The sequence below is a fragment of the Nicotiana tomentosiformis genome, chromosome 1, assembly GCF_000390325.3.
Source record: "Nicotiana tomentosiformis chromosome 1, ASM39032v3, whole genome shotgun sequence".
NCBI lineage: Eukaryota > Viridiplantae > Streptophyta > Magnoliopsida > Solanales > Solanaceae > Nicotiana > Nicotiana tomentosiformis.
The window spans coordinates 158,162,158-158,234,246 of record NC_090812.1 but is presented as its reverse complement, the minus strand read 5'-3'; the positions used below and the strand labels follow the sequence as shown (position 1 = coordinate 158,234,246).

At 37.4% G+C, this 72,089-nt stretch overlaps 3 protein-coding genes across 3 annotated transcripts in view; 1 reads left to right on the top strand and 2 right to left on the bottom strand.

Annotated features, from left to right (window-relative positions):
• LOC104120985 (NADH dehydrogenase [ubiquinone] iron-sulfur protein 7, mitochondrial) overlaps window positions 1-1,963 on the bottom strand; it is a 4,124-nt gene extending 2,161 nt beyond the window's left edge. Inside the window, exon 1 of the mRNA XM_009632869.4 lies at window positions 1,494-1,963. Within this exon, the coding sequence (XP_009631164.1) occupies window positions 1,494-1,900 (407 nt within the window). The 5' untranslated portion in view covers window positions 1,901-1,963. The remainder of the gene's footprint in view (window positions 1-1,493) is intronic.
• Window positions 1,964-13,892: 11,929 nt separating this feature from the next.
• On the top strand, window positions 13,893-17,577 carry LOC104120986 (uncharacterized). Its single transcript, XM_009632870.4, has 6 exons — window positions 13,893-14,183; window positions 15,480-15,550; window positions 15,651-15,715; window positions 15,807-16,292; window positions 16,364-16,454; window positions 17,156-17,577. Exons 1-6 carry the CDS (start codon window positions 14,042-14,044, stop codon window positions 17,240-17,242), a joined length of 942 nt encoding a protein of 313 aa, XP_009631165.1. The 5' UTR covers window positions 13,893-14,041; the 3' UTR covers window positions 17,243-17,577.
• Window positions 17,578-38,638: 21,061 nt separating this feature from the next.
• LOC104120987 (protein CIA1) lies at window positions 38,639-49,962 on the bottom strand. Its single transcript, XM_009632872.4, has 10 exons — window positions 49,704-49,962; window positions 48,526-48,672; window positions 47,967-48,185; window positions 47,311-47,372; window positions 44,006-44,071; window positions 43,800-43,877; window positions 42,727-42,789; window positions 42,229-42,298; window positions 40,926-41,009; window positions 38,639-39,129 (listed from the first exon to the last, which is right to left on the bottom strand). Exons 1-10 carry the CDS (start codon window positions 49,893-49,895, stop codon window positions 39,037-39,039), a joined length of 1,074 nt encoding a protein of 357 aa, XP_009631167.1. The 5' UTR covers window positions 49,896-49,962; the 3' UTR covers window positions 38,639-39,036.
• Between the last annotated feature and the right edge of the window lie 22,127 nt (window positions 49,963-72,089).

Here is a 72,089-nt window from a genome sequence, read left to right as displayed (position 1 = left end):
CCAGTGGAATCCCACAAGTGGGGTCTGGGGAGGGTAGTGTGTACGTAGAGTCGTAGACCTTACCCCTACTCCAGAGGAGTAGAGAAGCTGTTTCCGAAAGACCCTCAGCTCAAAGTTTTATGGCACATTCACAGCCAATGCCATATCCATCATAAAACCATGACAAAAGTTAGTAACATGTTGACACTTGACAGCATCAAGACACAGTATAGACAAATGAAGAAGGAAAAAAGGGAGGCCACAACAGCAAATCTACATGATGACCAATATGATACAATGATAACAATAAATCTAAGAACTTGAGAGGAATTAAAATAAATCTAATGGCTACTGAAGCTAATCATTTAAAAAGCACCGCCAGTGCGAAGCAGATTATAGACATCATACCAGCACAAAAATGTTTGCAATATGGTACTTATGTGCAATTTCTTGTCCTTTGTTATATTGACTGTTTATCCTCCCAGTAATCTGGAAATTGGTCATCCAGTACCAAATACATTACTTATTTGAAGCATCACATTTTGATGCTTGACTTTATCACCCTATACTACCAGCAGAACTTCTAAATAACATGACAAAATACACAAAACAACTATGCCTCAATACCAAGCAAGTTCAGGTCCGCTCCATTTAAGCCCATTTTGTGAGAATCCAAATATTTGTAGAGTTTTTATGTGTTAACATTTGAAAACAAATCCTTAGGTACATTTTGACAACAACCTTCCGTGGATATTTAGTGGGTGTTGGGACATAAGAATTGTAAAATTCCAAAAAATGGTTAAAAAAAATTTCAAGTGAAAATGGTATTTGAAATTTAGAGTTGTGTTGACATGAATATAATTTTGGGTTGTTTTTGAAGTTTTGTGAAAGATTTGAGTGAAAATTTTGAAAAACAGCTTTTTTGGAGTTTTTTAAATTTTCGAAAATTTCCAAAATGCATCTTTAAGTGAAAATTGGAAATTTTATGAGCAAACGTTGATTTCGGAAAAAAGTGAAAATGTTTTGGAAAAAAGGGAAAAATTTCTTATGTCCAAACGGGCTCTTAAACACAACTTTAAAGAGCCTGGGCGAACTACATGTTATGTTATATTATATACCAGCTCTTAATTTTTCCTCAATGCAATATACATTTTATCCAGCAATAGTGCTCTTCCATCATCAACTTTTCTACTAATATACAAACAAATCCATCAACACCGCCAAAAGAATAGTTCCCAATATCATAACCTAGAATCTCATTCATTTTAGTCACATTAAGATAATGCACACAACAAATCAATAACTAGTGCTATAAAAAATCATAAAGGCTATTGAGCTATCATCTTTCGTAATATCCTCCATTAACTGATTGATCTCACTGAAACACAAACATCATTACCAGTAATCGAATTTCCCTAAATGTGCTTATCCGAAACTAAATTCCAAAGGAAAATTTTCAATCCAAATATAGCCAAACAGAAAAAATGGGTTTAATCGTTAGAAGTAATACATACTTGCGAAGAGCAGGGGCCATTTTATTGGTAAGTGTACCAGCAACAATCATACAATCAGACTGTCTCGGGCTAGGTCTGAAAATTACACCAAATCGATCAAAATCATAACGCGCAGCTCCAGCGTGCATCATTTCGACGGCACAGCAGGCCAGCCCAAATGTCATGGGCCAAATGGACCCGCGCCGAGCCCAATTCATCAGATCGTCGACCTTTGATATCACATACTCCGCCGGTTTTGATATCCCAGCCGGCGACGTCGTGGACGGCGGCGGCGCGCGACCATACGTGGCCGGAGAAGAAGAAGGTTGCTGTGAGAGTACTGGGAGTGTCGTGTGGATCGTCGCCGCCCTTTGAAGGAACGGCGCCGTTTCGGTTAGCCGTTTTGCGTTTCGAGCGATTAACACCATTACCGATTCAATGGAGAGAGAGAGAGTGTGTGTGTGTGCCCGCCTATAAATTTTTGTAGAAAAAGACTCAAAATATTAGCCTTTTTTTTAAAAAAAAAAAAAAACTTTGGACTTGAAATGAGAAGTTGTCGTGTAGCAAATCGAAATTTTTAGTATTTGGTATTTGGTATTTTGATATTTGTTATGATATTTGGTTTATATTTTAAAAAAATTAGTATTAGGTTTGGTATTTGGTATTTTCTTTTTTAAATATCGAAATATCGATATCGTACCGAAATATATATTGAATTAATTTTAAATATCATGTCATCCCTGGAACTCGTAGTTACTAGAGAGCTTAAGGAGAATGTTTCTAGTTACATGTTCTTTAGTTAAAGCTTATGCGCCACCTATTTTTGTCTATGTGGTTAATGGATGTTACCCGAATGATTTCTGTAAACAACACTTGTGAAAACTTATTTTGATCACATTTGAGAAGCTTACTAGTGTCTGGTATATTACGGAGATGCAAGTTAGAGCTTTAGACCAGACATACTTGCATGTTGATGAAGTTTGTAAACGTTATTCTAATCTTATGCTCTTGTTTATAGAAGACTCATATATGATGTGTAATGTTGTTGCATTCATAAGATTGATTTTGCTAGTTAGTTAAGGTGTTATTCTCCCATAAATATAATATTTAGAAGATGCTTTAGAACTGAATAAACTAAAGTTATCATACCGAATAAACTAAAATTGAAAGGCAATAAACCGAACCATACCGAATTTAATTAGGTATAGTATTGGTATAGCATTTTAGGATACCGAATACGAAAAATACCGAACTGAAATGTCTAATTATCATACTGTACCGACCGACGAACACCCTTACCCTATACCATGGATTTTTTTTTTTTGTTTCCCACTGGTTGTTCGGCACCTGTATTGGAACCCGGCTATATCCGAATTTGCTCCGCGTAAAATTGCATTCGGGAAAAGCGCTCCTTACTAAGGATTTTTTTATATCCAGAGTTTGAACCAAGGACCTCTTGTTAAGGGAAGAGCAATCACATTCGTTGCACCACATCCTTTGGTGGTCGAAAAAAATACTACTGCCATTGGTAAAATTGGGTGGGATGAGTAATTTTAGATTCGTTTTTAAAATGTAATTGAGAAATAATTGTTTTTTAATTCGAAAATAAGATTGGATAGAAATATTCTTCGCTAAAAAAAACTCCAAGCTTGAAGTTTTGAAATAAGTTTGAAAATTTCAACATGATTTTGTGTTATTTTGAAGTGTGTGTTGTTTGAAATTGTTGGAAATAGTATTTGAAAATTGAATACAAAATTCGAGACTATTTTGATTTGATTTGATTTGAATAGATTTTGGATCAAAATTGTCGCTAAAATATTATCAAATATCCTTAGAGATGTTTAAACATCTTCAATTGTTATTTAACTGAACAACTTGAGAAATGTATAAGGTTATTTAAATATTAATTTATTAATTCAATGATAATTGAGACATATGTCGGATAATTTTATGAATAATTATACAGTAACTTATTGATTGATTATTTAATATTAATAAAGTGATTCTACGAATGTATAATTTACCTAAGGCTTAATAACTAATTTTTCTTGAGAACAAGAACACAAATAACGCATCCTAATCTTGTCACTTAATTTATTGGCCAAATGGCCTCGTGACCAATTAAAATTGTATCAGTTTGCAAACTCAATATATGAACTTATATTTTTAATATTTGAACCCTCCAACTTAACGGAATGGGTAATAATAAACAACAACAACTCACTTGACTTTACAATTGGTACATTCTATGTAGGCCTGTTCAAAACTGAACTGAAACCGTTAACCGAATCGAACCGATGGCTTATTGGTATGGGATTATCGGGGTAATGTATGGTGAACGAATTGAGATTTTATAATTAACGGCTTAACAGTTTGGGGGCGGATTATTCAATTTACTTATCGGGTAAACCGTTAACCCGTTAATAATTTTTATGTTTACTGTAACATACCACACCCGGGCGTTAGGATACATCATAGTAAATCCATATAAGCTTGAAGGGATTAAGGTTACTCATGTGGTTATAGGGGGATTTGTGAAGGTGTTAACAAAGACCTGATAAGTTTGATAACCTTTTAGTACAGATTCGATAAGTTTACTTTTACGTAGTTATTGTTATTTTTACTTTTCAGATGTACATTAAATTAAGTACATGATATGAAGAAGCTATTAAATGAGATTTCCTTTATTAGGAAAATAGAAATTATTTTATCATAAAGTGAGAAAGTTATCTTTTTATCGTTTTAAGAATTTATAGTAGAAAAATTTGTATTTTGATATTATGTTGGAAAAAATTAGAATTTGATAGGATATAATTTTATTTTTATCAATGCCCTAACCTTTAAAAATATTAACATATTTAATTTGTTACCATGTATAATTATTACCACCTAATAGATAAGTTGTAAATAACACTAGCCACATATTTTTATTAGATAAGTATTAACTTTTATGGAATAAGTATTTTATCAAAGTAGATATAGTAATCTGTTTAAGAGACTTTCTAGTACCACGTGGCATGTGATGATATTTTACTCAATTTGAAAGTTAGTGGAGTCTTGGTAAAGGACAAATCATTTCAATATATTCAAAATACTTAGAGTTCTTCTACGCTAAGAAATATACTTTTGCAGTAGTTGGGTGATGGGATGTATTCCATATCCTCTATATACATAGTGTTTAAGACACCTTATCATTTGGGAAAGGAGGGAATTGTTAGATACATATATTTACACTCCAGCAAATATGTGGGGAGAAACTCCATCTTGCTCGTTCCTTTTCCCCTATAACAGTGAAGTGCACAAAGTTTTCTTCTACGTACAACTTCTTCATGTTTTCATACATTCAGTTAAGGAAAGTTTTATTTTAAGGCATGTAATTGTTGAGAACTTACGGGACGGTGATCGTAAGCTGTGAGTTCAAGTCGTAATAATTGTATAAATAGGTCATGGTCTCTTTTCTTATGGTATGGAGATTGGTGGTGGTGTGGTAGCTCGTGTGGAGCTTGGTTGTTGTTAAAAGAGGGTTGGGTGAGGAGTATACCAATGTATAAAGTCTCGGGAGCTTGTCACTCTTTGATTGCTTGACGATAGTGTCGGTATAGCTGTAGTTTTTAGTTGATGTTGTGGTTGTGTTGTTATTATTATGCTTCGTGAATTTGAAAGAAAAAAGTGTACAAAGCTATCATACACAAGCGTATATTGGTTGTTGTTGGCTGTTATAACTTGTGGGAAGTCATATAAGTAGGGGAGGTGTTGTGCGTTTTATTATAAGATGGGTCGTGGTCAACATATAATAGTTACGACGCTTAAAAGATAATGATACTATCGTTTCTCTTATAGTAGACTAAGGAGCCGTGACCTTTGCACAACTTGGAGGTTGGTAGTATATACTATATACAAGGTATGTGAGGCTATCCCTTTTCTTTATTTTGCACGACTCCGGTTGTACATAATATAATGAACGAGCATCCAAAGATATTCCACTCATAGAAGCTAGCAGTAATTACATTGGTTCCCTTATTATAGAATGATTGATGTTGATGTCACTCCTCTTATTCTTATGTTATCAATGTTGTTGGTACTTCCTGATTTCTTATAAGATTCTTGATGAAGAGTTAGTCCTAATAATGTGTACCGAGGTTACTGACCTTACGTCACTTCAAAAGGTTCAAAATGTGATTCTAATAAGTCTAGCATGCATTATATATATGTACCTATTTTACCCTACCGAGCCGCGCTATAGTCAGGGGTGAAGCTAAGAAGCCCCAAATGTGGTCAACTACCACCCTTCATCGAAATATTACACGGTATATATAGGTAAAATATTATATTTTAATGGTATATAACATATATTGAACACCCTTTATCAGAGTTTTTTTACTTCTTTCAAATTTGAACACCCTCGATGAATTTTTTGGCTTCGCCACTGGCTATAGTCATCCGGGTATGGCACCTATTGTGCAACCACTGATCAGTTGGGTTTTACCGAGCTACACGTGGCCAGGTACGGTTCTACCGAGCCTTATGATGGCCGGGTATATTTTACCGAGCCTATTATGGCCGGGTACGATATGATGATGATGATATCCGCAGAGGCATAGGTTTTAAAAGTTTATGTATTTGTATGTATGTATATATATATATATATATATATATATATATATATATATATATATATATATATATATATATATGCGTGTGTGTGTGTGTGTGTGTGTGTGTGTGTATCGTGCATTTCATGTCAGTCGCCCTTAGAGGCACTCAAATGTTACAGGTTGTATATTCTCTATCCCTCGTTTACATTACTATTCTTATTTATGCTTCTTGCCTTGCATACTCAGTACTTTATTAATACTGACGTCCCCTTTTTTTGTGGACCATGCATGTCGTGCTGCAGGTCCTGATAGACAGGTAGACGAAGCTCCTCCACCACAGTAGGCTGCCTAGTTCAGCGGTTAGTGGCGAGATTCCTTCTCCGGACTTTGCCGTGATCTTGGTATGCATTATTGTTATGGACATCATGTATGTCGGGGGCTTGTTCCGACAATGTTCATGCACTTATGTTTCTTTAGAGACTCATAGACATGTGTCGTCTCATGTATAGTTTTGGATAGCCTTGTCGGTTAGTTTTGTTGTATATAGTCTCTCATGCCAGCTTATCAGCTTGTACCTTATATATAGCTTCATGACAACCTTGTCGACCCATGTTATATATGTTCATGCCATTATGTGTCATTGTTGGTTGTTTAGTATTCATTTCTACCATTTATATTGATCTCATCGGCCCTTATGGATAATAAGGAAGGTTAGATAAAATGTATGTTGGTGCTCGGCAGGTATGGCTCGGGTGCTAGTCATGGCCCTCCAGTTTGGATCGTGACATTTACACTTTTACCCTATGTATATAAAGCGCTATTGAAACCCTAAATGGCTAAATCCCTAACTTCTATTTTCTAATTCTCAACTGTCTGCAGCCACTAGAGGCAGAGAAGTCGTCAGTCTTGTCTCTCTCTTGAACTAAGAACTGAGAAGTCGAAAAATCAAAATCTCAACGATTAATACGTGTATGTCTGTGTGAGTAGTCTTGATGGTATCAAAAATTTGGTTAATACGTGTATGACAGTATGAGTAGGCTTGAAGACTCTTCAATTAAAAAATACCGTTTGGTTAGATCTTAGATGGTATTAAAAATTTGGTATTGATTTGAAACTGTTTAGTATTGATTGAATGATTGTTCAATTTTTTTTATTTGGTTTAGCCGATAAGCCACCCGATAACCGCCCGTTAATTGTTAATCTGATACCAATTTGTTTGTTGTCTTATTGGATGGCAAGCGGATTACTACATTTATAATCCGATAACCGTTAAGCCGAATCGTTAAGTATAATTATCCGCCCGATAAGCACCCCTAATTCTATGTACTCCCTCCGGTCCACAATAAGCGATCAATTTGTCTTTTTATTTTGGTCCAAAATAAGTGTCCATTTATATAATCAAGAAAAAAACTCAATTTTTTTTTTCAAAACTACCCTTATGTACGTATCCCTAAAAAGTCTTTTACTCCTCACATTAACTATGTTGCAACATTTAATTAAGGGTAATTTAGTCACACTAACTATTTTTATCTAAAATTTTATATTTTTTTAGTGGTGTACCCAAATCAAATTAGTCATTTATCGTGGACCGAAAGAACTAATGTACTAGAGTTTGTTTTGATATTTCACTTTTTCTCTTTTACTTATGAATATGCAGGGTTCTTTTTGTTACCAAGATTTGTACAAATTGAGCTAATAGTGTCAACAACAAAAAAAGTTATTTAAAATGTGAACCTCTTTTGCTGCCACATAAGCAGCGTCCGCTACTATACACGCACAGACAATGTCTGACATACGCCCATAACCTATTATGTGACACTTAACACAAAACCTACGCTACCTAAGATTCCCCAAAACACAAACACTATCACTAAAATAAAGTTAGGGGGCGTTTGGACATAAGAATTGTAAAATTTAAAAAAAAACAAATTTCAAAAAAAAATATTATTTAAAAATTAAAATTGTGTTTGCATGTGAATATAATTTTGGATTATTTTTATAAAGGATATAAGTGAAAATTTTGAAAAATGTTATAAAATAAAGACTGTAAAGTAAAGACAAGTATAGAGAGAAACTGATATATTATTCAACTTCAAACTTATGTACATAATGAACTGAAAACTCCTCTATTTATAGAAAAAAGGAAGCAGATGCGAGGCTTTTCAGGAAGCAGCTGCAAGGCTTTTCTTTAGCTGTTTGCAAACTGTCTGCATGAGCTGCTTGCAACCTGTCTGTTTAATAAGAAGATGTTGCAAATCATTTCATTGAGCTGCTTGCAACCTGCCTGCATCAACTGCTTGTAGATAAACTTCAACAGAGTACTAAATGGATAATCTTCTTCAGGAAGATTATCTATAGCGGAGTAATAAATGAACATCCACAATATAATTATTTTCATAACACTCTCCCTTGGATGTTCAGTAAAAGGTATTGTGCCTCGTTAAAACCTTACTAGGAAAAACCTAGTGGGAAAAATCTTAGTGAAGGAAAAAGAGTACACATATTTAGTAATACGCATTTCTAGATGCCTCATTAAAAACCTTATAAAGAAAACCCTGTGGGAAAAAATCTTAGTAAGGAAAAAAGAGTACATCGCGTATTTTACTCCCCCTGATGAAAACTTTGTTTCAAATATTTGAGTCTCCGCATTCCAATCTTGTATACCATCTTCTCAAAAGTTGAAGTTGGCAAAGATTTAGTGAATAAAGCTGCCGGATTGTCACTTGAACGGATTTGCTGCACATCAATGTCACCATTTTTCTGAAGATCGTGTGTGTAGAATAATTTTGGTGAAATGTGCTTCGTTCTATCTCCTTTTTATAAATTCTCCCTTCAATTGGGCTATGCATGCAACATTGTCTTCGTATAAAATTGTGGATCTTTTATCACACTCCAAACCACATTTTTCTTGAATAAAATGAATCATTGATCTCAACCATACGCATTCCCTACTTGCTTCATGAATAGCTATTATCTCAGCATGATTTGAAGAAGTAGCAACAATTGACTGCTTTGTGGAGCGCCATGATATGACAGTACCTCCACATGTAAACACATACCCGGTTTGAGATCGAGCTTTATGGGGATCAGATAAATAACCTGCATCTGCATAACCAACAAGATCTGCACTATCTTTGTTAGCATAAAATAAACCCATATCAAGAGTTCCCTTTAAATATCGCAATATATGCTTAATCCCGTTCCAATGTCTCTGTGTAGGAGAAGAGCTATATCTTGCTAGTAAATTAACAGAAAATGCTATGTCAGGCCTTGTAGCATTAGCAATATACATAAGTGCACCAATTGCACTGAGATAGGGTGTTTCATGACCCAGGAGTTCCTCATCCTCTTCTGGAGGTCGGAACGGGTCCTTATTCACTTCAAGTGATCAAACAACCATTGGTGTACTCAATGGGTGCGCTTTGTCCATGTAAAAGCGTTTTAAGACCCTTTCTGTATAGGCAGATTGATGCATAAAGATCCCATTTGCTAAATATTCAATTTGCAGTCCAAGACAAAGTTTTGTCTTTCCAAGATCTTTCATCTCAAATTCTTTCTTAAGATATTCAATTGCCTTTTGGAGCTCTTCTGGAGTTCTAACAAGATTTATGTCATCAACATAAACAGCAAGTATAACAAATTCTGAAGCCATTTTCTTTATAAAAATATATGGACAAATAACATCATTTATGTAACCCTCTTTCAGCAAATATTCACTGAGGCGATTATACCACATGCGCCCAGATTGCTTTAAACCGTACAAAGATCTTTGTAATCTGATTGAGTACATTTCCCGAGATTTTGAATATGCTTCAGGCATTTTAAATCCTTTAGGGATTTTCATGTAAATCTCATTATCAAGTGACCCGTACAGATAAGCTGTAACCATATCCATCATATGTATTTCAAGCCTTTCACGTAAGGCTAAACTGATGAGATATCGAAATGTTATGGCATCCATAACGGGTGAATATGTTTCTTCATAATCGACTCCAGGTCGTTGTGAGAATCCTTGTGCGACAAGGCGAGCCTTGTATCTTTCAACTTCATTTTGCTCATTCCTTTTTTGCACAAAAACCCATTTATGACCAACTGGTTTTATACCAGCAGGTGTTTGGACTACTGGTCCAAAAGACCTCTCTTTTAGCAAGTGCGTTCAATTCTGATTGAATTGCCCCTTGCCATTTTGGCCAATCAGATCTTTGTTGACATTCTTCGACAGATCGGGGTTCAAAATCCTCACTATCTTGCATAATGTTAAGTGCAACATTATATGCAAAAATATTATCCACCACTATTTCAGATCGATTTAAATTAATCCCATCACCAGTAGAACTTATTAAAAGTTCCTCGCTCACTTGAGCCTCGGGTTTATTGATTTCTTCAGGAATCTCATAACTAATCAGATCTTGGGTCTCTTCAGGAGATCCCTTCATAATATCATTTTGATCATTTGTCGATTTTTTTTCTAGGATTTCGATCCTTAGAACCCATAGGCCTACCACGCTTCAGGCGTGCTTTAGGTTCATTAGCTCTCATGCTAATAGATGGTCCTGCTGGGACATCAATTCGGATAGGCACATTCTCTGAAGGGATATGTGACTTAGTTATCCTTTTCAAATCAATAAATACGTCTGGCATTTGATTTGCTATCTTCTGTAAATGGATGATCTTCTGGACCTCCTGATTACATATAGGGGTACGTGGATCAAAGTGAGATAATGATGAAACTTTCCACACAATTTCTTTTTTGATTTCCTTTTTCTCTCCCCCTAATTATGGGAAATTTGTTTCATCAAATCGACAATCTGCAAATCGAGCAGTAAATAAATCTCCCGTCAATGGTTCAAGATAGCGAATAATAGAGGGTGATTCAAACCCAATATATATTCCTAACCTTCTTTGGGGCCCATCTTACTGCGCTGTGGTGGTGCTACTGGCACATATACAGCACATCCAAAAATTGTGACGGAGAATATTTATTATAATGTGTTGGTCTGAGACGGATAAGTGATGCTGCGTGCAAGATAGCATGGCCCCAAACAGTAGTGGGCAATTTTGTTTTCATAAGTAGTGGTCTTGCTATCAATTGCAGTCGTTTAATAAATGACTCTGCAAGGCCATTTTGAGTATGAACATAAGCTACCGGATGTTCAACTTTTATCCCAACTGATAGACAGTAATCATCAAAAGCTTGAGATGAGAATTCTCCAGCATTATCAAGGCGAATAGCCTTTATAGGATAATCTGGGAATTGTGCCCTTAATCGAATTATTTGGGCTAATAACTTTGCAAACGCCAGGTTGCGAGATGATAATAGGCACACGTGAGACCATCTTGAAGATGCATCTATTAGGACCATAAAATATCTAAACAACCCACTTGGTGGGTGAATAGGTCCACATATATCCCCATGTATACGTTCTAAGAAGGTAGGGGACTCAATGCCAACCTTCATTGGTGATGGTCTAGTGATCATTTTGCCTTGATAACAAGCATCACAAGAAAATTCATTATTTGTAAGAATCTTCAGGTTCTTTAATGGATGCCCACTCGAATTTTCAGTAATTCGTCTCATCATTATTGATCCAGGATGGCCCAAACGGCCATGCCAAAGTACAAAAGTATTTGAATCAGTAAACTTTTGGTTTACGATAGAGTGTGATTCAATTGTACTAATCTTTGAATAATATAAGCCAGAAGATAAAGTTGGTAACTTTTCTACAATGCATTTCTGGCCAGAAATATTCTTTGTAATACAAAGATATTCCACATTCATTTCATCTATTGTCTCAACATGATACCCATTTCGGCGGATATCTATAAAACTCAACAAGTTTCTTCGGGACTTGGAGGAGTACAATGCATTGTCGATAATAAGTTTTGTTCCCTTAGACAGAAATACAATAGCTCTTCCGGAGCCTTCAATCAAACTTATATTACCAGAAATTGTAGAAACATTTGCTTTTTCCTTATGCAAATAAGAAAAGTATTTCTGATCTTTGAATATGGCATGAGTTGTTCCACTATCAACTACACAAATATCTTCATGATTGGTCTTTGATCCAAACATAATTTGAGGATTATCCATATTCTTCAAAATGACATAAACAAAATAAATATGATAGTAAACATTATAACTTTTATTTATGTACAACAATTACATAACTATACTATCTACTACAAATAACAGAAATTAAAATATTTACATCTCTACAGATTCACTACCGATCACATGACTTGTTTCTCCTTTTGGGAGTGCAAAGTAATCAGCTACATCCAAATGCATGAAGTCTAAATTATCTTCAGAAATAAAATTTGCTTCAGCATTTTTCTCTGTCTTCTTCAGGGAAGCTTGATATAGCTCAACCAGGTGCTTTGGCGTACGACATGTACGTGACCAGTGCCCTTTTCCTCCACATCTATAGCATGCATTTTCTGGCTTTGCTGCTTGCACCGCTTCATGCTTTTGTTCCTTCCTTTTCCACTGCTGGTGGTGAGGAGGGTTCTTTGGTACATTATTATTACCACGATTAGAGTTTCCTCCCCGACCACAGCCATGACCATGACTGGGGCCACGTCCTCTTCCACGTTTAGCTTGGTGGAAGTTCGTCTCATTCACTTCTGGGAATGGACAAGAACCAATAGGTCGGCTTTCATGGTTTTTCATTAATAGCCCACTATGTTGCTCGGCTACAAGGAGATGTGAGATAAGTTCAGAATACTTTTTGAATCTCATCTCTCGATATTGCTGCTGCAGGAGCATATTCGAGGCATGAAAAGTGGTGAAAGTTTTCTCCAACATATCATGATCAGTAATATTATCACCACATAGTTTCAATTGGGAAATAATTCTGAACATAGCAGAATTATACTCACTGATAGATTTAAAATCTTGTAACCTTAGATGAGTCCAATCATAACGTGCCTGTGGAAGAACGACCATCTTCAGGTGGTCATATATATCTTTCAAATTACTCCACAGTATGACTGGATCTTTAACAGTAAGATATTCCATTTTCAGGCCCTCATCAAGGTGATGGCGTAGGAATATCATTACTTTGGCACGGTCTTGGTTTGATGCCTGATTTTTATCTTTGATGGTGTCTGCCAGACCCATCGCATCAAGATGAATTTCGGCATCAAGCACCCAAGACATGTAGCTTTTGCCCGATATATCCAGGGCTACAAACTCAAGTTTAGAAAGATTTGACATTATTTAGAAAAAGAAAGTTCGTACCTCTGATACTTTCAAAGTATTTGCTCGAGATGACAGAGTCTCGTGCTGATAACGTGTTATAAAATAAAGACTGTAAAGTAAAGACAAGTATAGAGAGAAACTGATATATTATTCAACTTCAAACTTATGTACATAATGAACTGAAAACTCCTCTATTTATAGAAGAAAGGAAGCAGCTGCGAGGCTTTTCAGGAAGCAGCTGCAAGGCTTTTCTTTAGCTGCTTGCAAATTGTCTGCATGAGCTGCTTGCAACCTGCCTGTTTAATAAGAAGCTGCTGCAAATCATTTCATTGAGCTGCTTGCAACCTGCCTGCATCAACTGCTTGTAGATAAACTTCAACAGAGTACTAAATGGATAATCTTGTTCAGGAAGATTATCTATAGCGGAGTAATAAATGAACATCCACAATATAATTATTTTCTTAACAAAAAATAAATTCTTTTAGTTTTTTAAATTTGCGAAAAATTCCAAATTCATCTTCAACAAAATTAAAAAAATTTCGGGAAAAAAATAAAAAAATTCTTATGTCGAAACCGGCTGTTAAACCAACAAAAGAACCAAAAAATAAAAAGAAAACCCACAAAGTTAGATTCTTTCTTCTCAAGTTGCAAACTTTTAAATAATCACTATAATTAACAAACTCATGTCTTCTTCCATTTCGATTTCGACTCCATTTCAGTGAGTAATTAATCCTTTATTCAAATAAGGTCAGCAAAAATACATTTGATTGATTATGGCAGACAAGTCTAGCAGAGCACTGGTGTTATACGGTGATGGGTTGGCCCGATTTCTCAACCCGACCCATACCCACCTCCATTCTTTCGCTTCTCGAGCTTGCTGTGGCTTCTTGTCTCTTCCTCACTCTCCTCCTTCAGGTCTTTTATGGCTCTTTTTTTCTTTTTCTCAAAATCATTACTTTTTGATAAATTTGATCTGGATTTTTGCTATTTTGTAGAGATTGCATGATTTTGAACTATTTGCATATGCAAGAATTTGTTCTTTTTTTTATACTGCGTACATCCATGTTATGCTCACATTATGTCCAATTTTTATCAAGAGTCTTATTTTAGTTTGGTTATAGACAAGAGGTTCTGAATTTTTACTTCTTTTAAAATAAATCCCAAAATCATTTCTTTTTTGATGATTTCAACTGGGTTTATGCTGTTTTTTTTGTCAATAATCTTGGAGCTTGTAGAAATTGCATGCTTTTGAACAGTAATTTGTATGCAAATACAAGTTTTTGTTTTTTGTTTTTGATAATGAATATTATGTGCTTTTAGTTAGTAACTCAATTAATCTCATTCTAGTGGTTTGGTTGGTAATGTAGCAAAGAATCTATATAGGCGATATGTAGTTGGATTTAATTTTTGTTGTTAACATGTACATTAGGTGCTGGTGCTTGTGACGAGTTTTTTAATCTTGTGTAGATAGATTTAGAGAACCTATACATTAGAGCATCTAAATAAAAGACGAATTACTTAGTATTTGAATGAAATGGGCCAAATAGAGTGGAATAGATGCAGAGGATTCGATAGTCGACCCTGGTTAGCTTGGGATTGAGATGTAATTGATTGACCGATTGAATGATAGATAGATAAGAATAAGACTCCTGTAAGAAGTGGTAACGCTATCAACTTGCCTATTTTTTCAGGTCTTTATATTCATCTTTTTTGAATATGTTAGATATTTTTGATAGGGATCTTTACAGAAAAAGCCATCCGTATTCACTAGTTACTTTTCCAGCCAGTATACATAGATTATACAACGATTATATACAGCTACACATATATTATACATTGGTCGGCTATTTTTAGTTGACCGATGGGCGGTTATTTGGGTTAATTCTTCTTGGTGGATAAGGTATAGGATGCATCTTGACCAATTAAAATTAAAGAGTTTCCCACTCCAAAAATCAACTCTGTAGCCTGGTGCCTATTATTTTTCTTGTTATGCTATGCCTAGGGGCTAGAGGTGGTTAGTGTTTGCCGTTTGGGGTGGATATCGTTATTCATAAGAAAAAATACTACACACCGTTTCTGAATCAGAGAAAGCAATTGTCATGGACAGTACAAAGATTGTGATTACTTTACACTTCGTGCTAAGAATCACATTACTTCTTTTGGTACATCTTATCCGTCAATTTTGGTATTTACTTGGGCGTTAGTTTGCAGAAACGGAGGATGCAAGAATAGTCAGAGAATTTGCTGAGCTAGTGGATGCAAGTGAAGCTTATCTTAACCAGGTGAGATGCAATTACTTTATAGCAACTAATAAAGATGTATGAAATTTGTTAGCTTAATTAACACATATTATGCTAAAGATCTCTTCTTTTTCTTCTTAAGAATGAGGCAGAAATTTCTGAAACACAAACTCAGGAGAAACTTGTAGCGGCTACAATATCAGAGAGGTAGGACAACTTTTGTTTACATGTTGGAGTTTCGTGGATTTAAATTATTTATATTGTTAAAAATACCTTCTTGAACAAAATGTCGTTTCAGGTTTATGGGGATGAAAGCTGCTGTCATCAGTGATGATTTAAGATTGAAGAGTTTCTGTGATAAGCTCGGCTTCACCGTCTTAGAGTTGAATGAGGTAATTGGCACCGTTATTGACCAGGTCGAGTCATCCGTCTTAGCTTCCAAATTGTTAGAGTTGCTGGGTTTTCAACAAGGGAAGACCTTAGATTCGAGCCAATTTGATTTGGTTATCCTTCACGTTGGAGCTGGTCAAAGGACAAATGGCCTCAAAGACTTGGATCATGTCAATCGCTTGGTCGGCGATTTAATGCAAATGGCACATCCCGGAACGGAAGTAGGTTCTAGGTTGCACATGTCAGTTGTATTGAGCTATGGTGTTGTTCGCGAGGATGATGATTCCATGTATTCCATTGCTGACGCTAGACCAGAGAATAACTCTAAACTTTCTCGTATTTTCCCTCGTCAAAGTTATACAATTAAAGAAGGAAAACCACGACCGAATGTTAGGTAAGTGCAATCTTGTCGCTTTCATTCTATGTCGTCCACGCATTAGTGGTATCTGACGTATTCTTTAACAGGCAGTATTGCCCCATGTTAGTAGCCCAGTGGCAGAATGCGGTGACTCGAAAGGATATGGCGGAGGCATATTTATACAAGGATTTCAAAGAGGTATCCAAGATTAAGAAGAGCTTAATGATTTATACATCATAGTTTGTGTGATCTTGCCTGGTTTTTCATTGATCCATAATAAGTTTAGTTTCCCAAAGAAATATTACAGTTTGATAAAAATGGTGCCAAATTCGATGCCACGTTTTGTTTCATTGGTTGTGGGAAAATTACATTGGACGTGGTAACGTATCAACTTGTAACTCTAAATTAAGCTTGTATTGAATATTTACAAGATTAATATTTTTCTGTCTTTTTTAATAACCAAATTTTGTCTGTCTTTTCCTTTTACAATCTCAAAAAAGAAGTGTCTGCAAAGTATGATTTTTTTTAGGTTTCTGGCTCAGAAATATATATTTAGTGAAACAGCCTTGGCTTCCCGTGGAGAAAGTCAAAGAATCCCTGTTACTTATCATGAGAAAAAGGTCATCATTTTATAAAAAACTGAAACTAAAATAGTGATTTAAGGATTTTTGGAAGATTTTTACATGCTACTGATTTGAGGGTTTTACATGTGTATCGCATTCTATTCAATGTGCAGAACTTGCATCGATTCTGTTTTGGCATTTTAATTACTCCTAGTATCCCTGATTCTGTGCTTGATCTCTACACTGTGTCTCTATTACATAAATTCACTAGAGTTATTGTCTGCTAACATGGATATATACGGAAACTAATATTCTGTATTCTCTTCTTTCAAACAGTATGGCGCAAACCTTGTGATTCCAGCTGATAGATTTTTACATGAAGTGGCATTTAAGATGTGGAAGGCTCCAAAATACGGAGCTTGAGGTAGAAGCACAGGGAAAGCGTTGATAAAAGCTCTGTACGAGATGAAAGACAATCCGGCGTTCTGAATCCAGATTTGTCATTTTGGGCCTTTATTTTGATAAATGAGGCTTGATCGTAGCAGGGGACGCTTCTGATCACCAAATAATGAGGGTTGATCGTAGCAGGGGACGCTTCTGATCACCAAATAATGCCTTCCTAGGAATAACAAGAACTAATAATAAGTTAACCGGATATTCATGGCATCTCTTTCAGGTGTCATTTTCTACTTTTTTTGTATAAAATGTACCCTTGTTGGCAAATCAGTGGTCTGATAATTCTAATGGTTTTTCTTTCAGTTGGCCTTCTCTATTTTCTTTTTCATTACTTCAGCTTACCGAAGACATGGCCCTCGATAGGAAGGTATGGAGTACGAGTATTAGGGTTGAAGGTTGATAGATAGTCGTAAGTAATACTAGTTCTATTGTTGTATTTCTTATTCTTGGTCCGTTATTAGTACATGTGTTATTCGCTTCCATTAGCCTGTTACCTTCTTGTTGCAATTGTTTGTTGTTTTAGTTTCACTGTTCCTTGAGCCGAGTATCTACGGGAAACAACCTCTTTATTTACACAAATTAGGGGTAAGGTCTGTGTACACACTACCCTTCTTAGAACTCACTTGTGAGATTATATTGGTTTTTTTTTTTTTGGTTGTTGTTGCGTAGTGTGTGCAAACTAAATCAGATTTTGTGGTGAAGAAAGGCTTATGCTTCGTATTGCATGTTGCATATTGCATCTTGCCTTTGTTTTGCTTTGGAGCCAGATTGGAAAGCCCCATGGGAATTGGAATTGAGTGTAATTGGGTGTAATTACACACTTTAGTATGTTTGTTTGGTCAAAGTAATTACTTGGTTGGTGAGGAATTGGGTGTAATTGGGAGGGAGTAATTACACTCTCCAATTATAAGGGGAGTAAAGAATTAGGTGTAATTACTAGGCAACCTTTTTAATTTCTTTTTTTCTTTTCTTTTAATATTATATTATTTATTTGGGAAACAAAAAAGATAGAAAAGGCATATCATTTCTAATTCACTTTTTCCCAACCATGTCTTTGCAATTTCACTCCAAATAAGTTTTTTTTTTCCTTATGTATTTCATATTTTCTTGATAGCTGATTCTCTATTGAACTTTTTTTTATTTTCTTAACTTCACGTTGCCTTGAGTTATGGTGTTGTGCGCTAGAATTTTTGGCCTTTCAATTTTAGAAGGGTGAAATTTGGGTAGAAGAATAATTTTAAATATGGGCAGACCATTTCTACTTCACAACTTATGCATACAAATACATTTTCTTGTCATATTCAGTTTTCAGATTGTGATAGTGTATAATATTAGAAAGAGAAAAAATGGATCATTAGCATAAATATTAATTTGCTAAAAAAACAATTCATATTTTACTAATTTTGCTTCTTAATCATTAGCATAAATATTAACTATGAAGAAAAGTATTTTATAAGCTCATATCTATCCTTTTTATATTCACATGAGTTGGTAAAGAATTTTAATTTGCAATTGAAAATTTCATTATTCTCTTTTAAGTTACAATATTATTTATATGGAAGATACCAATTATTTTTATGGTATTATGTTTTACTTTATAATTATTTAATATATTTTCTTATAAAAAAATATGCATTTTAATATATGATAATATATAATATTTACTATAAATATAAATATTTATCACACTTGTTAAATTATCTACATGTTAATTTGAAAAAATATTTATTTATTTGGGTAATTACACTTGTACAACCAAACACGACACATGTAATTACATCATGACAAACAAACATGCTATTGTAATTACGATACCATGTAATTACCAAGCTGTGTAATTACACATGGCTTTCCAAACAGACCCTTAAGGAAGAAATGCTCTTTAATCTTGGATCCTTTTGAATAACTAGAGAAGTACTATAAAGTTCACCCTTTAGAGAACAAAAACAAATTAGTCTTAGAGCAAAATTTATTTTTCTTCTTTTCTGTTGTCTATTGCAAACAACCTTTCTATTCCCTCGGGGTAGCGGATAGGGGTAAGGTCATTGTACACTCCTCATACCCCACTTGTAGGAACTCACTAGGTTTATTGTTGTTGTTGTTGTAGTATGCATACGTAGATCATTGACTAGCTCCAAGCAACACCTACAAACTATCTTATTTGTTTCTGAAAATCTATAGCTTGTCATGCAGTTCAAGATGAAACTTAAAAAGGTTTTACTTATGTAGTTATATATACGGGTAGTGTGTGGCGTAATGGATAATAAAGTGATTGCAGAGTTCGGAGACCATCGCTCAAATCCGAATCATCTACCTGAGCCTTGGTTGCACCTCGGAGACCACCGGGTATTAGCATGAACTCAGTGGAATAATTGAGATGATGATTGAGATGTGCGCAAGCTGGTCGAGTACACCACCATTAATAAAAAGAAAAGAGGATCACATTATTGGGACCAGACAATGTCACTGTCCAATAGATCTAAAGCAATGTTGTCAAAGATAAAAATCATACTATAAGACCATAAAAGTCCAATAAAATAAAGACTTGTCTAATTATGTGACCAGTCATTCCCCTGGAAATTTGACTTTCGAGTAAGTTGTATTTTCCGAGAAAAGAAAAAAAGACAGTCTCAGTACACGGGTTCAACTCGTGGAATCAAAGATTTCACATATACAAAAAATAGTTTTGCGACTTTACTCAACTATGGGATATAACACGTATTTAGTGAAATAGTTAAGATGCGCGCACGTTGTCCAGAATCTCAATGTTAAACAAATATACTCTTCAGATCATTGCAAAATCTACTAGAATTACAGATCATCAATACCAGTACAATTGCAGTTTGTCTAAAAGTTGTATTTTTCGGTCACTACGATTTTTTTTGTGTGAGTTAGTAAAAGTTTTATAATTTTTGTGTGAGAAAATATAGTTATATAACGTTGGTATAAAAAAGTCATAATTATATATCATTTGTGAAATTTACCCACATTTTCAGCATCCTTAAAGATTGCAAATAGTTGGCCAGAATTTAGCAATCATCAGCCATCAAGCAGGAAGACAGCATATACCAAAAACATAGCCACTGGTTATTGGTGTAATAATTCAAACCAAAAAACATAGCCAAAAAAAGTGATTTGCAAATGAAACTAGAATCAGAATTAGACAAATGGAATTGTAGGATAGGAAAGGAACGCAGAATTAAATCGAATAACAGGAAGACAATCATTTTCAATATTCAAACTCAGCCTGATTCAACCCAATTGTCAACCGAAGATATGACTTCAATATGGATGGCAAGAAGAGTAAATAAAGGTATGTAGTCGTATAGAAATATCTGTTTTAGCATTAGTTTGCAAGTTGTGTGTTTCTTTTATTACTCAGTTTTACTTTCTTGTTCTTTGTTTCTCGTGAAAATAAATAAAGGTAGAGTCTACGAACTTGAGTATAACTATCCTCCAGTCGTCCAGACACGTTATTCACTGGTGCTTCTACTTTACACAAAGAAATGGAAACTACGCGGAAACAAATTAATAATTTGACGCAACAATAGAGCACCTGACATGAAATAATAGCTATAATACGGACATTCATGAAAAAAGCAATCAACCTACAAAAGAGGAATCTAACAATGAGGAGGAGACTGAATGTGGTGGAGTAGAATTTGGATTGTGGTGTTATGTTTTGACTTGGTTGTAATATATGAAGTTTAGACTTGGTGAATGTGAATTGTTTTAGACTTTACGTGATTTGATTAAGACTTTTAGACTTAAATATAATAAATTATGAAGTGTTTAGACTTGTTTGAAGGTTTTATAATGCTCAGAGATGTTAATTGTTGCTTGAGCAATTGTGAATTAGGATTTTGGATTGGCCATTTTATTTGGGGGTGGTGTAACTAAAAAAACAGTAAAATTCTGTTGAAATATGCATAGATTTCCAACCAATTTCCCACGGAAGTGGTCGAAATTTACCTAGAAGTTCTCAAATTTCCAACCAAATTTGTCGGAATATATGAATTTCTAGATTATTTTTTACCAAAACCATAAATTTCGAGTTATTTTCTTTTCAATTCCGCTATATTATTATTCGATATATTCTAATTTCCAGTTTCAAGATTTTTAAATTTCCGACCAAAACAATTGGAACATCTATTTATTCAATTACTATATTTTATTTTAAATGTCCGACAGTTTCAGTCGAAAAATGTCCGACCATTTCGGTCGAAACTTTGAAAAACACGGTCACTCTTGTTTTCAAATGTATCGATCGTTTTGGACGAAAGTTTTCGACCGATTTGGCCGAATATTTGTTCCGACTATTTCCCGATCACTTCATTTCTACCGGAAATCCATCGAAAATTCAACGTTTCCGACCGATATGTTGATCGAAATTTTGTTGTTTTCTAGTACTTCCAATTCTAGCAGTTATTTTACAATACTACTACTATAACTAGTATAGATAATGAATCTTTACGTAAATCTTTATGTTGGTGCATCCATTTCTATCCCAGCAGGAAACCACAGGCAGCCAGCAACCATAACTGTAGGTATGCATTTTACTTATCACACCCTCAAGATGGTCACTTTATACAACGTGAAGGATTTAACTATGAGTGTGCGCATTTGGCCGAACTCAGTGTTACGAGGTTCAACTTATATATATGTGTGTGCAAAAAACAAGAACCGCAACGTTTGCATTATGAATATGCCACTTTAATTACTTATTACGTAGAAGGTAGCCTTGACGTTAGTAAAGTTGCTGTCATGTGACTATGAGGTCACGGGTTCGATCCGTGAAAAAAACATCTTGTAGAAGTGCAGGATAATGTTGCATACAATAGACCCTTATGGTCCAGCTCTTCCTCGGACCCGGTGTATAGCGGGGGCGGGAACTTAGTGCACTGGGCTGCTCTTTAATTACTTATTACGTACCAAATCTTTGCTACAAGCAACATGCTGGGGAATTCACTGTCAATCTTCATTTCCAGCAGCAATATATGCATCACCTAGTGTTGCCATTTTCACTCTCTTACCCTACAATGGACTACCCCCTACTTTAATAACATGGGCAGTCAAAGGCGGAGCTAGAATTTGAATCTTATGGTTCAAGATTATAATTCTTTTAAGTTAATGAGTTTCAAATTAATAATTTGTACATATTTATTGAATTTCTTAATACAAATACAGGGTTTAAACAAAAGCTAGGCCGAACTCGTAAACAACATCGTGGCTCCGCCCCTGGGGGCAGCACCTTATCAAGCAACTTCCACCACCGCAACGACGAGCAATTATAAACTTGTAAGAGTTTATGGACTTGCACATATATTTTGTATTAAGAATCATTGTATGTTGGTTGCTATCGCTAAAAGGTTGACCCAAATTAAAAGTGATATATTAAAATTTAAAGTTAAATTGGTCTATAAGACACCTCTTAAAGTATGAGATCTTATGTGTAGATACTCAGATGTAACTTCTAATTTAATGATGAGCTAAATTAGAATTACATAAACTTGTGCAACTATAAATGGGTTATGGTCCCCAAATCAGACGTGGGGTTCTTTTCTAATATCCTATCTTCTGTGCAATTCCTACGTCTCGATTTGGAAGACCACTAACCGTAAGACAACGAGTTTCATCCATTCCCATGGATTCAGGTACGATTCCGCATCTAGTTTTTATTCTCGTTGATTTGACATGATAGGTTTTGGGTAAAAGATGATAGTTTTCATCTTTAAAGTAATTTGGTTCTAATAATACCATCTCCAGGATGGTTCTAATCATTCACCTCTAGAAATCAGAGACAGATCCAGGATTTTTAGAAGATCGTGTACTATTACAAAAAGATGGATCCATAATAAAAATTTTATGAGTTCAACCTTTACTTCTTACTATTGTACCCATTACACTTTTGGAATTATAAGTTCAAAATTATTACTTTTTAAAATAATAATTTTCTTATATCTATCTCTTTACACCCTATCGAATAGATTGAGATCAATTGAACTCATTAACTATACGCTACATTCACTGCTACTAGTTTTAATATGTATATTTTATTTAATCATATAAAATTTTACTGTGACAAAAGAAGAACAATATGTGATAATTTTGAAATAATAAACCAAAGAAAGAAAGAAAAAAAAAGTACTTAATTAATTAATACCCAAAAAGAAATACCACACATGCACATCTCCTGATGGTGCTACTTCTAGAAACAAAAAGTCTACTTCTTAAAAAAAAAAATTTTTTACATAAGATTTGAACTTAGAACATCACCCAAAGAGATGAACCCAACAACCATAACTTCATATGATACTTTGAATTTGGGTATACACAACTATATCCACCACAATCTCATACCCCAAGTGACTACTCTCTAGGTACACATTATTTCTAATTCTCTAATTTCATGTTTGATAGAGTATTTTTATAAAACAAAATTATTTCCTACTTGACGTCCGATATATTATCAGAATGGATAATGCATATCATGAGTATCCATCAATGATGAATGGAGAAAGCATAGGGACAGGCATACATCAAATAGAAATCCCTCCGACACAACCTTTTCTCAAGTCGATTCAGGGTAAAGCGTTCTCTAACAAAGGCGATTCCATACTCAAGACTCGAACCCGAAGAAAAGTAAATTCATATTATACAACCCTTAATCGAAGAAAAGTAATTGTTTACCCGAAAAATCGGATATAGTTAAATTTATAAGTAGTTCTAAGGATATGTGATATAACTTGACATAAATCGTAGATAGAAGCGGAAATGTTTAGATTCTTGGCTATAAAAACGGGAGATAAATTATTGAACAAGAAGAGTGAGTATGCTAAGTAAAATAAGCTCAAGAGATTTATTCTTCAATAAGAGAAATAATCTTTTCTTACAATGTGTGGATCTGCCTTATGCTTATAAGGATTCACCATTTATAGTAGAGAGATCTTACTTTATCTATAATAAAAAATATATAGTGGAGAACCCATGATGAATTATCTTTTTCTCGATTTTCGTAAAGATTTTCTCCCCTAGTGCGGTTGCAACGGCTCTTGTCTGCGAGCTCGATACGGGCTCGAGCTCGGTATTGGGTCGAACCTTCGGTCTTGGTTCGAGTTTGACATTCGGGGTGAGTGTTGGTCGGTGTGTGCATCTCTGACAACCTTCATGTTGCCTTGCGGTTTGATTTGGTCATGGTCCCGATAATGATACCGAGCCGATTCCTCGATCGGTCTTGGAGCTCGAAGCTTCATTGTACTCTTTTCTGAACCCATCTCGAAGTCTCACTTCAGTCGCTTATCATTCGAACTCGATCAAACGTACGAAGGCCGAAATCTTTTTCGACCGTATACAGATAGTCCCCTCGTTTCTCAGGAAGAATATGGTGAAAAGCGATATGATTTTTCAACGGCTCGGTCGGATTATAAGCTGACGTTTTTATTGGGCTCGATCATGACGTACGTGATAGCTGTCCCATCGATTTAGTATTTCAAGGTATTTAATGCATGTCAGACGGTGGCCGGACACCGCTGATACTGAACCGCCATTATTTAAACCTATAAATAGCCCGTTCCTAAATCAAACTTAATATGTTACTCTAATCAAACCCCCAAATTTTCTTACTCTTTCTGTCTCTATTTCGCCGCTTGTAGAGCCACCTTCATCAGTGTTTGGCACCATTAACCTTTCATCTTCCTTTGCTTTTCTTTTTCTTATATCAATGGCAAAAACTTCAAAAACCGTACCTCAGAAGGAGAAAGCTTCCTCTTCACGGCCGTCTGGCGACAAGGCTCCGGTGGAGCTGCCTCCCCACGAGTATATTCCTGGCCCTTGTACTCTAAAGATCGATTTTAAGGTTGAATATCCTTCGTCGGTTCCGGGCCGATGTGAGCATGTGTCGATGTACATATGCTCGATAACAGAGGGCCATCTCGAGGCCGTGAGGAAACACTGCAACTGGGGTCCCGAGGTTGTGTTGCAAATTCTCTCTTCCGAAGAGAGCATCATCACTGACGTGGATGGTTTTTTAAGTGTTTATACTTACCCTTTCACGTTGGGTCCCGTCGACCCAGTGATCATTGATTTTTGCAAAAGATATCAGGTCACCCTCGGTCAAATTCATCCATCTCTATGGCACATAGTAATCTTACTTTGCTTTTTCTACAACAAGGCCGGGGGGTGGGGAGTGGTGGATTTTACTCTAAATCTTCACATACGATTATATCGGCCTCAAATCTTTCGAGGACTAATCAAGCTCCATCGTTGGGCAACAAAAGCTTTAATGTCGAGCATCGATGAAGACAAGGATCGGTGTTGGATGGGCCGTTTTATTCGGATGAGGACCCGTGACCTTATCGCGGAAGAGAAGATGCCATTCTCCGAGGAATGGAATTTCGACCGTAAGTGATCTTCATTAGGCTTTGCTTTCCGTATCTTTCTCCGATTCAATCTGATATCTCCCTATGATATACAGTTGTCCCTTGGATGCCACAAGCGGTACCCGACCTCGAGGATTGGGTTCGAAAGTTAGCCTCGACTTCCTCTTATGCCGAACGCGCTTGTCGTGATTTGGCGAAAGGTAGATGGGAGGCCAAGAATCACGGTAAGGGTCACTTCTCATGTTTTTTGAAATGTTTTTTATGCTACATTCGTTACTGACATTCTTCTATGCATGCGTAACCAAGGATGTCGTTTTGAGGCCTTCGAGTGGTGAGGAAGGAACCAAGTCCCCGGTTCTGAAACCGGGGAAAGATAAAAAGCGAAAAATTGTCTCTCAGTCAGAGGACCTCAAGCCCAAAAACTCGAAGGGTGAGGAAGAAGGCAATCGCTCTTGCGATGGACTCGGTCCAACGACTGAGAGAAGAAGAAGAAGAAGAAGAAGAAGATGCTCTGGCTTTGGTGGTCCGATCTGCGAAAGCTATCGAGGTCGCCAGACCTTCTGAGCCAATGAAGGCTACACCGGTCGGGGCCGGTTCTGATACCCCGAGTCTCGAACAGAGCATCCCGAGTGATTCGCTCGGGACCATTATAGTAGGTCATTTGCCTTATCTTCCGACCTTTTCTGAGGAGGCGTTAAAGGAAGCTCGAGAATTGAAGACCCCCGATATGGGCGGAGGATCTAGTGTAGGGGATCCTTTTCGGGATTTCTTTACAGGAGTCGATGATGCCTCAGATATTAATGACGCTTCTATTCTCCTAGAAGAGGCCCAACTTTTCATTTCTTGGGTAATGATTTTACTGCGCTTGGTTTTTTCGTTCTTTTCTAAACCTCACTTGCATTTTTTCCCTTTTGTGTAGGCCATTAGCAAGTTTCGAGCTGACCTCAACCAGTGTGAGGTTGAGCTGCAGAAGGTCTCGGGGGAGAGAGATGCTCTGCAGCTTCTTTGCGGCCAAAAGGACGAGGTTATAAAGGACCTCCAAGCAGATTTGGCCAAGGCTCGTGAAGAAGAGGCCGAACTAGATAAATAGGTGAGCCTCGTTCTGTTAGAGTATGGATTCGACCCAACTGTGGAAGCTAAACCTTCGTTATCTCAGCTGCAGCAAAAGGTTGAAAAGATCGGGTTGCTTCGGGTAGAAGTTGATCAAATCAAGGCCGAATGTGATCGGTGGAAGGAGACTAACGACTGCCTGGCTGCAGAAAAAGAAACTATCTTGGTCAAACTATTATCGGCCGATGTTCAGCTTCGAAGTGTTAAGAAAAAAGGTTTGGTTCAGGCCAAGATGATCGAGGAGCTTGAAACAAGGCTTGTTGAGGCGAAGACGGAGATTGAGTCATCGAAAGTTATGGCGGACAAGTCTATTGCTGTGTATTAGACCGATACCGAGGCTGCTCAAATGGAGGCAAGAAAGGCAGCGGATACTGCCGACACTCGAGCACATTGGGTTGTTGAACTTGCTAAGTGTCGATCTCGGAGGGAGACCCTCGAGGAGATACACGCTCGAGGTTTCGATCTTGCTGAAGAGATAAAAAGGGCCAAAGAATTCAAAGTTGATGCTGAAGCCTTGGCTTCTGATGATGATGATGATGATGATGATGATGATGATGATGATGATGATGGTAGCAAGAGCGGGTCCGATAACAGGAGAGGAGGGGAGCCCTGGTGGAGAAGAGACCGCTCCCGGTGATAACCCATAAGCTTAGCCCTTAGCTTCTATGTTTCAATTATTCATGTAAACAATCTTTGTATATTTATACAAATATCTTTTTCTTTTACTGACTTGCTTCCGCTTTCTTGCCTTGTGAAGATTTCATTCATGCCTTGCGAATGTTTTCATAAGGATTTAGGCAATTTCATCGAATTCGGACTTCGTAGCCTTTATGGCCGAGTGGGTGTTTGCTCGAACTCGAAATAAAGGTAGCTCGCAGGCTTAGTAGTCGAGTGAACGTTTCGAACTCGAAGTAAAGTAGCCAGTAGGCGTAATGGTCGAGTGAGTGCTTACTCGAACTTAAAATAAAACTGGCCCGTAGGCTTAGCAATTGAGTGAATGATTCGAACTCAAAATATTATAGCCCGTAGGCGTAATAGTCAAGTGAGTGCTTGCTCAAACTGGAAATAAAAGTGGCCCGTAGGCTTAGCAGTCGAGTGAATGATTCAAACTCAAAATATTGTAGCCCGTAGGCGTAATGATCGAGTGAGTGCTTGCTCGAACTCGAAATAAAAGTGGTCCATAGGCTTAGCAGTCGAGTGAATGATTCGAACTCAAAATATTGTATCCCGTAGGCGTAATGATCGAGTGAGTGCTTGCTCGAACTCAAAATAAAAGTGGCCCGTAGCCTTAGTAGTTGAGTGAATGATTCGAACTCGAAATATTATAGCCCGTAGGCGTAATGGTCGAGTGAGTGCTTGCTCGAACTCGAAATAAAAGTGACACGTAGGCTTAGCAGTCGAGTGAATGATTCGAGCTCGAAATATTGTAGCCAGTAGGCGTAATGATCGAGTGAGTGCTTGCTCGAACTCGAAGTAAGATAGCCTTTAGGCTTAATAGTTGAGTGAGTGATTGTTTCAAACTCGAACTCAAAGTATCGTAGCCTGTAGGCTTTTTATGATTGCTCGAACTCGAAGTAAGATAGCCCTTAGGCTTTAATAATTGAGTAGGTGATTGTTTCGAACTCGAACTCAAAGTATCGTAGCTCGTAGGCCTTTTATGATCGAGCGGGTGATTTCTCGAACTCGAAGTAAAATAGCCCTTAGGCTTTAATAATTTAGTGAGTGATTGCTTCTAACTCGAACTCAAAGTATCATAGCCCGTAGGCGTTTTATGATCGAGTGAGTGATTGCTCGAACTCGAAGTAAGATAGCCCTTAGGCTTTAATAATTGAGTGAGTGATTGTTTCGAACTCAAACTCAAAGTATCGTAGCCCGTAGGCCTTTTATGATCTAGCGAGTGATTGCTCGAACTCGAAGTAAAATAGCCCTTAGGCGTTAATAATTGAGTGAGTGATTGCTTTGAACTAGAACTCAAAGTATCGTAGCTCGTAGGCCTTTTATGATTGAGTGAGTGATTGCTCGAACCCGAAGTAAGATAGCCCTTAGGCTTAATAATTGAGTGAGTGATTGTTTCGAACTCGAACTCAAAGTATCGTAGCCCGTAGGCTTTTATGATCGAGTGATTGCTCGAACTCGAAGTTAAGATAGCCCTTAGGCTTAATAATTGAGTGAGTGATTATTTCGAACTCAAACTCAAAGTATCGTAACCCGTAGGCTTTTATGATCGAGTGAGCAATTGCTCGAACTCGAAGAAAGATAGCCCTTAGGCTTAATAATTGAGTGAGTGATTGTTTCGAACTCAAACTCAAAGTATCGTAGCCTATAGGTTTTTATGATCGAGTGAGTGATTGCTCGAACTCGAAGTAAGATATCCCTTAGGCTAAATAATTGAGTGATTGTTTCGAACTCGAACTCAAAGTATCGTAGCCCGTAGGCTTTTATGATCGAGTGTATCAAAATTCTTTTGATGGTGGTTGGCCTTTAAGCCTGTTTGAATCATGAAGCAGGAAGATCTTTTCAAAGTGTGAGATATCTGATAAAGAAGAAGTTCTCCTTTATAAGTCATTATACATGTGTTTGTATCTTATGTCAGAGTTCGAGCAAAACTATGTGGGCATGGTTCGTTTTGACCATTTGGCCCTTACACTTTTCTCTATCGAGACCCTGTTCGACATGAATTTGATATTCAACAACTTTCTTGTGTCGAACTTGATTTATTCGATTGGTAGCCCCCCCAGTATTCGAGGTTGATTACGAAGGAGTCTCGGATACTATTGATTTGTCCTCGGGTAGCACATAGTTGTTGCCTCGTTAAAAACCTTGCCGGAAAAACCCATTTGGGATAAAAGCCAAACTGAGGGAAAAAAGAGTGCAACGCGTGCTTTGAAACCAGAGGTCTTGATGTTTTTTTGTCGAATTTCTACAATGAGTTAGTGTCGAATATACGTATACAGACAATAGAGAAGAGAAAATCATACCTTAACAATAATATCGTTTGAGAAGTGATATGTTCCAATTGTTTGGTAATGGTTTTTCATCCATTGCTCCAAGTTTATAAGACCCTTTACCGACTATATCGAGGACTTGATAGGGTCCTTCCCAATTTGGGCCGAGCTTCCCTTCATTAGGATCTCGAGTGTTGACGGTGACCTTCCTTAGGACCAAGTCCCCGACTTTGAAATAGCGGAGGCTGGTTCTTCTGTTGTAGTACCTTTCGATTCGTTGTTTTTGTGCAGCCATTCGAACTAGTGTCGCTTCTCGTTTTTCATCTAATAATTCGAGGCTAGTATTCATTGCCTCGTAGTTCGATTCTTCCGATGTATGTCAGAACCTTGCGCTTGTTTCCCCGACTTCGACCAGAATTAAAGCTTCGGAGCCATACACTAAGGAAAATGAAGTCGCTCCTATACTGGACTTAGATGTTGTCCGATATGCCCAAAGGACTTCGAGCAAAATTTCTCTCTACTTTCCTTTAGCTTCGTTCAATCTTTTATTCATGGTTTGGATGATAATCCTGTTCGTTGATTCGGCCTGTCCGTTCCCACTAGGATGATATGGTGTTGACAGTATCCTTTTTATTTTATGATATTCGAGAAATTTTGTCACTTTACCGCCGATAATTTGCTTACCATTGTCACATGTTATTTCTGCTGGTATACTAAATCTACACACGATGTGATCCCAGATGAAATCTATAACCTCTTTCTCTCTTACTTTTTCGAACGCCTGTGCTTCAACCCATTTAGAGAAATAGTCAGTCATAAACAAAATGAATTTAGCTTTACTTGGGGCCGATGGTAGAGGGCCGACGATATCCATTCCCCATTTCATAAATGGCCATGGAGAAATGACTGAATGGAGCTGCTCTCTTGTTTGATGGATCATTGGTGCAAACCTTTGACATTTATCGCATTTTTGAATGAACTCCTTAGTGTTCTTTTTCCATGTTATCCCACCAGTATCCTACTCTGATGATTTTGCGAATTAGTGGTTCGGCGCCGGAGTGGTTTCCACAAATGCCTTCATGGACCTCCCGTAAAACATAATCGCTATCTCCTGGTCCCAAGCACACTGCCAGTGGTCCGTCGAACGTCCTTCTGTATAATGTTCCATCTTCAACCAACGCAAATCGAGCAGCCTTGGTTCGTAGAACCCTCGATACTTTAGAGTTCGATGGGAGTTTTCCGTTCTTTAAGTATTCAATATACTTATTCCTCCAATCCCAGGTTAAGCTCATAGAATTTATCTCGGCATTCTCTCCCTTGATTATAGATCTCGAGAGTTGAACGACAGTCTCCGAGTCAATCTTATCTTCTTCGACCAACGACCCCAGATTTGCGAGTGCGCTAGCCTCACTGTTTTGTTCTCGAGGCACATGTTATAGGGTCCATTCTTTGAAACGGTGTAGAGTTACCTGTAGTTTGTCCAAATACCTTTGCATCCTATCTTTTCGAACTTCGAAAGTTTTGTTCACTTAGTTCACCACTAGCTAAGAGTCACATTTGGCTTCAATGACTTCTGCTCCCAAGCTCTTAGCTAGATCGAGACCTGCAATCATGGCCTCGTACTTGGCCTCATTGTTAGTTAACCTAGTAGTTTTGATGGATTGCCTAATAATGCCACCTGTGGGAGGTCTTAATACGATGCCAAGCCCGGATCCCTTCACATTTTAAGAACCATCTGTGTAGAGGGTCCAAACCCCCGACAATGTACCTGATTTTAACAAGAGTTTCTTTTCAACTTCGGGTACAAGGGTTGGCGTGAAATCGGCCACGAAGTCTGCTAAAATTTGGGACTTGATGGTCGTTCGAGGCTGATATTCAATATCGTACCCACTGAGTTCGACGGCCCATTTGGCTAGTCAGCCCGATAGTTCGGGCTTGTGCAAAATGTTTCGATGTGGGTAAATGGTTAAAACGCATACGGGGTGACATTGAAAGTATGGTCTTAACTTTCTAGAGGTGCTTATCAATGCAAGCGCCAATTTTTCTAAGTGTGGGTATCTAGTCTCTGCCTCTCCTTAGGTCCGACTTACATAATAAGTAGGACATTGCGTACCTTGATCTTCTCGAACTAGGACCACTTACCGCGATTTTCGATACCGCTAAGTATAAGTAAAGTTTCTCATCTGTCTTCAGAGTGTGAAGTAATGGTGGGCTCGATAGGTGCCGCTTCAGTTGTTCTAGTGCCTGTTGGCATTCCGGGGTCCAGGCGAAATCGTTCTTCTTTTTTAGTAGAGAGAAGAATTTGTGGCTTCGATTTGACGACCTTGAAATGAATCGGCCTAAGGCAGCTATCCGTACGGTTAGCCTTTGCACCGCTTTCACACTATCCACGATGGTGATGTCTTTGATGGCCTTGATTTTATCAGGGTTGATCTTGATCCCACGATCCGACACCATGAAGCTGAGGAACTTGCCCGATCCAACCCCGAAAACACATTTCTCAGGGTTGAGCTTCATGTTGTATTTCCTTAAAATTTTAAACATTTTCTGCAAATGAGTCAAATGGTCCTCTATGCGCAAGGACTTATCTAGCATGTCATCAATGCAAACTTCCATCGATTTACCTATTTTTTCTTCGAACATTTTATTCATTAGGCGTTGGTACGTAGCCCCTGTGTTTTTAGCCCGAATGGCATTACATTATAACAATAGGTTCCATACTTAGTGACAAATGGAGTTTTTTCTTGGTCATCCGGGTTCATGCTAATTTGATTGTACCCGGAATAGGCGTTGAGAAAAGTGAGGATCTCGTGGCCAGCTGTGGCATCGATCGATGCTAGACAGTGGAAAAGAATATTTGGGACATGCTTGTTTAGATCTTTATAATCTACACACATTCTAAGTTTGTTCCCTTTTTTGGGGAATATAACTACATTGGCTAACCATTCGGGATATTTTACTTCCCGAATTGACCCTATTTTGAGAAGTTTAGTTACCTCATCTCTTATAAATGCGTGGTTTACCTTGGATTGAGGTCTTCTTTTTTGCTTCACTGGTTTGAACCTAGGGTCCAAGTTCAGCTGATGCGTTGTTATCGATAGTGGGATCCATGTCATGTCTAAATGGGACCAAGCAAAACAATCTATATTATCAATAAGAAATTGAATAAGTTTTTTCCCGAGTTCGGTGGTCAACCCCGTTCCCAGGTATACCTTTCTCTCGGGCAGATGTTCGATTAATATAACCTGCTCCATTTCTTCGATCATCGACTTGGTGGCATCAAAGTCGTCAGGGACGATGAGAGCTCGAGGTGTCGGAAAATCTTCCTCGTCATCTTCTATTTCCTGTTTCACCGATTTGGTCGAGACTGGTTGTTGTGATTGCTATTTGGTTTCTCGCCTATCTTTTGTTCTCGACCTTTATGAGGCCGATAACGTTGGTATCAGTGTTATCTCATCGACCATAAATATTTCCTTCGCGGCATGTTGCTCCCTGTATACTTTTTTCACGCCTTCCGAAGTAAGGAATTTCATCACTTGGTGTAGAGTCGAAGGCACTGTCCTTATATTGTGGATCCATGGTCTTCCGAGTAGGGCATTGTACCTCATGTCGCCTTCGGTTATGTGAAACTTGGTGTTTTGGATGGTTCCAACCACATTTACGGGCATAATAATTTCCCCTTTAGTTGTTTCACTGGCCATATTAAAGCCGTTTAAGATCCGAGCTGTGGGCACGACTTGATTCTGCAAATCAAACTGCTCCACTACCCAATATCGGATGATATTCGCAGAGCTACCTGGATCCACTAAGACACGCTTAACTTGAACTTTATTTAATATGATAGAAATTACCAGAGCGTCATTGTGAGGTTGAGAGATGCTCTCGGCTTCTTCCATTTCGAATGATAAAGGCCCTCGAGTTCGTTTTTCCCGTGTGGCCGGTATCTTGCCGCATTTGAGCACGGGTCCCTGTGGAGTATCGACCCCACCGATGATCATATGAATGATATGCAGAGGTTCCTCTTGTTTATATTTTTTGCTGGTGTCCCTTTCTCTAAAGTGATTCTTGGCTCGGTCACTGAGGAACTCTCGAAGGTGGCCCTCATTGAATAGATGGGCTACCTCTTCTCTTAATTGTCTGCAATCCTCGGTCATGTGGCCATGCGTATCGTGATACTTGCATATCGAATTCGGGTTCCTTAGGGAAGGGTCGGTTTGCATGGGTCTGGGCCACCTAGTATCTTTGATTCTTCCGATCGCCGATACAATGCCCGCTGTGTCGACGCTGAAATTGTACTCCAATAGCCGAGGTGCTTCTATAGGATCGGCATATTTATCAAAGCCACTCTTGCTCATAAGCCCCCGAGAATTTTTTCCTCGATCACTCCTTCGATTGTTCCGAGCAGCATTGCGCATTGAACCATTGTTCATTCGATCTGCGACGTACTGTTGATATCGGTCTCTGTTCGACCTTTGCTCTCTGTCGATGTCCTTCTGGTTTTTAATAGTCGACCTGTTCTGGTGCATGGATCCGGAAGGAGATCCCAACTAGTCGTCTTCGACACTAATTTTTGATTGGTATCGGTTGTGTACATGCGCCCAAGTTATTGCTGGATACTCGATCAAATTTTGCTTCAGCCGACGTGATGCTATTGAACTTTGCTCGTTCAACCCTTGGGTGAAATCTTGGACGGCCCAATCATTTGTGACCGGTGGGAATTCCATGTGTTCCATTTGATATCGGGACACGAACTCCCTCAGCATTTCATTACCCCTTTGTTTTACTTTGAAGAGGTCTGATTTCCTTGTTGCAACCTTTATGGCACCAGCATGTGCCTTTACAAACGAATCTGCTAACATGGCAAATGAATCGATAGAATTTGGTGGCAGATTATGATACCAAATCATCGCTCCCTTCGAAAGGGTCTCTCCGAATTTTTTCAACAACACGGATTCGATCTCATCGTCTTCCAAATCATTACCCTTGATGGCACACGTGTAAGAGGTGACGTGTTCGTTGGGATCGGTCGTACCGTTATATTTAGGAATTTCGGGCATACATAATTTTTTTGGGGATTGGTTTTTGGACTGCACTCGAGGGAAAAGGCTTTTGCACGAATATTTTGGAATCCAACCCTTTTATTATTAGTGGGGCTCCCGGGATCTGATCGACCCTCGAATTATATGTTTCTATTTTTTTATCGTTGGCTTCAACTCATTTTGTGAGTTTCTCGAGCAATTTAGCAATTTCGGGAGTACTCCCCGATTCTTGCTCATTTGACTTCACTATGGTTGGCTCCGTTCTGTGGGTGATTTCTCGAAGCGGATTGGGCTCCGGCCTGCTTTGTAGCTGAGTTTGGCTCTGCAACTGAGCTATCGCTATTTGTTGGGCTTGTAACATCTCGAAGATCATACGTAAGCTGACTCCTATCTCCTCCATGTTATGGGTGTCTCGAGCTACGGATCGAGTACCGCCCTGAATGCTTTTTTTCGGTTCGGAACGTTGGTTCGCCTCAAGAGCCACTTCTGAATTGACATCTAGCGGTACTTCGGCTCGAATTTCAGTTTCTTCGACTCCAGCTTCAGTGACATCGTTAAGGCTGGCTTCGTGTTCGATAGGTAAAGCCACCAATCGAGGGTTTGCCATTGCTGATTCGAAGTTGTAAACTGGTGTGTATTGCAGATTTGTATCAAACAACCACTGTTATCCTTAGCCCCACGGTGGGCGCCAAACTGTGTACTCGAAAAATCGGATATAGTTAAATTTATAAGTAGTTCTAAGGATATGTGATATAACTTGACATAAATCGTACATCGAAGTGGAAATGTTTAGATTCTTGGCTATAAAAACGGGAGATAAATTATTGAACAAGAAGAGTGAGTATGCTAAGTAAAATAAGCTCAAGAGATTTATTCTTCAATAAGAGAAATAATCTTTTCTTACAATGTGTGGATCTGCCTTATGCTTATAAGGATTCACCATTTATAGTAGAGAGATCTTACTTTATCTATAATAAAAAATATATAGTGGAGAACCCATGATGAATTGTCTTTTTCTCGATTTTTGCAAAGATTTTCTCCCCTAGTGCGGTTGCAACGGCTCTTGTCTGCGAGCTCGATACCGGCTCGAGCTCGGTATTGGGTCGAACCTTCGGTCTTGGTTCGAATTTGACATTCGGGGTGAGTGTTGGTCGGTGTGTGCATCTCTGACATCCTTCATGTTGCCTTGCGGTTTGATTTGGTCATGGTCCCGATAATGATACCGAGCCGATTCCTCGATCGGTCTTGGAGCTCGAAGCTTCATTGTACTCTTTTCTGAACCCATCTCGAAGTCTCACTTCAGTCGCTTATCATTCGAACTCGATCAAACGTACGAAGGACAAAATCTATTTCGACTGTATACAATAACATAATCAATACGGAGATCGTCTCATAAATCCATATCCCTAGTGTATTCGTTTTCAATTTTACCATAATATTGGACGGTTGTTCATTTGGCTATGATTAAGCAATTTGAGATTTTTACCTACCTATACTAAATATGAAATTTATTTACCCTCGCCAATCAAGTTTTAGCTTATATTTTACCAATTATATACAAATTAATTTTAAATGAGTATACCATGATTGTAGCATTTTAATTTAATAAATCTCAAAAAACTCCTCACAATTCTTTACTTACCCAGAGAAAGCCCAATCTTTCTAAAATATTTTCCTTCTTCTTAGTGAAATCAACCATCTTTCTACACCGATTCTACAAGATATTTTCTTCTAAAGCTCATAATTTTCTCTAGCGAAGAAAGGGATTAGTTTTTTATCGATTTGAATTTCGTCATGGATGAGTTTGGAGCTTTTCCGGGTATCCCTTTTTCTTGTTGGTGTTCCGATGGCGGGCTAGCAGTAGATGTATATTAATTATTTGATTGGATTGTTCGAATTGAAATTGTCAATCAATAAAAATTCGAAAGTGTTTGGCTCTCCCATTGACAACCATTAAAAAGTTTCGAAACTTTGAATTTGAATTCGGATTTTGAAAACATATTGTTTGTTTGGATTGGGTGTTGTTGCAAACAATCGAGATATAATATATACAAACTTTCTACTTTTTGTTTTTGGTTCACATTACTATCTATTGAATGTTGAGAAAATGATCGAAATGTTCCTTAATGTATAGGGGTTGGAATATTTTGGTCCTTGATGTATACCACTTAATAGGAATAGTCCTTAATGTATACAAAAGGTGATAGCTTTGGTCCTCGACCCTAAAACTAACAGTAGAAAACAAAAAATTCTGTTAAACTTCACCCCAATCTCTCCCTCCTCCCTCCTCTTCTCTCATTCACCATTAACGACCTTAAATCCAAACCATCTATCAAACAAGAATGGATCTGCTTGGGAAGCTAAATTGTTTTGCTTATTAGTCTTATTGATTTTATAAATGGAAATCCTTTTTTCTTGTTTGAATTTACTTGCGAATCTGTTTTAATCACTTCACTTGTTAAAATTTCAGTTTTATTTATAATTTTGTAACCGGAGATACAAAGACTTGAATCTAATGCTTGAGCGATGGATCATGAAATATATTCTCTATAGTATTCCAAGTTTGGAAAACCAATTTAATTTCATTAAGTCTTAAGAGAATAGTTTTCAATTCGCTACAGAATTCTAAACTTTTGCTTTGTATCTTGATGAAGTTTGAATTGTTTTCTTACTGGGAAAGATTCAAAAAGGTAGAATAATGGTGAACCAGAAAATTCTAGCCATTATAGGACTAGTAATATAGTAGAAGATGTGATGGGCCAATTCGTGATATGCAACTAGTAATGTTGCTTGACAAGATTTCATATTGGCAAAGATTGATAGAAAGAGCAATCGCCACAAGGCCAACAGGGACAGTTAAAATCGTCTTGTCCAAGTTGCTTCGTAGCTGTTATGCAAAAACAAGTTTTGATCTTTAAATACAAGGATATGTCATATGGGTTCACTCTTATTCTTGATATTTTCTTCCATTCAACATATCAATCATATGTAAAAGCTTTGGTTGTTTGAAATAGGTGCTTTGGTAGTAACAGAAATGGTGGAAAAGATGTGAGCTGGGGCTGGGTCTTTTTATTGAGAGCTTGGCACGGTAAAAGATAGAAGACGAGAGGGAAAGGGGTCTGCTAGGCTTTGCTTTTGAGGGATTGAGGTTAAATTTAACAGAATTTTTATTTTCTACTGTTAGTTTTAGGATTGAGGACCAAAGCTATCACCTTTTGTATACATTAAGGACTATTCTTGTTAAGTGGTATATAACTATATTTCTAAGGATCAAAACATTCTAACCCCTATACATTAAAGACCATTTTGATCATTTTCTCGTCGAATGTTCCTAAGAGATTTTTCATGTTGGAGCAACCAATATCATTTACACCCCTGAATTTTGCTTTAAGAATCAAACTTTCCCTTTACTTTGAAAAGTTTATCATTCCCCCTCATTTCTCAATTGATTTTTGAAAGTACCTATTTTAACCTCTACATTATCAACATTATCTTTCAATTTTTTTAATACCTTTTTAGTATCATGATATTTTTCTTTTCTAATATTTATGTTTTAAACTTACCTATATATATAATAATTAAATTTTAGTTTGAACACTGAAAAATTAAAAATTGTAATCAAACATATAAATTAATGACATTGAATAATGAAAAGAATGAGCAGAATAAAAATTAAATAAAATATTTGCTCTTGTCAATAACTTTATTTATAGCAATCGGATTTTTAATAAAAAACTATTTACACAATCGAAAATAAAAAGTGATGAGAACCTTATAAGCATATACTTAATGCAGGCAATACAAATTTTTATAATTATTAAAAGTAAAGACAATTTATAACCAACTTCTAAAAGATTATTCGTTTACCACTAAGAAAATAAAACTTAAATATATTCTTAATGCATGTTATATTAAAATACAAATCAAAGAAATATAGTAGAGATGTGACAAATTTATAAAAGGACTCCACAAATTAGTAATAAACACCTGCAATGCAGCCTCTTTGAATGAATATAACAACATCAACAAACATATTCAGATTTGACGAGCCTGAAAAGATGGTCATCTACTAACAAGCAGACTGCAGCCTCATATCTTTGAAGCCCGAACCAATAGGCCACAAACGCTGCAAGAACCAAACCGTTGGAATTAATCACCCCAGTTCTGAAGCCTAAAGCTAACATTTTCTGGTAGCAGAAAAAGGTTCAAAAGGCTCAAAATTACTGTGAATTATATTTCAACATCATCAAAAAAAAGATATGCATCGCTTTCTAATATCAGTTATGAAGCTATGTTGACGGCAGCTTCTGTCCAGAGCGTCGAACCAACTCCCATATCTTCACCATCCCATCATCACTGGCCGAAGCAAGAAGCCTTCTATCCTGCAAGGTTTTGATAGAAGGGCATTAACATCTTGCAAGATGCTTTTAACTCGGCTCAGGAAAGATAAAAGGAATGAGCAACAATAAGCAAATCAACCGGAAAACCAAAGCGAAAATACAAGACCAACACTAAGTAATGCAATCAGAAAAATCAAAGCGAAAGAAACAAGTAATAACAGAAATCTAAGAATAAGAAAATACAAGACTTAACACTAAGTATTGCACTAAAGCTACTGGTACGAGCTAGGACAGCACTCGACTACCTAACCCTCTACCTTAATTCTTCATCTCCACATCTTTCTATCCAGGGTCATGTCCTCAGAGAGCTGGAGCATTGTCGTGTATTGCTTAATCACCTCTCGCCATTACTTCTTCGGCCTACCTCCACCTCTCCTTAGGCCCTCCAAGACTAACCTCTCACACCTTCTCGCTTGGACATTTGTGTATCACCTCTTCGCATGCTCGAACCATCTAAGTTTCGCTTCCCGCGTCTTGTCCTCTACGGGGGTCATGCCTACCTTGTCCCCAATAGCTTCATTTCTAACTAGTATGCCCACACATCCATCTCAACATCCTCATTTCAGCCATCTTCATCTTCTGGGCATTGGAGTTTTTGATTGGCCAACACTGAACCCCATACAACACAACCGATCTGACCATCGCTCTATAGAACGTACCTTTAAGTTTTTGTGGCACATTCTTATCACACAAAACATCGAAAGAAAGCCTCCACTTCATCCACCTCGCACCAATACGATGTGTGACATCTATCCTCGTCAATCTCCCCATTCCCCTGTATAACTGACCCAAGTTACTTGAAACTCTCTCATAGGGATAACTTGTAAATCAAACCTCACGTCTTCGTCCACTTCCCGAGTCGCACTACTGAATTTGCACGCCAAGTACTCTGTCTTGGTCCTACTCAACTTGAACCTTTAGACTCTTTTGCCTCCAAACCTCTAACCTCTCATTAACACCGACTCGCGTCTTGTCCGTCAGTACAATTTTTTGAGAACATGCAGAAGAAAAAATTCATCTCGAAAAAACCTACAACGATCATTCCAAGGCATAATATATTGATCGTCCACAATACGAATTGTCAGCTCTGACGCACATATTTTATGACACATGGGTCAATGGAAAGTAAAGCAAAACTCAGGTCAACAAATATTCATTTCAAGGTCCAAACCTAGATGTTTTTGGTACGCTCATAGTATGAAAACCAACATCTGTAATGTGCAATACTATCCCATGGCAGCATAACCCAGCGCTCCCTCTAGAGTTGTGGATTTGAAAGACGAGAGTCAAATGGATATATGTTGTTAGTTTGACATTAAAGCCATCCATCAAAAATAGAACATGATATTAGTTCAATCTAACATGTCCAAAATTTAGGTGCCACTTGAAGTCCCATCCACAATAAGATTGTACTATACTTATGGTTGGGTATAAAATTAGCAATCCAATTGGTATCCCAAAGATAAAGTTCCAAAAGGTATCAAATTCAAATTTTCAAGTTCAAGCAACCAGGAAGCGAACAGGTTACTGCATCATGAAGTGCCAACACAAGATATATTAGAAAGGTCAGACATTTGTTAAACTTCAACATGGTAACTAAACAAGGGATTGAACGGGCAACATATTATCATCCCTAGCACATTCAAAAAATTTCCAGGTGATTTCGGCTTCTGCTCAAAGCTAAATCATCTTGCAGCAGACAAATACAGAACTAAAGCAACGATAGATGAGCAAGTAAATGTCAAAAATCCCATCATTCTGGTATTCCATTGACTTACCCCAGTGTTCCACTGCACAGAATTTACATCCATTTCATGAGCCTTCTCCTTCTTCAGAAGTAGTTTAAATGTAGGTCCATCAACCTGTAATCAGACCCAGCAAACTTTTATTTATTTATTTATTTATTTTGGATCAGACAGACACAAAAAAATTATTTTGCCAAAGAAGGGTTGGAAGAGGCGATAATAGAAGATCAACAGTAGTTGTATATGGACAACATCATTCATATGACTTGTTATAATTATATTGTAATTAATGGAGATCGGTTTTTCTAAATTTTTTAGCTGTCTCAAATGGATTTTCTATTTTACCTGATTAAAAATATTTTATTTTCCTATAACAGTGTATAAAAATTTAAAATAGATATTCAAGTCGAGCGAGATTGGGCCAGAAGAACCAAGTCAGAATCCAAGTGTCGTCCTAAGCAGTTATCAGAATCCCTAACTGTAATCTGCTCTGTTAACCATTTTTTTAATATAGCGCTCGAGGTGGGGACAGCTTGCCCACTCCTCGACTATATATAGGGCAGCATGTCCCGCATGCAAGCACAGGCTGCCAAGGTAATCCAGCTCACCAAGGCTGGAGCTGATGGGACTACACCAAATGTTGTAGATGGGATTTGAAACCCGAAATCTCCATGTTGTTACTCCGACGCCTCAACCACTAGGTTATCCCCTTGGGATCATTGTAATCTGCTCATTAGCTTGACGAACTAGAAAATGTACATCTTTTTAAGTGGTCCTCTAACCTAATTCTTTTTTATTTTTGTAACGGATCCACCCGAATCGTAATTACTAGTTTATGATATTTAAACAGGGATCTCGAGGTAACAAAACTGAAAGCCCGCCTCTTTCCACAGCGACCCAACAGCTAGAAAAAGAATAAAAAGGAAGTTGCTATAGTTGTGAGCACCCTTCACTTCCAACCAAGAGGTTGTGAGTTCGAGTCACCCCAAGAGCAAGGTGGGGAGTTCTTAGAGGGAGGGAGCCGAGGGTCTATCGGAAACAGCCTCTCTACCCCAGGGTAGGGGTAAGGTCTGCATACACACTACCCTCCCCAGACCCCACTATTGGGATTATATTGGGTTGTTGTTGTTGTTGTATTAAGGAACCACATAGTAAAGGGCGAACCTATGACTTTCTTGAAGAACACCCCACCTTCCCGCTCCCACAAGAAATTGAGTGAATAGGAGAAAGGTTGGGGAGTACAGAGCAGCATAAAATTCACCACTGTACTAGATATCATGTAAGATGAATTACATTATTATTAAAAGAAATAGGGATATTGATGGTTTTTCAATACCTCATTGTCGTTATTCTCAACAAATAAACATATAGCGTCATCAGCTGCTCCACTAGCAATTATTCCTTCCCTAACATTTTAGCATATCAAGTACGTTAGCTTGAAGGATGACAGCGTTAGCTTGAAGGATGACAGCGTTAGCTTGTAGGATGACAGGGAAAACAGATACAAAAATTATCACAGCATATAAGCCCTGATTACTGAAAACCCTTGAGGCAATTAAGGGAAACTACAACAATACGAGTCCCAATAAAAAGAGGTCAAACATAAAATCTAGACAGACAGCACAAATTACGAAACTCTTAATTATCGAAAAATAGATTCTGTTGAGTTGCCCCCCCCCCTCCTCTCCCCCCCCCCCCAAAAAAAAAAAACACACACACAATTTTTTATAAGAAAATAAAGACAAGAAAAAATCTGACAAAGAAAAGTAATATTAGGGATTGCAAAAGAAAAAGCCTACATGAGCATGATAAGAGATAGATATGGAGTAGTTACCTCGACCAGTGAACTGAGAAAATTGTCCTATCATGATATCCAGATAGAGTGCAAACATGTTTCCTGACAAGCACAAAAAGGAAATGGTTGCAAATAAAGTGGCAAACATAGTAATTATTGAGAGTTGTTCAAGACATAATTAGGTAATTTAAAGAGTCTTCTCTCTAATAGCTTAAGCATTTCGATGCAGTGGTCACACACTTCAACATAGTATCGAAGCAAGCAGAGGTCCTGTGTTCAAGTCTCATCACCACCATTTATAAATAAATTAAAAAAAAAAATCCACGTGCTTAGCACATGAAAAAGAATTAGGCCCACATGGGAAGTCGCCGGTTGAAGATATAATTAAGTAAACAAAAATGTGTTCTCTCCAACTGTTTAAGCTTCTAAACGAGATTCGTCACAAACTTCAACAAGAACAATTACATCAAATATAGTTAGTAATGAAGACCACGCTTGGCCTGAGGAAAAAAATAAACATACCAGTATTAGTTGACTTAGGTGAACAAAAATCATTGTACACTTGCATTAAATAATGATCAATTTTGAAAACACTTGACAGTAATTTTACAAAAGGAATTTACAGGAATCTACATGGCTAAGTGGAGGTTGAATCATGTAAAACTGACCATGTGTTGCTTAACTACATTGCCCAGGGAGAAAAACAGGGATGACTATTGGCTCATTAAAGCACTCCGCTACAGTACCTTGTACCAAAGATATCTTTAATTTTTTCGTTTAGGATGTAAAAGCAAAAACTTGTAAACTATAAACATAAAAATACTAACAAACTAGAGGATGGTAAAAGTCCTGGAACTGTAGATATCATACACGAATTGCCAAACAAGAGCTATAAAGCTTTAATATCTTGCACACTTGATTATTAGTTCACACAAAGTACAAGTAAACTGTTAGTTCCAAGTCTTCAGTACAGAGAGTTGACAGAAAGTTCAGTTATACGGTTTCAAACGCTCGTGTGCTAATTACTAACGCCAGACTGTAAAAGTAAGTCCATGAATCAACTATATAGGATAGCATTATGCTTAGAAAAGGGACGTTATGATCATGCTTACCAAGGTGGCTCTTTATTCCAATCTATTATTCTGTCGTCGTCATCAATCAATATCCATACCTTAATGGTAAGGTCATCACTGCAAGTTACAGAATTCAATGTAAACTCATGTTTAAGTAGTGACTGCAACAATTATCCAATTTTTTACACACCGGAGACTGGAGAGCATATATTTTAAAACAAGTAATGCAGAAAGGAAGAACATACCTGCAAGAAACCAGTTTTCGTCCACTAGCATCGGAAGAGAGGGACCAGACAGTAGATGTATGTCCGCTGAAAGTTCAACCAAGTAGTGACATAAGCTCCCAAACAATATTAAAAGTTACTAAGTCATATATCTGTACCCTAAAACACTCTCCGGTGAACTGCTTGTTATAGGCCACATGAATATAATTAAGGCCAAAGGCCAATGAGGAAATACGAAAAACCTAGTAAAAAGGCAGTCAAGACGGCACAAATTTGAGAGCCGAACTTTGAAATGCCTGAATCATTCCATTGATATGAGAACATATAGACCACTTTCCACTGTCAGTAGTTTTTTCAAATGACTTCAGACACTCTAAAATAGCAATCCAACATATGGCCATTATATGAAGATCCCAAATAGTCATACAATAAAAGGTTTGTCGGGAGAAAAGATACATTTACGCACTATCAAGACATAACAAAATGAACTATATACCACCAAAAGGGAAATAACCAAGAGACTACAAAACATTTTTTTATCCAATCAACTTAAGGTAGCCATAATTGCTAAAAGTACTTCATCCATTATCAAACACCATTGTTTACATCATTTCTGAGCAAATTGGTAAGAGCGGCTCAAAAGAAGATATTTCAACTTTTCTGTACCCATATCCCCGCCCATAAATAAATAAATTTCATGAAATCAAGGATTATTTAGTATGATTGTCACAACTGTCTCTTCCCATGTTTCTTTACATCAAGAAAGAATTCGACTTGTTGACACATTTTTCTTCAATTTGAATTCGGACAGTTGACACATTTTTCTTCAATTTCTCCTTATGCAAACTCTTAAGGTAAAAAAAACAAGGAAAATATCATTTTAACAAACTCAAGAGCTTCGGAAATTTGGCTAAGCAAGTCCACTTGCTCTACTGCACGCAAGTATTCATCCATGTTAAGATGCCTGTCCAACTACTTCTCCATCTCTTTCCCCAAATATTTAAGTTCATAATGACTCTAATTATGAGGTCTTCTAGATAATGGAGATCTCATATCAATTGCTTTGCAATTACTGAGCAGGATTTCATAAGTTTTTCCATCTGGAACTTTCAACTATTCAGCATGCATAATATGGTAAGCAGAATATTAACCTTAGGTCTGAAATAACAAGCATTTCTCCATCTTACTAAAGTGACCAAAAGGAACAAATTTTCCTTATCGCAACAAAAATGAGAACAATAAAACGGATAGAAGCACCGCTACAGGCTCCAGACAATACATTAGAGTGAAAAACACAGTTTAAGGATCACTCAATCTAGCTACACTTATAGTACAAACCTTTTGACCCTAATTGGAGTAGGTTCTACATGAAACAGGTCAGTTCTTTTTTCCTGATTGACAAAAACAGTTTAGTTCTTTGTTTGAACTTAGAACTGCGTTGAAATCACACGACCTTATGGGATTTGCTACAAACAGTCATAACCTACCTTGTTCTGAAAGCTGCTTAGATCCTTTAGAGCTATAACATAAAGTGCACTGCTAACAGGTATTCAACGGAGACCTCTTGTTTCATATTTCTTTTTCAAATAAAGAAAAAGGTTATATGCTAAAGAAAGTTAGAGGTCATTCCGTGAATCGTACTCAGGAACTCTTGCAGCCAAAGCAAGAAACATTCCTCGCATCCAAAGTTAGAATCATACCTCTCCACCCTTGCACAATCTCGCTGAGCGTGTGCATGCCACTATTCCACAATTCTCACTTTTACGAAGTTACCCACTTCATACACGTTTTCACAACCTCTAATGTGAGAACTTTAGATCCTTTCGCCTAATTATCAATCTGTTAAGAGTTTTTCATGTGTACGCATTCATCAATCGAAGCCTAAAAGAATAAATGAGTCAACAACCTATTGCTAGGACTTATAATCATAAATTTAAAAATCTAGCATATACTGGAGCTCATCCATACTGCCGCCACCTTTACTCTTTCTTGGTCAACGGAAATCTTTCTTGAATCAACTTCTGTTTGTAGTCTAAAAACTTCACTTCCGAATAGCACCTCTCTCTTCTGTCAATTTCTAAAACATTTAAAACCTATGATCTCACATATTCCGCGATGAACATTAGAAACTTCTTATTCTCAAAGCTTGTGAAAATTTGAACCCAATTCTTGCATGGAAGGCCAATTCGGACAGAGGAAGCATTTATGACCTAAATTGAGCTAGCTACATGCTATGAATAGGAAAAGACACCTCACTTCAATAAAATAAGGTATTCTACATAAATGAAAAGAGCTGAAAATGCAGTAATATAATCACTACCCTGATGGCATCGTTCAAGTATTCATTTTTTTCCTCGTCTAATAAATATAATAAATTTAAGATTCTTTTTTTTTATAATGGTCCTCTTCTAGCTAGCTTGTGCACCACTCTACTAACCACCGAGTACCTGACATCAGTGGCGTATGCAGGAATTTTTTGTAAGCGGTGGCACATTTTGCTTGAAAATGATCCTTTTGAAGATATGCGCTTCTTATTGCACTATGGTCATTTAAGGAATTTAAATCAACTCTTTCACTTTACGATGTTGTTCCGACTCATTGGCTTGGAAGATGTTTTAGTAGAATCTCTATTTAAATTTAAGCAGATTACAAATTAAAATGTCCATTTGAGAACTCCTAAACAGTACTATATAGTTCTACTAATAAAGTAAAAACAACTTTCAAAATTTCTAACTACTAAAAAGTAAAAGAAAGAACGAAGGAAAAGGTAGCAAATCACTTACTACAACGGAAGAAGTAGTTGCAAACTGAAGAGGAGGATGGATTGGTTAGCAATTTGTGTTAGAAGGTTTATAACTTCATTTACCCTACGGAAGTGGATGTGCCATAATCTTCTAAATAAATGGGGCTATAATAAAAAAAGATTTCGGTACGATCGATCCCTCAACCTAGCCAAAATAGCTCAGGCGCCTGACCAACTAACCAAGGCAAGTTTAACATTAAGCAGCGTCACTTGTTTATTAATTTTGTATGTATGCCATTTTCCAGATTACTTTTATTGATATATTAGTAAACAGTTCGACGAAGCGATACCACGTGACACTGCTTGGGCATTGGTGCATCCGCCCTTGCATGACACCTCACCAACACAGGTACCGGATGCAAATCTAGCAGCCAAGGCTTATGTAGAATGGAAGAAAACAACTAGCATTTTCTTGGGATTCGAACCCTGATCTCCAGGATTTTCACCCATCTCATTGACTACTATGTCACACCATTGGATACAATAAGTTTATGATTTTGTTATGCCCAATAACGACTCTTACCTATTAGATTCACCCAAAGTTTGAATACAATGCCAATCATCACCGAGATTCTCTATCCATACCTGCATTTCAAGCACCGCTAAATATTAGATATTATTTCTTATAAATGGAAGCAGGGGCGGATGCACCTTTGATGAAGCGGTGTCACGCGACACAGCTTCGTTGGAAAATTTTATTAAGTATATGTGTCGATACTATGAGGAAACAGATAAGTAGGAGAAAATGACACCATTTGACAAAAATTGTCTCTTGTTGTGTTGGTTGTGTGTGTGATTTTGTTCTAAGAGGTCAATGTTCAAACCTCAACTAGCACATTTTTTTGTAAATATTTGAGAGAGCCTTTATGGATAAAAATTGTGATGAAGTAGAATTGAACTTGGGACCTTTTATAACTTAAAAAACAACAAAAACAATAGACTAAGGCTATTTCGAGTTTAGAAATATGATAATTAAAGATAATTAAAGTTATTATCTCGTTCTTTTATAAATTTCGACACCGCTTATAAAAATTACTGTGTACGCCCGTGAATGGAAGAGAAACAGCCACTAGTATGCCTTATATGTAACAGGGGTATGAAAAGCATGCTACAATCTCTCTAAACAAAGAACAGAGAGAGAGAGAGAAAGGAGGGACGCTAAGTTCAACTCAAATATACCTTAATGGTGTTATCATAACTACATGAGAACAACATATCCATTAATGGACTCCATTGAACCATCTTAACATCTTGTGTGTGCCCTTGTAACACTGAAACACAGTCAAATTCATTTCCAGGTAACACTTCCCATATCCAAACCGACTTATCTCGTCCACACGTCGCGAGTAGTGAGCCTGAATGATTCCAAGAAACACTTTTCACTTCATTGTCATGACCCTGGACATTACCCGCATAAGAAAAATAAGAAGGCAGACAAGAGTTTAGTAGATTTATAACTCATTAAAGACATAAAAGGGCCAAATACAAAAGATTGATGTAAATTACGATCACAAAGCAATATAAGCTAAATTAAATGATTCCACTTAGCACAGCTGCCCAGGTAACAAATTCCCTTATTTTACTGACAGATTTATGAAGTTTTTATTGTGCTATGCACAGATATAAACAGACAGAAGATGCAACTTTTGCCTACTTTAACACTAGTTTTTGTCAGAGCTGGGGTAATGAATATGAACTGAAATTAATATGCTAGAGAGATGCCAAAAGGTAATTGTACCTCCAAAGTGGAAACACACTCAAAGTCAACCCCAACATTTTCCCAAATAGCAGTGGTGGCATCAAAGCTAGCTGTTGCCAAATTTTTGCCTGACGGTGACCAGGCACATGATCTAACAGTTCGTGTATGTGTTTCCTCCAAAACAGCCTGCAAAAAATTTCCTCCCAATAGTCATTATAGCTCCCCTTTTTTTTTTTTTTACTTTTACTAGAATAGTCATTATAGCTAGAGGATGAAGGTCACTTTATTTCCTTGAGGATGGAAAGAGTGCTAGAGAAAGATGAAAGAAGGAAAACAGAAAAAAGGTACACATTGTTTTTTGGCTGCATAACCCCATGTATGATTTCCAAAAATTTAGTTAACTATCAGAAGTAAATAATAAACTCCGCCTATGTGATCTTGCTCACATTGTCAGTCCAAAACCGAATAAAGGAGGGTTGCAGTAGGCTACAGCCAGCATAAAACTAGCCAATTCCATGATCAATCCTCACATTACAGTTTAAATGGAGTAAAGTGGTTAGTGAGTATTCATATAGCCGACCCTCACTTGTTTGAGACTGCGGTATAGTTGTTGTATCAGAAGTAATAATAACTCTGAAAAAGAGAAACTAACCAGATCTCAAAATCAACGGGCTAAGGCAGTATCCAACAGGACAGATTTGAAGCTAATACTCTCAAAAGTAACTCTGTAGTCAATATAGTTCCATCCAGAGGCGGACCCAAAATTTGGTGGGCACCGTGACATTCAATATAAATTTATCACTACTCATAAAGATTGGTAGGGGGCCTATGCTAATATCTTACTATCTTGAAGACATTTACAAGTATACATAGAATTTTTGTCGAAGTTTCCGGATGCCCGTGACCCCTCTACGTATAGTGTGCGTCCGCCTCTGGTTCCAGCGCATTGACTTCTTCCCGTGTAAATAATTAATTTGCAACAATTCATAATTTTCTTTTTCTTAGACAGAACTGATACTTTATAGAGTTAATAAGCCATTAGCAACTTCTTCTAGAGAAAACTTTGGATTCTAATGGCAACTCTTTAGTGTATCCAGCTGATAATAGTGCAGATTGTCCAATACTTCTTTTAATTTTTTCACTTTGATAAAGTAATAGTTTTTCGAGGTATATCAATCAGAAAGTGCTATTTTATGATGAAAACAAAAAAATCAAACCTGACAGTGGAAAGAGCCGGTGGAGTCTTGTTCCCAGATTCGAACGGTTTTATCGCCGCTGCAGGACGCGAGTACAGCTGGAACACCATTGATTCCGGTATCTGGTTTCCAAGCGACGCTCCAAACCCTATCGGTGTGACCTTCCAGCCTCTGAATCTCCCTCAGTTCAAAATCCTCGTCAACGAAATTCATAGTAAGAACGGCGGAGCTGTGGTCGCGAAGCGGTGTGCTGCAAAATTAATGGCGGACTGAGAGGTCGCATAGTTATTAAAGCGTGTGCGCGCGTGTTTGGGCAGGCAAATGGTTAAAAAAACATTAAAAAATGTGTTGGATAATAAATTTTTAAAAAAGCATCAAATATGTATAAAAATCATATTATTTACTTAGAAAATAGATAACTAATGGGTTTAATTTTTATATGTGTAAAGCCTCAATTTGAGGGGTTCTCAAATATATGATACTAGAAATTATCCTAAAAGTGAACATATTCGAGAAGCCATGGATAATATAGATATCCATATTATTTATCGGTTAATTTGTTTTTTATTCGTATTAAATATGAGTCGGGTCGGAAAATATTTTTCGACCTGCTCATATCCAACTCGCCCGTTTTCCACCCTTAATGAGTATATATGGATAGTAAATATATTATATGCTTAGGACTAGAAGAGTTTTCCTTTTCCATATTTGTTATAACTAGTTTCCCATATTTGTTAAGACTAAGGTTTACTACCTGACTTGTATATATCTTGTTGTAAATCAATTGAAGAAGGCAAGCATTTCTCTTCCACACTTGTTCATTGTGTGCTTGCGTATTTGGCATGGTATTAGAGCCAAGGCCGGGCCAAACCATAAGAAACTCGGAGTGACGCACTAATGGCAGGGGACAATAGTAAGAGACGTCGCTGCTACTGGCGAAAGTGGTGGTGGTGACGAAAGAAACAAGCGAAAGACCATATCTCTGTATGATATAATATTTAATGACAATCATGGAGTTTGATAACACATGTGGCTCTAAAGGGAGAAAACTATGATGAATGAGCAAGGTCCATAAGGACAATCTTGAGGGCGAGGAAGAAATTCGAATTTATTAACGGAATAATCAAGAGACCAGATGATAAGTCTCTAGATCTTGAAGATTGGTAGACCATCAACTCGTTGTTGGTTTCTTGGATTCGGAATGCTATTGTGCCTACTTTTGTGTTCGTCTATACCACACGTAGAATTTCCAGAGATTTATGGACTAGTATTGAAGAACATTTTTTGGTCTCCAATGTTCCAAGAATATAGCAGTTGAAGGCCAAACTTGTGGAGTGCAAACAAAAAGGTATGGCCATAGTAAATTACTATAAAAATTTAACAAAACTCTAGGAAGAACTTGCTAATTTTGATCAAATATCGACTTGCACATGTGGTAAGTGCACATGCAATCTTGGTGCAATCTTGGAAAACAAAACGGAAGAGGAGAAGGTGCACCTTTTTCTTATGGGATTAGACGAAACATTGTATGAAACAGTGAGGTCAAACTTACTTGCTCAAGATCCGTTGCCAACTTTGAATCGAGTTTACTCGAAGTTGGTACTAGACGAATGTGTGAAGATTATGGCTCGAGGGACAAATGAACATGGCGACATTATGGCATTTTCCGTACAAGGGACATCCCCCTATAATGGTCGGAATGAAGCGAAGGACAAAAATATGTGCTACTGCAATTGAATTAGACATGATTCAAAAAGTTGCTTCTAGCTTGTTAGGTATCCAAAATAGTGGGGGAGACAGACCTTGGGGTAATAGTAAATTAGGTGGACGCAGTAGAAGACAACAACAATATCAGAGGGGTTAAATGAATATAGGTCTAGGACGTGGCGATGCATATTGCGCGTATGTTACACAAACCAAGGGAGGTGGCGTCTCCGCAACTGTGATGGGGCAGAAAAGGACGGGCCTTCGGGGTTGTGCTATGAGCAGTGGCAAACGTTGATTGCTATGTTGAATAACCAACATATAAGTTCTAAGAATATGACCGGTAAGCAAAATTATGTATGTTGGATCATCAATGTTGATACCCAATTTTTCTCTCATATTTAAAAAAAAAAAAATATATATATATATATATATATATATATATATATTTTCAAAATAGCATATTTGCATCATCATTTAGTTTACAAACCCATACAAGCAATTTACATAATTTTCCATAATTTTTAAAAGCTCTAAATTAAGTTCTTGCTGCATTTTATTGCATAAATATCCAATAATTACTCTTCAAATTATTTTTATGATGATTTAATCATCCAAACTTATTATTTACACCAACATGTATGTTTTATAATATTTCACTTCATTTTTCTATAATTGCATTTGCATTTTTAGGCTAATTGCATATTTTGCAAGAATAGCCTATATTCATGTATAATTACATTACTTGTGCCAAAATAACTTTTTATATTAATGTTAAGTTATTATTTTACATCATTTTAGTGCACAAATAATATTTTTTATTATTTATTAATTACTTTTATAAATTATTTTTTTGATAAATATTGGGTATTTAAACAACAACACGTTCTTAAACCAATTTCGGACCAAATAAATGGCCCAAAACCCTTAAACATCTAGCCCAAATACCCCGGCCCAAACCAAATGACCCACTAATCCAAAACCCGGTCGGTGCCCCATCTCCATGACCCGCCCGTTTTAACTTTTAATCCTGGCCGTTGATCTCTCAAGATCAACGGTCATTATTCACCCTTCCCTTTTAATTAACCCAACCCCCAACCCCTAACCTATTATCCCCTAACCCACCGCCCTCACACTCTCTCAACCTCCCATTCTCTCTCTGAAGAGCCCTACCCCCCCCCAAAATCCTTCTCCTAATCCCACTAAATATGGGATTCGACTACCATTTCTTGCTATATTTAACACCCTTTTGGTACTGGTTGTTCTCTTATGGTATTACCGGAGTGCTTGCCTAAACATGGAAAGCAAATCTCTTCCGAAATCGAACCAAAATGGTTCAAATCTCTGATTTTGAACGGTATTTTGTCTATATACGTTCTATGCTACTATGTGAGTCCGATTTTTTGTTTAGATTATGTTGATTTACACTTTCCCTAAAAACTAGGGTTTACATATTTCTCTCTTAAATTGATTTGCATGTTTATTTTCCTTATTTGTTGCTTAATTTACCCCGTTTCCTTGATTATTGCTCGATTTTTCACTACTATATAAACCCCTCCCCCATTCCATTTTGGACAGATTTCGAATCACAAAATTCCCACTAAAAAGCTAAAGATCTTCACTCTGTTATTCGCTTATTCTCTTGTTCTACCAGAATTCCTATTTTTCGACCTTCCTTAGGTGCGAGCATCGCCCTGGGTTCCTCGAAGCCCTTGGAAACTTGACGCATCTAAGGTCCTGGGTTATACTACTGTGTTTACGTTCAAAGTGTTGTGGAGTCTGTTCTTGCTTGTTTTGTCTACTTGTCAATCAGTAACTGGTGAGTTCTTTAGCCTTTGCAATATTCATTCTCTTGTGTTCATGATTTGCATATTCATATCTTTGAAAATTCATAACCCAATGTGTTTCTAGACTATCTCTATGTGCAACCCTACTACTATCGAATCTGTTTGTGATATGAAACTCTCTAATATCTGCTTATGCCTAAACTGCCAGTTCTGAAATGTTTTTATGTTTAACTGGAACAATTTAGACTGTTCGAAGTCATTTAGCTTAATATATTGGTACTTTGAGTGTCTATATTGGTTATATGACATCAATTTGTTTCCTGCCTTGTCTTGGATTTCTATAGTGATTGATTTGTATCTGTGATATTGTGATGACCCAAAATGTCATCTTTAAATTTAATAATTAATTTTATATTCTAAGACCTCAAAAAAGCACTATTTATCATTCCTCGACTTGCGAGCGTAGTTCGTAAAAATTTTCGAAAAGTTTTCAGGTGAAAAATGAATTAAAATGTGAATTAGATCTTTAAAACTCAAATGAGTTGACTTTGGTCAACATTTTGAGCAAACGGACTCGGATCAATGTTTTGACAGTTCCGGTAGGTCCGTATCGTGATTTGGGACTTAGGTGTATGCCCAGAATCAAATTCCGAGGTCCCTAACCCGAGATATGGAATTTTGATGAAAAATTAAAAGTTTAAGTTCAAATAGTGTCTGGATGTCAAATTATATGCAAACGACCCCGGAATAGAATTTTGATGATTCCAACAGCTCCGTATGGTGATTTTGGACTTAGGAACATGATCGGAATTTTATTTAGAAGTCCGTAGTGGAATTAGGCTTGAAATGCCAAAAGTTAAATTTTTTGGAAGTTTGGCCGGGGGGGTTGACTTTTTGATATCGAGGTCGGAATCCGATTCTGAAAATTGGAATATGTCATTTATGACTTGTGTGCAAAATTTGAAGTCATTCTGAATTGATTTGATGTGTTTCGGCACAAGATATATAATTTGAAAGTTCAAAGTTCATAGATTTTGATTTGAGGTGCGATTAGTCGTTTTGATATTGTTTGATGTGGTTTGAAGCCTCGACTAAGTTCGTATTGTATTTTGGGACATGTTATAATAATTGGTTAAGGTCCCGAGGGTCTCGGGTGGATTTCGGAAGGTAAACGGAATGGATTTCGGACAAAGAAGGTTGCTGGAAATTTGCAGTAATTTTGCCACATATTTCTAGTACGTGGAGCCAACTTTGGAAACTTATATCTCGTAATTCATAAGGAATCAGAACATTGTCAAACATTAACGTTGTAGTCGTTTGTTTCTAGTTTCCAGAAAGTTAAACCATTCATTATTTGGACATTTGTATAGAAAGTTATGATAGATTGAATGAAGACTGGTAGAGCAGTTTCGCCAGAAATTCCGATGCATGGAGCCGACTTTGGAAGCTTATATCTCGCAATTCATAAGGAATCAAAACATTTGCAAAACATGAAAGTTGTAGTCGGTTGATTCTAGTTTCCAGAAAGTTAACCATTCATTATTTGGACATTTGTACATAAAGTTATAATCTATTTAAGGAAGGCTGGTAGAGCAGTTTCTGGTGGACTTTTGGTGACGAAAAACGGGCTTTTAGTGACGGAATCTGGACTTTTAGTGACGGATTGGGAGAAACTTAAGGACCAAAAATGGTCATTTCATTCATTTCGTTTTGGATTTTTGGAGCACGGTTCTCGGGCGATTTTCACGGGAAAACATTGGGGGTAAGTGTTCCTTATCCTATATTGATTATATTTCATGATTCCATACTCATTTACATCATGAATCCGTGAATTTATGGAAGAAAAATCAAGATTTTTGTAAAATCTTCCAAAAACAAAAATTTAAGATTTGGAGGTCGAGTTGTTATCGGATTTTGGTAAAATTGATATGGGTGAACTCGTAATTGAATGGGTTGTCAAATTTTGTAAGTTTTGCCGGATTCCGAAATATGGGCCCTACTGGAAAATTTTGAGTTAATTTCGGATTTTATTGAAAAAGATGTAATATTTTCTAATGAAATTAATTTCTATAATTTTTGTTGACTGTATCGAATTAATTATGACTAGATACGAGTCGATCGGAGTCGAAAAATTGAGAAAAAAGCATAATACTTGATTAAATTGGAGCAAGTCGAGGTAAGTGACTTGTCTAACCTTGTGTGGGGGAAATTTTCTCTAGGATTGATATTAATGTGATTATTGAATTGTGTTGAAAGTCATGTACACGAGGTGACGAGTGTGTACACATGCTAAATGTGAAGAATTATATTTTTAAATTGTGTATATCATTGTTGTGCATTTATTAAAATATTCTATCTTGTTATATTCTTCATCATTGATTAAATGTTTATATTTTAAATTTGTTTGATCTTCTCCTGCTAATTATTGTATCTGTTTAGTTGGAACTTGGTTTCTTTTATTCTGTGCTTTATTTGAAGGTTGATTTTCTTTAAATTAAACATTATTAATTTGAAGTATTCGACATTCTTAAACTTAATATTGAAGCAACGTGTTAAAGATTTTGAAATATTATTTTCCTGAATTATTTACTCCTGAATATTTTTGTAAGATTTTCGTACTGATTGTGATGGAGCAGTGAGCTCTTTATTGTGGAAAAATATTATTGTTGAATTATTTTGGCAAGTTAATTATTTGAGCACTTGAGATGTAAATTGTGATATATTGAGATATTGATACGCATGCGGTGGTATAAGGTCTGTGTGTTAAAATGCATGCGGTGAGATAAGGGTGGCTTGATACGCGTGGCTAGTAAGGGTAACTACTAGAAGTCATGCGGTGTGATAAGGGTGGCTAAAACGCGGGATGCTATTTCAGGAAAAATATTTTCTTTAAATAAATTGTGAAGGCTCCCGCGGTGGTATAAGGAAATGAGATATTGTAAAATTATTTATAATTTGGGACTACGAGGCGGTATCTCGGTAGTGCCCTTGTTGATATTGATTTATGGCCATAGTTGTTTTCGATTAATTGTTATGATTTTCATAAAGTTGAAGGAAATTATGTTTTGATTCCACGAGATATTATTTGCAATTATTTGGTGTCACTAAATGTGACATACTATTTGATTCATTTCCAATGTCATTTTATTTTACTACATTGATAAATATTTTTCCATGTCATTATTATATTCCAGTAGGGCCTCACCTGACATCGTCACTACTCTACCGAGGTTAGGCTTGGCACTTACTGGGTACCGCTGTGGTGTACTCATACTATGCTTCTGCACATCTTTTTGTGCAGATCTAGGTACATTTTACCGGGAACAAGTGTACTTCCTCCGAAGCACCCCAAAATCCGCAACAGTGACGTCCACGCTGAGTAGACCATCTACAAATTTAGAGTTGTTTCTATAACTCCTTTAGTATTGAAGTATAGGATTATTAAGGAGGCGGATATACCACAAGTCCCAACCTTATCCTCTACAAAATCTCAGGTCTTAAACATGTGTAAATTTTAGGGAACCTTTCACTACCACATATATACATTACAGGTCAAAACTGATATAACACATGACCCCACAATCCACCCATTGGTAGTGGACTCCCCCCACTCGGCACGAAGTCATAGGTCACAATGTCCGATGATCCACAATAATAACCTTCACAGCTTGTATAAATCAACCAGACGCCAACGTCTGTTGCACCTCTGCATGATTCACTATGTGATCTCTCAATACGCCTGCATCTTCAGTCGGAACCACACATTGAGGCAATGTTTGAGCATCTCTGGCTCCCTCAGAGTCCATCTGCGCCATCACAAACCGTCGACTCACAACTGATACCGAATGCGCAATGTCATACACGAGTGGATACAAAAGAATATAAGATATATATTTCAAGCTAAATCAATGTCGCACGATAAGGAATCAAAGAAGTGAATATTTCCTAACAGTTACATAGCCTCTCGAAGATAAGTACAGACGTCTCTGTACCGATCTGCAAGACTCTGCTAAACCTGCTTGTGACTCATGACACCTATGAACCTAGTGCTCTGATACCAACTTGTCACGACCCCAAATTTCCCTCAATGGGGTGTTATGATAGCACCTAGTCTCTAAGACTAGGTAAGCCTATCAATGTGGAATAATCATAAATATCTGAAAATAAATAATCTACAATTCAAATGATTACAACTCCCAAAACCCGGTAGAAATAAGTCACAAGCTTCTAAGAATTTATTCTCAATGTCTCTATAAGTCAAGGTCTAAATAAAATATAAGGAAGCAATATAAAATGATAGAAGGGGACACCGGAGTCTGTGGACGCTGGCAGATATACCTCGAAGTCTCTGTACGCAGAGAGTCTGGACTTTGTGGTTCGTGATAAGATTTGTCTATTTGGAGCTCTACTTTTGTGATCGTTGTGTATAAATAGGGGTAAGGATTACCCCAAAGAAGAATCGAAGAGTATGTTAAGAAATTGGTCTGCTTAACAGTGTTGAGTCAGCATAACAAAAGAAGAAATTTTCCTTGGGAGAGATAATTCTCCACCAGTGTTTGTGGCAAGCCTATGAAGAGGGCAGACCAGCCAATGCAACACCGCCCACTTGGCTCGGTTCTCATAAATGCTTTTGAAAGAGTTTGTTTCTCGGACTCTCCGTAATGCGTGGCGCATAGGGTTTGAACAGTTGCGTCAGGTCACCATTGATGGTGTCAGAATATGCCATCAAGTTCAATAAGTTAGCCCGTCATACTACTACTTTGCTTCCTACAGCTAGAGGGCGAGTTCCCAGACTCATTAAAGGACTCAATTATGATCGTAAAATTTTGTACGACTCGGGAGCTACAAACTGATACTTCATTTCTGCTAGTTATACAAATTACCAAGATATTAGAATGTGTTCGGGGTGAGGAAAAAGGAAACTAAGGAGACCAAGGCGTCTCAAGGTTCTGGGGGATTCAGTGGATTCTACTTTGCAAGTATAAATCATTATGGCGGGGGCTCGGCCAGTCGGCCAGCCCAGTCCGCACATCGGATTACTCAGGGTGCTCCAGTAAGTTCTTTTAATGCACCACCGACATGAGTTCCTACAATAGTTATTCCAATTATCTGGCACAGACTCAATATGAGAAGCCTAACCCGCAAAAGGGTTGTTATGAATACGGTGATACTAAGCACATCATGAGAAAATTGTCCCAAACTTGGGAGAGACTTATTTCATCAAAGCACTCAGGCTACGTACCCCATTGCAGTCACCACCCACACAACCAGTTAGGGGTGGAGGACAAACTGGTAGAAGGCGTCCTAGAGGTGGAGACCCAACCGTTAATATATTTGTTTTACGGTATGGCAGAGGTCGCTACATCAGATGGTGTCATTACAGGTACGACCTCGATTTAATATAAAGGAATAATTTCCTTAACTTGATTTGGTTCTCAGTATCGAAACGAGTCCTCCTATTGTGCTCCACTTATGAGTGAGCTTCATAATTCTATAATCTACTTATGTGTTTACCCCTGTTGGGAGATTTTATGGAGATAACTACGCCTATCATTAATAAGAGCTGCGAGGCTAAATGTGGCTTTCTGTTACTCATTTCGGTAAATTTTGATGTAAATTCTGAATAATTAATTGCAAATTGTGAATTATATGCCCTACCGATGTGGGGTTCATTATGTGTTGTGATTTGGTGTAACCGAAATTATTTAAAAGGAGAAAATAGAAATTTTCAATTGGCACGATGTGCATATTACTTGTGATTTAGAACTGAGGATGAGATCCTCATATTTTTATATAAATTGATATGTTTAAACCGGGCTATGAGCTGCGGTGGAAGTTATATAAGAACGAGATCCTTGTGAGGAAAATTCTTGTGTTTAAGTTCTCCCTTATGAAATTAAATTTGTACTATAGTACTAATAGGGAGTCATGCTTGTTAGGCTTATTTGAAAATTCTTATATGAAATTCTCTGTGCATAGTTGTCAAATTCGTGTTGTAATTATTAATTTTTAATCTACGAGGTAGGTGCCTGCCTAGGTGGTGTTAAATGTGACTCGTTAATTCGGGTAAATAATTATGAGGTCTCTATGCATCGCATCTAATTATCAGTATTGTGAAGGTTTGCAACGAGATTTTTGTTAACATGAGGTTAAATGATGATTCTGTAATTGATTATGAACAACTAACTATTAAGACCAAATTGATCCAAGAGGGTGCCCCATTTACATGGTTAGACGAGTGTGAGTTGAGCTTTTAGAAGCTCAAGATCACTTTAACTCCGACACAAGCGTTGGTATTACTTACATGTTCAAGGTTTTATACTGTGTATTGTGACGCGTCACGTATTGGTCTCGGCGCGATGTTGATGCAAGACGGTAGGGTGATTGCCTACGCGTCTAGAAAGTTAAAGGTACATGAGAAAATATTTTCGGTCCACGGCCTTGAGTTAGCAGCTATTGTTCGTGCCTTGAAGAATTTGGCGGCATTATTTGTACGGTGTCCATTGTGAGGTCTACACCGATCACCGAAGTCTACAATATCTGTTTAAACAAAAGGATCTTAATTTGCGGCAGCGGAGCTGATTGGAGTTACTTAAGGATTATGATATCACCATTCGCTATCATCCTGGGAAGGCCAATGTAGTGGTCGATGCCTTGATTCATAAGGCGGAGAGTTTGGGCAGCTTAGCATATTTACCACTAGCAGAGAGGCCTTTGGCCTTGGATATTCAGGCCTTGGCCAACCAGTTTGTCAGATTGGATGTTTCCGAACCGAGTCGAGTTTTGGCTTGTGTGGTTTCTTAGTCTTCTCTTTATGATCGTATCAGGAAACGCTAGTATGATGACCCCCATCTTCTTGTCCTTAAGGATACAGTTCTGCACGGTGATGCGAAGGAAGTCACTATTGGAGATGACGATGTATTACGTATGCAGGGCAGGCTATGTATGCCTAATGTGGATGGCTTGCGTGAGTTGATTCTTCAGGAGGCTCACAGTTCGCGGTACTCCATTCATCTGGGTGCTGCAAAGATGTATCAGGACTTGAGACAACGCTATTGGTAGAGGCGGATGAACAAAGACATAGTAGGGTATGTATCTCGGTGTCTAAATTGTCAACAGGTGAAATATGACCATCAGCGACCGGGTGGATTACTTTAGAAGTTAGAGATTCCAGAATGGAAATGGGAGCGGATCACTATGGATTTTGTTGTTGGGCTCCCACGGACTCAGCGGAAGTTTGATGCAATTTGGGTGATTGTGGATAGGCTAACCAAATCAAGCTCATTTCATTCACGTGATTACTACTTACTCTTCAGAGCAGCTGGCTCAAGTATATATTCGTGAGATTGTCAGACTTCACGGTGTACCTGTATCTATCATCTCTGACCGAGGTACGCAGTTTACCTCACGGTTTTGGAGGGCAGTACAACATGAGTTGGGTACTCGGGTAGAGTTGAGTACATCATTTCACCCTCAGACGGACGGGCAGTCCGAACGCACTATTCAGATACTGGAGGATATGCTTCGTGCATGTGTGATAGATTTTGGGGGTGCTTGGGATCAGTTCTTACCACTTGCGGAGTTTGCTTACAACAATAATTACCAGTCAAGTATTCAGATGGCTCCGTATGAGGCCTTGTATGGTAGGCGGTGCCGGTCTCCAGTGGGTTGGTTCGAACCAGGTGAGGCTAGACTTTTGGGTACAAACTTGGTTCAGGATGCCTTGGAAAAGGTTAAGTTGATTCAGGATCGACTTCGTACAGCCCAATATAGACAGAAGAGTTATGCGGATCGGAAGGTTTGTGATGTTGCATTCATGGTTGGTGAGCGGGTATTGCTCCGGGTTTCGCCTATGAAGGGTGTGATGAGGTTCGGGAAGAAGGGCAAGTTGAGCCCTAGGTATATTGGGCCTTTTGAGATTCTTGAGAGAGTTGGAGAGGTGGCTTACAGACTTGCACTACCACCTAGACTTTCTGCGGTTCATCCGGTATTCCATGTTTCCATGCTTCAGAAATATCACGGCGATCCGTCTCATGTGTTAGACTTCAGTTCGGTTCAGTTGGACAAGGATCTATCTTATGTTGAGGAACCAATGACTATTTTGGATAGGCATGTTCTAAAGCTGAGGTCAAAAAACATTGCTTCTGTGAGGGTTTAGTGGAGGGGTCATCTGGTCGAGGAGGCGACTTGGGAGACCGAGAATGATATGCACAGCTGTTATCCACACTTATTCACCAGCTTAGGTACTTTTTCTAATTCCGTTCGAGGACGAACGTTTGTTTTAGAGGTGGAGAATGTGATGACCCAAAATGTCATTTTTAAATTTAATAATTAATTTTGTATTCTAAGACCTCAAAAAGCACTATTTATCATTCCTCGACTTGTGTGCGTAGTTCGTAAAATATTTCGGAATGTTTTCAGATGAAAAATGAATTAAAATGTGAATTAGAGCTTTAAAACTCAAATGAGTTGACTTTGGTCAACATTTTGAGCAAACAGACTCGTATTAGTGTTTTGATAGTTTTGGTAGGTCCGTATTGTGATTTGAGACTTAGACGTATGCCCGGAATCAAATTCCGATGTCCCTAGCCCGAGATATGGAATTTTGATGTAAAATTAAAAGTTTAAGTTCAAATAATGATCGGATGTCAAATTATATGCAAATGACCCCGGAATAGAATTTTTATAATTCCAACAGCTCCGTATGGTGATTTTGGACTTAGGAGCATGATCGGAATTTTATTTAGAAGTCCGTAGTGGAATTAGGCTTGAAATGCCAAAAGTTGAATTTTTTGAAAGTTTGACCGGGGGCTTGACTTTTTGATATCGAGGTCGGAATCCGATTCTGGAAATTGGAATAGGTCTGTTATGTCATTTATGACTTGTGTGCAAAATTTGAAGTCATTCCGAATTGATTTGATGTATTTCGGCACAAGATATAGAATTTGAAAGTTTAAAGTTCATAGATTTTGATTTGAGGTGCGATTAGTCGTTTTGATGTTGTTTGATGTGGTTTGAAGCCTCGACTAAGTTCGTATTGTATTTTGGGATATGTTGGAATAATTGGTTAAGGTCCCGAGGGTCTCGGGTGGATTTCGGAAGGAATCAGAATATTTGCAAAACTTGAAAGTTGTGGTCGACTGATTTTAGTTTCCAGAAAGTTAAACCATTCATAATTTGGATATTTGTACATAAAGTTATGATCAATTGAAGGAAGGCTGGTAGAGCAGTTTCTGGTGGACTTTTAGTGACGGATTGGGAGAAACTTAAGGACCAAAAATAGTCATTTCATTCATTTCGTTTTGGATTTTTGGAGCACGGTTCTCGGGCAATTTTCACGAGAAAACATTGGGGGTAAGTGTTCTTTATCCTATATTGATTATATTTCATGATTTCATACTCATTTACATCATGAATCCGTGAATTTATGGAAGAAAAATCAAGATTTTTGCAAAATCTTCCAAAAATAAAAATTTAAGATTTGGAGGTCGAGTTGTTATCGGATTTTGGTAAAATTGATATGGGTGAACTCGTAATTGAATGGGTTGTCAAATTTTATAAGTTTTTCTGGATTCCGAGATGTGGGCCCCACAAACAAAATTTGAGTTAATTTTGAATTTTATTGAAAAAGATGTAATAGTTTCTTATGAAATTGATTTCTATAATTTTTGTTGACTGTATCAAATTAATTATGACTAGATACGAGTCGATCAGAGTCGAAAAATCGAGGAAAAAGCATAATACTTGATTAAATTGGAGCAAGTCGAGGTAAGTAACTTGTCTAACCTTGTGGGGGAAATGTTTTCCCTTGGATTGATATTAATGTGATTATTGAATTGTGTTGAAAGTCGTGTACATGAGGTGACGAGTGTGTACACATGCTAAATGTGAAGAATTATATTTTTAAATTGTGTAGATCATTGTTGTGCATTTATTAAAATATTCTATCTTGTTATATTCTTCATCATTGATTAAATGTTTATATTTTAAATTTGTTTGATCTTCTCCTGCTAATTATTTTATTTGTTTAGTTAGAACTTGGTTTCTTTTATTCTGTGCTTTATTTGAAGGTTGATTTTCTTTAAATTAAACATTATTAATTTGAAGTATTCGACATTTTTAAACTTGATATTGAAGCAACGTGTTAAAGATTTTGAAATATTATTTTCCTGAATTATTTACTCCTGAATATTTTTGTAAGATTTTCGTACTGATTGTGATGGAGCAGTGAGCTCTTTATTGTGGAAAAATATTATTGTTGAATTATTTTGGCAAGTTAATTATTTGAGCACTTGAGATGTAAATTGTGATATATTGAGATATTGATACGCATGCGGTGGTATAAGGTCTGTGTGTTAAAATGCATGCGGTGAGATAATGGTGGCTTGATACGCGTGGCTAGTAAGGGTAACTACTAGAAGTCATGCGGTGTGATAAGGGTGGCTAAAATGCGGGATGCTATTTCAGAAAAAATATTTTCTTTAAATAAATTATGAAGGCTCCCGCGGTGGTATAAGGAAATGAGATATTGTAAAATTATTTATAATTTGGGACTACGAGGCGGTATCTCGGTAGTGCCCTTGTTGATATTGATTTATGGCCATAGTTATTTTCGATTAATTGTTATGATTTTCATAAAGTTGAAGGAAATTCTGTTTTGATTCCACGAGATATTATTTGCAATTATTTGGTGTCATTAAATGTGACATACTATTTGATTCATTTCCAATGTCATTTTAGTTTACTACATTGATAAACATTTTTCCATGTCATTATTATATTCCAGTAGGGTCTCACCTGACCTCGTCACTACTCTACCGAGGTTAAGCTTGATACTTACTGGGTACCGCTGTGGTGTACTCATACTACGTTTCTGTACATCTTTTTGTGCAGATCTAGGTATATTTTACCAGCCTAGACGTCAGTGAGTTACCTGCGTACAGAGACTTCGAGGTATATGTGCCAACGTCCACACACTCTGGAGTCCCCTTCTATCACTTTATGTTGCTTCCTTATATTTTATTTAGACCTTGAATTATAGAGACATTGAGAATAAATTCTTAGAAGCTTGTGACTTATTTCTACCGGGTTTTGAGAGTTGTAATCATTTGAATTGTAGATTATTTATTTTTAGATATTTATGATTATTCCGCATTGATAGGCTTACCTAGTCTTAGAGACTAGGTGCCATCACGACACCCTACGGAGAAAAATTTGAGGTCGTGACAGATATGCACCAATCCATGTTAAAATCCTCATTCTAGCTATGATTTGCTCCTATGATCATTTTATCACTTAGTATATCCTTACCCTGCCTAACTCTGCACTCCCTAGTAACTAGTTGGAACCTTTTAGAATAGCTTCCCAACTTGAGTTTCCCTCATGACATTTGACTTTGTTTTGCATTGTTGCTATGAGTTGGTTTGTTTAACTTCTGGTGTGCAACATAACTTTACCGTTAGGTTTAAACCTATTAGGTTAATGTTCTATTGTTTGTCTTATTGGCCTAATGCACTTTTGCTTATTAGTTTGCAATCCCAAAAGTCATAATTCCCCTTGCTTCCCACAAATGTCCTCTACCCCAATATGTTAAGTGTGGACTTGTGATATCAACCTGTCTTTTAAGTTTGTTTACCCTCTTTGCTGATATGTTCATTGTGTGATCACCTCTGCAATGCCTATTTCTAAAAATGCAAATGCACTTCTTCAAATTCTACCAGTTGATCACTATTTTTCATTCTCATTGGTTATTTACCTTATTCTGAACCTATAATTCTTGGCCGGCTGAAAGCCAAGGCCACTAAAGCTTTCTCTATTAACCTCCCTAGTGTGAGCACTGCTCGGGGGTACATTTTGAGACCCTTGTGAACTCTGACACACTAGGACCTGAGGTTCTTTGGTCACTTCCTTTACTACTCAGCTCTGTCCCTCTTTCTGTCTGTTGAATGTACAAATTGATTTGTGTGAGTGATTGGTTTCTGGATCCTATGATCAAACCATGGCTGTTTGGTTTGGGTTGAGTTCTCCTATGGTTTATAGGTTATGTTGAGATCCGTGTGTGCTAAAAGGTGGAGAAAGAGCTCAGTTGAAGGCATGGCAGTGATGGGTATCTCTTTGGGCCTGTCTTGGGCCTACTGTTATTACTTATACCACTTTCTAATTTATTCATTGTTGGGTATGTAATAACAATTGGGGTAATAGTGAAATTGGGAAATGGGTATCTCCTAATACTTACATGAAAAAGGTAGAAAGTATGCTCATAGGATTTGTGTGATACATTTGCTTTCCGACATGTTATATTTAAATCTCTTTGTGCACTATTAGAGATCATGTTATTAGGGAATTCACACATACACATAACTGGTGTACTGTCAAAGCATGAGTGCTCTATTTATTCCCATGTCTACTGCTATGTGTTGCTAGATATCATGCCTATAGGAAATAATTGCTTATAACTGTTATTTAATCCGCACCATGTTTATTAGATACCATGCCTATAGGATTTTAACTAATTAATTCGCTTCGTTCATCTAGACAACATGCCTATACAAAGTTAAAGGTATAAAATCAGTTCCATTCGTCAATCTCTAGAAATCATGCCTATAAGACATCACTGCTCGCTTTTCAAACGCTATTTCATTGCTCATCCACGCAATTATTAGGAAGCATAAGTAATTTTGAGCATTTTCAATAAGTTTCACTATCTATGCAAACCATTTAGAAATCATGCATATAGGTCTATTAACTTATAATTTGTAATAAGCGACTTAGCAGCATCAGGTATTCACAACTGATAATTTAGAAATCATAGGTCTAAAATAGCATGCATATCTGAATCAGATCATCTATAAGCCATGTCTATAGGGCTTAACGACTTCAATCTCCCTCGATTCTGAAATTGCCTAATACCCTACATAGAAATCAGTCCGCGTGCCTTTGTTGTCTAATCGCGGAGGCTAACTTGAGCCTTTAATTGTATTTAATTGCAGTCCTATATGTTTTGAATTGTTGCCTATTTTTAACATTTTCTGAGCAACCTAAGTCAAGTCTAGAACCACCCAAAATAGAGGTCCAAATACCTCATGGACCATAGGTATGAGACGAGTAATGCATGCATAAGGCACAATTTAGAATCAACCAGTGCGCTTTAGGTAATAACTTAAAGATAGTAATCGGGTAGTATGAGATGATTGTCTGTGCCCGCTGAATAATAAGAGTAACACCCCATATCGAGGGAGTTACGAAGTATTATTTATGTTGCACGGGGTGATCCTTTAGGCTAAAAAACTTAGGACCCCCCATCTTATTCTTGTTTATCTTTGAATCAAGTGTCCGTATTTACTCAAAGTCTTTTAATAAATTTCCCAAATTTCTTGTTTTTCTTTGTCTTCGTTTATCTGACTAATTCATATAATTCAAGTTCGGCCGGGACCCTCAGTTGTGGACCTCGAAGAGTGCCTAACACCTTCTCTTCGAGGTAATTCAGATCCCTTACCCGATCTTTGGTGATGCAAACTAGTTTAACCCGAGTCATATGCAAATAAGTGCCCTAATACACCTTAAACCGTTAGGTGACGATTCTCCTCTTTTAATACTTCCTTAAAAGAGTTGTCTCACGTCGAAGTTCGCTTTCGCGAGAAAACGGGGCGCAACAGCATGGCGACTCTGCTGGGGATATACACTTAGGCTCTTACCATAATGAACTTGGCTTATGTGGATTAGCTTTCTCTGTTATAAACGCACATTCCTTTTTCATCTTTATTTGTTAGATTTGCTATAACATGCACATCCATTTTCCGTTCACCTTTACTTGTCTAAAACCGTTATAACATGTACGACCCTTCCCTTCTCCATCTTTATGTGCTTAAATTTATTATAACATGCACATCTCTTTCCATATCCGCCCTTAGTTGCTCTAACTGCTATTTATTAGCTATATCATGTCTCTCCCACCCCTACTCCCTTGCTCACTTTATTATATTCCATATGTTTCACGAATTAACTTCTTCTTTTGTCTTTCTTTTTATGTCCTTTATGTTTTATTTTAATATTGCGCTTATTGCTTTCACATATTTATCATGTAAATACTTGGCAATGTGTTATTATCTTTGCATAAAGCATGCTCCACATCATATTCCACTTGTGCCCAACTAATACCATAGCGGCACTTGATGAGTGTCCGCGCTCTTCCCAAAATTATCCTTTTAATTTGGAAAGGCTTATTTGCGGTAAAACTAGTCGATCAACGGTGCAGTCGACGGTTCCATGCCTTTCCATCTCAAGTTGTCCACTTGAGGGTACCGGTCTAGACCCTTCTAGAAACCTCACTCCAATATCAATTGTGCATGCATCATGTCAAACCTAGTACTAATTATGTTACGACCCGAAATTACCACCTTCGGACCGTGATGGCGCCTAACATTTTACTTGCTAGGCAAGCCAACGTTAGAATAATATTAGCCATTTTTAAATTTATTAATAATAAAGAAATAAATGCGGAAGTAAGGTGTGAAATATAGTGAATAATCCATAAAAATAACGGTGTCTAAATACTATCCCAAAATTGGTGTCACAAGTGCACGAGCTTCTAGAATAATACAAATAAAGGTCTAAATAAAATATAGATGTCTGGAAACAAACATACAACTAAAGTAAAGTAGACGGGGACTTTAGAACTGCGAACGCCGTGCAGTTATACCTCAAGTCTCCTCTGAGTAACTGAAATCCGAGTAAGTCTATGGTACGCCGTTGGGACCAACTTCGAAATCTGCACAAGAAGTGCAGAGTGTAGTATCAGTACAACCGGCCCCATGTACTGGTAAGTGTTGAGCCTAACCTTGATGAAGTAGTGACGAGGCTAAGGCGGTTCACTTACATTAACCTGTACACAATATTAGTAACAACAACAAATAATAGAAATAAATCAGATAACGCATTTATAATAATTGAAGCCAACCCAGCAGTCATAATAACATTTCCATCAATTTCCGTTGCAGCGTGCAACCCGCTCTCACAATATATTCATATTCAATTCTGTTGCGGCGTGCAACCCGCTACTCCAATATATTTATTTTAATCAATTCTATTGCGGCGTACAACCCGATCCTCCAATATGAACTTTTAATAAGTCTGTTGCGGCGTGCAACCCGATCCTCCAATATATTCATTTCAATCAATTGTGTGTAACCCGCTCCTCCAATATATTCATTTACCAATTCTTATAGAAGAAATTACTCCAATGAATGCAACAATTAATATAAAGTTTTTAAGACAACAAGCATACAATAATTATGATTTAATTATGAAACAAACAATGACAAATAACAATTTATTTAGGAAATCAGAGAGAAAATAGGCAGTTTAATGTTAAATATGCTAAATGTCAAGTAGCAATTAATACACATAAATCAAATAGCATGTAACAATTATTGCAGGAATTCAAGAATTAATATTTGTCAAAGAATAGGAAGAAACGATTATTATAACAATTAATTCATGATTAAAACAATTTATGATTTTTCAAGTAAATATGCAAACAATTAATTTGACGACGTATAGACACTTGTCACCTCGCCTATACGTCGTTCACATGCATTTCACATAATAAATAGTTTAAGGGTTCTATTCCCTCAAGTCAAGGTTAACCATGACACTTACCTCGCTTTGCGAATTCCAATCAATTACTCGACCACATTTTTTAAATTTATCTCCAAAAGCTTCAAATCTATTCACAAACAATTTGATATACTCATTACGAATCATAGGAATTAATTTCATATGAATTTACTAATTTTCCAGATAAAAATCCGAAATTCATTTAAATATTTGACAGTGGGACTCACATCTCACATCTCAGAAAAACTTATGAAATCCAAACACCCATTTCGAGACGAGTCCAACCATACAAAAATTATCCAATTCCGATGTCAAATGGACCTTCAAATCCTAAATTTTCGTTTTTGGATGATTTTATAAAAATCTGATTTTTCTCCCAAAATTTCACGGATTCATGATATAAACGAGTATAGATTCATAAAATATAATCAATATAGGATAAGGAACACTTACCCCAATGTTTTCCCGTAAAAATCGCCCAAGAATCGCCTTACCCGAGCTCACAAATGGAAAAAGGTTGAAAATGGGACGAATCCCATTTTTCAGAACTTAAGTTCTATTTCTGGGGTTTTTACCCTTCGTGAACGCGGTCAGTTCCTCGCGTTCGCAAAGCACAAATTTGTGTTGTCCAATTTTACTCTTTGCGAACGCAAGGTCTACCTCGCGAGCGCGATTCTTGCCTGGCTTGGCCTTCGCGAACGCGAGATGCCCTTCGCGAACACGAAGGCAAATTTTCCTGACCAGCCTCTTCCCCTTCGCGAATGCGAGGCTTCAATCGCAAACGCGAAGCTTTGCACCTAGACCCTTCACGAACGCGTTCCCTCTGTCGCGAACGCGAAGCACAATTTCGTCTGCCTCCAGTTTCTTCTTCGTGAACGCGAGACCCCTCTCGCGAACGCGACGAAGGATACCAGAAGCAGATTTCTGCAATTTTCCCAAGTTCAAAAATGGGGAAGATTGGGTTGATTTAGTGGTGAGCACCCTCCACTTCCAACCAAGAGGTTGTGAGTTCGAGTCACCCCAAGAGCAAGGTGGGGAGTTCTTGGAGGGGGGGAGCCGATTGTCTATCGAAAACAGCCTCTTTACCCAAGGGTAGGGATAAGGTCTACGTACAAACTACCCTCATAAACCCCACTACTAGGATTATATTGGGTTGTTGTTGTTGTTGTTCCCATTTTCAAAAATGACCCGTTAACCACCCGAAACCAACCCGAGCCCTCGGGGCTCCAAACCAAACATGCACCCAAGTCTTAAAATGTCGTACGAACTTTCTCTCGCGATCAAATCGCCAAAATAACACCTAGAACTACGAATTGAACACCAAATCGAATGGAATTTTCAAGAAAACTTTAAAACTTATATTTTTACAACCGGATGTTCGAATCATGTCAAATCAACTCCGTTTCTCACCAAATTTGGCAGATTAGTCATAAATATATAGTGGACTTATACCGGGATCCGAAACCAAAAATATAGACCCGTGTCAGTAAATCCAACATCAATGAATTCTTAAAAATCATCTAAGCTTTCAAGCTTTTAATGTTTCATCAAAATTCCATATCTCGGGCTAAGGACCTCAGGATTCGATTCCCAACATACGCCCAAGTCCCAAATCACGATACAGACCTACTGGAATTGTCAAAACACTTATTCGAGTCTGTTTGCTCAAAATGTTGACCAATGTCAACTCAATTGAGTTTTAAAGCTCTATTTCACATTTTAATCCATTTTTTACATAAAAAAAAAACTTTCCGGAAAATTGTACGTACTGCGCACGCAAGTAGAGGAATGATAAATAGTGCTTTTTGAGGTCTTTGAATATAGAATTACTTATTAAATTTAAAGATGATATTTTGGGTCATCACATATTAGGGCGCTGTCCACGTGAAAATCCACTGAGATAAACCTTGTCCAAAGTCCGACGAGATTTCCATAATCTTAATGGACACCATTACGTTATGTGCATTACTTGGAGAAAACATGTCGATATGTTGATCATTAATGTGTAAATAGTCAGACCTGGAGGGGAAGGGGCTAACTCTATTTGTTTTGCAGAAAATGAGGCACGAAGTTCCCAGGTTCGGCATGGTTCAAAACATCCCACCTTTGCTGCTTGATTGGTGGAAGAACCTCTCACCTAGTGACCAGAATCATGTGAAAAGGGCCCTCAGAAATTTACCTTCCTTATTGGACATATGGCCAAATAACGCATTGATTGAGGCCGCCACTATGTTTTGGGATGAGAAAAGAGATGTCTTTCACTTTGGTAATGTAGAGATGACCCTTCTCTTAGAGGAAATAGGAGGCTTCGCTAGGCTACCATGGGATAGTCCGGGTTTATTAGTACCAGAAAATCGCACTCCCCGCATTATTTTTTGAAAATGATGGGTTTCAAGAAGAATGATGAATTATTTTGTCTGAAAGAGTCATAAATACCATTTGAATTCCTTTATTAAAGTTATGGGCATAGCAAGTCATATCGCCTTCACCATGATGAACTTGCCATTACTTCTTTGGGTTGGACACACCGCCGAGTTTTTATGTTCATTGTCTGTTTCTTGGGGTTGCTGATATTTCCGATGAAAGGGGGAGGATCCACACTCGTTTAGCCATGGTCGCTAGGACTCTAATGAAAGGAATTGAAGGACAAACTTACACTATCATCCCCATGATATTGGCCGAAATGTACTGAGCTCTAGATCGATGCAAGCAGGGGTATGTGCATTTCGATGGCTGTAATATGTTGCTACAGGTTTGGTTATTAGAATATTTCCAAAGAGGTGAATATCGTCAGGAACTTCTGCGATGAACATTGAATGAATACATAGCCTACCATCATCCAAAAAGAATGACATTTATCCCAGATAGGTTCGCGCAACCTGGAAATGCTGTGAGCTGGATGCGTTTCTTCAGCAATTTGACTGATGAAAGGGTACATTGGATGTTTGAATGGTTCCCTAGCAGCGAGTTCATCATCAGGTCAAGAGAAACCACTCATTTAGTGCTGATCGGGTTAAGAGGAATCTATCTTTATGTTCCTATAAGAGTAATGAGGCAAGTAGGAAGAAAGCAGGTTATACCTCGGGTTTCTAACATGGTCTAGTATAAAACAGACTTTAAAGGGAACATCACTCCATTCAAGTTCGAGGCGCAACATATGTGGAATCAAAAGGTCGTTGTAGAGAAAGACACTATTGAGCCAGACAGGTACCATGCCGTCCATGTATACTTCTACCCGTCGTGGTTGGTCGATGATATAGCGGGAGATGTCAAACCAGGGATTAATCTAGAAAATAGGGTT

What these genes read in the sequence shown, in the direction of transcription:
- LOC104120986 (XM_009632870.4), top strand. Translation starts at nt 14,042, where the DNA reads ATGGCAGACAAGTCTAGCAGAGCACTGGTGTTATACGGTGATGGGTTG. An exon ending in GCGGCTACAATATCAGAGAG is followed by an intron (nt 15,716 to 15,806) that starts GTAGGACAACTT and finishes ATGTCGTTTCAG; the next exon opens with GTTTATGGGGATGAAAGCTG. An exon ending in AAACCACGACCGAATGTTAG is followed by an intron (nt 16,293 to 16,363) that starts GTAAGTGCAATC and finishes ATTCTTTAACAG; the next exon opens with GCAGTATTGCCCCATGTTAG.
- LOC104120987 (XM_009632872.4), bottom strand. Translation starts at nt 49,895, where the DNA reads ATGAATTTCGTTGACGAGGATTTTGAACTGAGGGAGATTCAGAGGCTG. An exon ending in TGGAATAAAGAGCCACCTTG is followed by an intron (nt 42,790 to 43,799) that starts GTAAGCATGATC and finishes TGTGCTTGTCAG; the next exon opens with GAAACATGTTTGCACTCTAT. An exon ending in CTGTGCAGTGGAACACTGGG is followed by an intron (nt 39,130 to 40,925) that starts GTAAGTCAATGG and finishes AAAACCTTGCAG; the next exon opens with GATAGAAGGCTTCTTGCTTC.